The 71,829-nt window shown below is 39.8% G+C and overlaps 4 protein-coding genes across 8 annotated transcripts; 1 reads left to right on the top strand and 3 right to left on the bottom strand.

Annotated features, from left to right (window-relative positions):
• Positions 1 to 14,383: 14,383 nt before the first annotated feature.
• On the bottom strand, positions 14,384 to 21,026 carry stk16 (serine/threonine kinase 16). 3 transcript variants are annotated; one of them, XM_031306480.2, is made up of 8 exons: positions 20,958 to 21,026; positions 20,455 to 20,579; positions 19,680 to 19,899; positions 19,466 to 19,599; positions 19,009 to 19,096; positions 17,505 to 17,633; positions 17,232 to 17,353; positions 14,384 to 16,048 (listed from the first exon to the last, which is right to left on the bottom strand). In XM_031306480.2, exons 2-8 carry the CDS (start codon positions 20,538 to 20,540, stop codon positions 15,910 to 15,912), a joined length of 918 nt encoding a protein of 305 aa, XP_031162340.1. In that variant the 5' UTR covers positions 20,541 to 20,579; positions 20,958 to 21,026; the 3' UTR covers positions 14,384 to 15,909. The 3 variants fall into 3 exon arrangements, with proteins under 3 accessions (XP_031162340.1, XP_031162339.1, XP_035855525.1); XM_031306479.2 differs by having other exon boundaries at positions 20,990 to 21,008; XM_035999632.1 differs by lacking the exon at positions 20,958 to 21,026 and adding an exon at positions 20,821 to 20,839.
• Positions 21,027 to 21,578: 552 nt separating this feature from the next.
• On the top strand, positions 21,579 to 24,572 carry LOC116054764 (PEST proteolytic signal-containing nuclear protein). Its single transcript, XM_031306481.2, has 5 exons — positions 21,579 to 21,766; positions 22,413 to 22,636; positions 22,900 to 22,971; positions 23,061 to 23,116; positions 23,279 to 24,572. Exons 1-5 carry the CDS (start codon positions 21,721 to 21,723, stop codon positions 23,388 to 23,390), a joined length of 510 nt encoding a protein of 169 aa, XP_031162341.1. The 5' UTR covers positions 21,579 to 21,720; the 3' UTR covers positions 23,391 to 24,572.
• A 2-nt stretch (positions 24,573 to 24,574) lies between these two features.
• On the bottom strand, positions 24,575 to 35,643 carry LOC116054760 (interleukin-18 receptor accessory protein-like). Of its 3 annotated transcripts, none has more exons than XM_031306472.2 (12): positions 35,423 to 35,643; positions 35,075 to 35,267; positions 33,492 to 33,654; positions 33,253 to 33,412; positions 31,804 to 31,872; positions 31,535 to 31,664; positions 31,193 to 31,353; positions 27,290 to 27,427; positions 26,394 to 26,498; positions 26,159 to 26,302; positions 25,965 to 26,080; positions 24,575 to 25,205 (listed from the first exon to the last, which is right to left on the bottom strand). In XM_031306472.2, exons 1-12 carry the CDS (start codon positions 35,526 to 35,528, stop codon positions 24,966 to 24,968), a joined length of 1,725 nt encoding a protein of 574 aa, XP_031162332.1. In that variant the 5' UTR covers positions 35,529 to 35,643; the 3' UTR covers positions 24,575 to 24,965. The 3 variants fall into 3 exon arrangements, with proteins under 3 accessions (XP_031162332.1, XP_031162333.1, XP_035855524.1); XM_031306473.2 differs by having other exon boundaries at positions 24,966 to 25,205; positions 31,193 to 31,359; positions 31,544 to 31,664; XM_035999631.1 differs by lacking the exon at positions 35,423 to 35,643 and having other exon boundaries at positions 24,966 to 25,205; positions 33,492 to 33,626; positions 35,075 to 35,266.
• Positions 35,644 to 38,378: 2,735 nt separating this feature from the next.
• LOC116054761 (interleukin-1 receptor-like 1) lies at positions 38,379 to 44,700 on the bottom strand. Its single transcript, XM_031306474.2, has 10 exons — positions 44,583 to 44,700; positions 43,136 to 43,391; positions 42,532 to 42,712; positions 41,625 to 41,769; positions 41,477 to 41,542; positions 41,241 to 41,364; positions 40,968 to 41,110; positions 40,575 to 40,718; positions 40,289 to 40,441; positions 38,379 to 40,206 (listed from the first exon to the last, which is right to left on the bottom strand). Exons 1-10 carry the CDS (start codon positions 44,698 to 44,700, stop codon positions 39,872 to 39,874), a joined length of 1,665 nt encoding a protein of 554 aa, XP_031162334.1. The 3' UTR covers positions 38,379 to 39,871.
• Between the last annotated feature and the right edge of the window lie 27,129 nt (positions 44,701 to 71,829).

Raw genomic sequence — 71,829 nt, 5'->3', positions numbered from 1 at the left:
TCACTGTTTTGTGCTTCGGCTCTGTTGACCCGGACCACTAGACGCAGGTTACCTGCTGCGAGCCAAGTTATTAGTTTGAAACCAGCTCGCTCCCAACTACGGTTCGGAGCGTGGAAGCTGAAAAGGTAACACTAGCTAGTCCGTTCTCTTAATACATCCATGAGCTAGTCATGTTATGATCATAGACTGTATATAAGAATGGACCAACAGATCCTGTTTCTCTGGACGGAGACCAGTGAAGGCCTTTAGAAGCACTTTTCCGGTGAGCGCTGAGCGTTACTGCGCAGCCTCCAACTGAGAGAGACGACGTAAATGTGCCGTGAGCAACGTGTCTGAAAGTTGGAAGTCTTCTGGTAGCTGTGCCAAGAGAAATCTCAATCATTCCCAATCTTGCAGAGACGGAGAGCGTAGGTATATGTAAGGAGATAACATGGACACAGGCTAATTATTGCTAACTAAAATGCTAGTTAACATTAGTAATTAAACTTAAACAGCTAATGTAAGTCTAAACTGCCTGTGAGCTTCTCCTGTACTATACGGTAATTCCTCTACTATGCGACAGTAGGTCCCGTGGTTATGACACAATCGTTAGCCTATTTTTACAAAAACGTCTGCTACGGAGCCATAACGTGAGGTACAAGGTAATGGAGCCTTTTATACATTGTCGTGTTTCTTTAGAAATAAACAATGGACAAATAAAGTCTTTAAACGCTTCAGATGTAAAGTTATTCGCTGTCAAAGTGACGCCAAAATGAATGGCAGTCAATGGAATGCTAACGGGGGGTGATCGCTTTGTAGCATCAAAATGGCGCCATAGGAGATTCGAGCTCTGAAGCGAAGCTTACCCCCTTGGTTATGATGGGAAGTTAACTCTTCCTCTCCGTGTTTTCGTGAATTTCTGTAGCAGAAACAACGCCGCCTATAGGCCTGGAATATGAAGTAGCTCGTTGAGTCATTTATAACCGGATATGTGTGGACGAAAAAAATCTCGAAACGAATCCAGGGAAGATGGGTAAAAAAAAGATTGTTTTGGTACGTGTGGACATGGCCTGAGGCTGCATGTTATCTGTACATCTCCAGGTGAATTTCTGCAGAACTTACACTGGTTTTTATCTGTGGGCTTTTATCCTGGAAATCCAGGTTTTTTTTTTAAATTATTTTGTGGAAACTGAATCTCTATGTCCTCTTGTGTGCACAGAACAGCAACTAACCCACTATTGACTTGTGGAGGAAATGATACAAAAACAAATGCACCACTCAGAAAAAGGACTGAATGCTGCTGATTCTGAGGACAGACAGGAAGGACATCTACAGTATCTGAAACATGACAAATCATAAGTAACATTTTGAATAAACAGATGTTATTAATCTTAAGATTTTTTTTAAATTCAAGGAGTTGTTGAGAGCTGAAGGGCCATGCAGATTAGAAAACTAATTCAATCACACATCAGGCTAATCTTTTAAGCAAATGAACCTCCTGGTGGTGATGGTAATAGTACCACCTCCCATCAGGTAACTTCTGTTAGGTCAATATTCAATATTCCAAAAATTGAAATGAATTGATCAGTCACTTGACTTTGTCAATAGACTAATGGAGGGCTGCTAAAATCTGTCAATATTTAAAAGTGTGGCAGAAGTAAATCACAGCATTGTGGTATATTTTAATGGCCCTAAATTGATCAAAACGTCATCAGAGGTGTGACAAAGTGCGGTCTGTCCGGCTCCTTCACAACAGAGCTCTGATGAAGTGACAGAACAGTCAGAATACTACTTCTATTTATTTAGCTTCTGCTTAGCACACTATACAGCTAAGACCAGAAATACAGATACAACTGGATCTGTGTAAAGTAGTCTTTCTATAACTTTCTAACTAACTGGCAAGAAACACTAACGTGATGTTTGAGCATTGATTCACAACACAGCACAGTATACTGCATCACTGACTTTGAGAGAACAATGCAATTTTAAATACAATTGTCTCTGCCTCATTCACTCATCTTTTCTTCGCTCCTTGTTTATTATATTTGTTCTATTTATGGCTTCAAGGGTAGAGAGGTCAGGTAACTCATCCCTCTCTGTCAGTGTGCTAATTGGTTTGAATAAACAGCCCTTCCCCCCGATAAACTGTGTGCTCAATCTTAAAGGTAACCTAAATCATTTTTAGTCAGCCTGTCACAAATAACTAGGATAAATTCTCCATCTTGCTTGGATTAAAAATGTGCTTTGCAGGTGTCAAACAGCCAAACTTTCAGTCTAATCTGTGCTTATCTTGTATCAGTACAGAGAAGAAAAAAAGGCTCTGGATGTTGTGTTGTATTTAAAAAAAAAAATCCCCAAATTAATCTTATCTTAAAGGAGAAATCCGGCGCAAAATGAACCTAGGGGTTAATAACACGTGTACTGAGTCGACCGTTGTCTGGGATATGTTTTCATGCTAATCAAATGAGACCAGTTTTATCGCAAACCGCTAATTAGCTTATAAAGCTAGTCATCGGGGCACTGGTAAAGTAACAAGAAATCGCTATTTCTATACCACTAACAAGGCTCAAAATAGCACCACACTTCCACTGTAGCATAATGAGGGTCCCTACATGTAAACGGAAGCGTTGAGAACTTTGTAAGTGTACAGACAGTTTATTAAAAAGATAGTTTAGAAAGACAGTACCGTTCATGTATACATACAGGCGCCATCTTGGCAAAACAGTCACGACCAGTCGAACAACGAACGCCGTGCAACCAGTAACCAGTAACATAGCTCAAGCACGGCGTTTCTCCTTTAAGACATTTAAGACATAAATAAACAAATCTCAACCAGTTGCATTTTACAAACAAATATCAAAGAAAATCTGAACTGGCGAATTTGATAAACCATCCGAATTATGTCACAATGGTGAAACTTTGAAACTGCTATTATCGCCCATATTTGAACGATTCCCACCCACTCTATGACAACCAGCCTTTCCTCTTGCCTTCAAGTCTGTTTGGAACGGGCACAAACACGTAGTCAGCCACACAGCGTATAAAAAAGTTCTTTTAGAGTATTACCAAGCCTTTAGAGCGACATTAATCTTAGTCTGAGATTTTTTGATGTATGTGTTTTTTATATATTTTTGAAGGCTCTCTATGCTCCACGCTTCCTGCTTCGTCCGCGTATACTAAGGATGTCATTTGTAATTTCAGTGTAATATTTCCTTTGAAAGGGTTGTATAAACTGTATTTTCTCCAATTTTTACCATGGACAAAGTTAAAAACTTTTGGAGCCTCACAACTAGTCATACATGGTAAACTGTGATCAGTCATAAGGGAATCTCTTACTCTCAGTTCCAAATTCCAAGAGAGGAGAATAAGCTTGTATGTAGTTGTGCCTCCTTTTACCGGTTGCCTGTACGTTTTAGAATAGATTTTAAATTGTTTTACTATTGATATATTAGGGATTTCAGGCTAAGGCCTAGATTACAGATATTTTCTTATCCCTTATATGAGCTAGAGAGTATCATCTGGTATTTGCCTAATTTTGTCCTATTTTTTGTTATCATCTTTCCCTATTGTTTCAACCCTCTTTTCATGATACTGACTAACTATATTGAATAACTTTTTGATATTGTTTTTTTTTCTCTTGTGGTTTTAATAGTCTTTTGGTTTATTTTGCCTTGTGAAGCACTTAAAGTAAAGTAAAGCATTTGAGTTGACATCCTCTTTCCATGTGTCTCAAAATGAATCCGGGATACAAAGTCCTACACCTGCCATATTTACATATCTAGATCTCATATTTATTGACATTTGGTTTTGTTCAAATATCCTTATGAGATTAGCACTGTTTGTGATATTCTGTTTGCACTTGGTGCACTGATGTGGAGTTCCAGGAAATGTTCCAGATGTGCCAAGCTGGGACAGGCTCAGAGTGAGCTAACTGAGGAATTAGCAATTCCATAATTGGCTGTTCTGTCAGAGGTTGTGACAAACCAAGATGATGAAGTGGTCACTAAGTGATTTGTCTCCTGCTCTGTCTCAGACTATGCCTAACACAAAACTTCAGTCACTAATTACAACATCCACTGTGTCCTGCTTTACAAACTCCTTTACCCTATTTCCCTCAAAGACTGTAATTAGAAGGAAGAGGGATGTGTGTTTTATTTTGTTTAACTAGCGGCACCTTACAGGAGAAGCACTCTGAATTTCTGTTTTTAATGATAAGCCGATGTCCTGGCTCAGGGCATACTGCTTAAAGAGCTACAATCAAAGCACAAGAAGACAAGAAGAAAGTTTCAGGAAACATGGAAGACCACACATATTCAAAATCCAAATTTCAGGAACAGGAGTGTTCTTTTTCGCCCAGAAAAAGAAAAAGGATATTGAAAAGAGCAAGAGACCGGCTTTTTGAAGCGTGAAGGCTACCGTAGCTGTAATACGTACTTTGAACTGCGTGGTGCGAGAGAGTTGATTGCGATATATGATCTCAACGCTAGATGGGAGAAATTCCTACACATTGGACCTTTAACACAGGAGATTGCTGTTTTTTTTCCTGTTTCCTACCGCATGTCAACTTGGTTTTTCTCTTTAGCCATGACAACGATTGTTCCCGAACCTCAACTGTTCCAATTGTTCATTTCTTACACTGCACTGTAACTTACTGTATATTCTTGTATTGTATTCCTGTCTAATTCCATGGTAGCTGTATTTATATACATGTTTTAAATTGTTTTAAATTCCTTTTTAATGTTTTATGTAAAGCACTTTAAGGTGTCTTGTTGCTGAAATGTGCTATATAAAGCTGCCTTGCCATGCCTTACCAACGTGGTTATTACATAATGTAACCATGATGACATGGCTCTACAGGACATGGACAAATGACATATTTGCCGTTAAATTCGAAGGAGTTAACCCTCTGGGGTTGAAGATGATAGTTTTTTATAGTGTTTTTACATATTTTATGTGACTTTTTGACAGGTAAATGGACATGAAGTGATGTCAGGAGAAAGACATCTTGCTTTCTGGGATCTAAGTAGTTAGTGTTCATTTTTGTTTCCCCGTGATTGCCAAGACATGGGAGAAAAAAAATTCAAAAGCCAAAAGTCTTGTTTATTATTGTTCTCTGTGTGATTACATTTCTGTGAGATTCTATTGAACCAGTGAACCTCGGGGTCAACAGGTGTTTTACCCTGGCCTGAGAAAGTCCCCTGTAATATGATAGGTGCTCGGTGTATGTCCCATAGCTAACTGTCTGAAGTTAAAATGTCACTAAAGGTTGGGTTAAGTTTATATTTAGTGAGTTAAGTGTTCTAATTTTGGAATAGCCGCCACTGAAGGACACCGGCTCTTTGGGTTTATTGTTGTACGGTTGCTTCCAGGATTTTAGATTAACATGGTAGAAACATGAACATGTAAAAATACAAGATCCTAGTTCATCTTCATTCTGTCGACACATCCTACCATTAAATATTAATATGTATGTACCCACTAATGTTTTAAAAACGAGTGTGCCTTTTAATGTCCTTCATTGTCCTCTCTGTTTTCTTGCACCGGCTCCCTCACTCTCCTGTTCCCCCTCCCTGAAGCTGTGCGCTTGCCCTGACAATGCAGCATTATGGAAATAAATTGTTCCATTAGGTGCATTGTGTTCTGTCATCAGGCCAACCACACTGGGTTATTAATGGACACAGCCTCCGCTTTGATTAAGACGAAAGATTTATGAAAAAGCACACACTGGCGGCATATCACCCAACATACTTTCCTTCACTGAGGTGTGTTACACCTTGCAGGAAGGGAACTTATGAAAGTCACCAAAAAAATAAAAAAATAAATATATATATATATATATATATATATATATATATATATATATATATATATATATATATATATATATATATATATATATATAAACCTAATATATAGTTTGACAGATAGAGGATACTTTTCCCTTTTGGACGTGATGGTTTTCCCGGTGGCAAAGACACACTATAAAATGTGAATGACTGTCACACAGGCTGCAAATAGGCTATATGCTATAGACCTAATCATAAACCAAATTAGTGGACAATAATAATTTTGACCTGATGATGATGCTAGATGAGGGTCAGGGGATAACACAAGTTTTACAATTCATCCTGAGGGAGACATGAATATGTACAAAATCCATCCAATAGTTGTTGAGATATTTCCCTAAAAGTCAAAAAGTCTTAACTTAATGGTGTCGTTAGAAGAAAAGTCAGAGAGAGAGATCACCAAATGCAGTGTGATTAATCTTCTGGGGACCATGTCTGTACCAAATTCATATCCAGTAGTGGTTGATATATTTCAGTCTGAAAGGAGGTGGAGAGAGCGACCAATCGACATTGGCCATTAAACATAAAAGCAGATGCATCTGACCAATCAAACACTCAACAAGCAATCGTTTAAGCCAAATCACGAATAAGACTTCTGCTAAACTTGATGTCGCTGTTACAATGTGTTTGTCTAAGTGCAGCAGATCAGACCAGTGTGTAAGCTACGTGCTATTTCAACATTTGTATCTTTACCAATTTTGTTAGAATCATACAGGCCTTAGTCATTCACTCTCTATGACACAGGTGTGTGTGTGTGTGTGTGTGTGTGTGTGTACAAGTGTGACTGATCCCATTTATCAGGCCAGTTAACCCTTGGCAGCAAGTAGTAATACAGAGCAGAGGGGGGATGCAGAGGGGGATGCAGGCACTTGCTCTAATTAAATCCCCCCTCCACATTACCACCCACACCTACACAGACCACTTCCCCTCCTCCAGCAGGAGAGACTCTGACCTTCCAGCATGTAGGCACCGTCAGTGAACATGTTAGCATCCTGACGTTAGCATTTACCTCAAAGCACCGCTGTGCCTACATACAGCCTCACCTTGTTTGTGTGTGTTAAAATTACTTTACTACATAAACCATATATGTAGTCTGATACTGTGTAAGAATACAGCGGTGAAACGGTCTTCTTACAAATTGTGGCCACAAAGCAGCAAATGAATCAATTTAAATTCAAAGAAAAACAGGAACATTGTGTTCAATTGTGTAATTCTCTTCCCACATCGATAGATTTTAGTTTTTTGTCATTATAACTGTATTTGCTTTCCCAGGGCTGTTGAGCTAATCGACATATGATGATGATGCTTTTCCCCTTTCAACTCTGTATGCCTTCATTGAGCTGTTGACCTTTTCTAATCCAGCCTGTTTTCAGTGCTGGTGGCATATAATAGTAATGCTGACTCACAATAAATGTGTCCTTCCTTCACTTGTGAAGTAATAACAGTGAATAAAGTAGCATTAGTGTGAATACGTGTTTGTACTGGTGTGAAGGCACACAGCTGGCTTTTGTGTGGCCCACTGGGTTCAAAAGTGGGTTAAGAGCAGGGTAATCTGTCTGGCTGACAGCATCAGAGCGGCTGGCATCATTAATGCAGTCCCAGGCTAAGGCGTAGTCACAGCGGCTCCATCCACTGTTTGTGAAGGGTACACATGAACTTTCACAGAAATCCAGCCTTAACTGTTTTAATAATACTGGAAGTGCAGCTACCATTTTATCAACACAAAGTTTACTAGCACAAAAGTGTTTAACTATCTCACACATCGGTGATAAATGTCAAATGATTTCTCCATCAGTCACAGTCCATCATAATAAGGCAGATAAATAGTGTGTTCATTACTAGCAGGTTCTAAGGAAAACTTTATTATCTATCTGCAAGTAGATCATGCCCAAACTCAGATTATTAGACCAGATAAAAACCATCACTGTATAAATGGCTGATCAGGACTTATATTCCTGGCAGCTGTATTAGATGTAATGCAGAAATTGGTACTCAGTTTCATTGTATGTGGCAGTGTCAGAAATGAAAATAGTGTTCCAATTAAGCTAATTTATATGAATTACTGTATATATACTGTATATATACACCTTAATTTTAATTTTTTTTTTTTTTTTACAGGCCAAACATACTATAATTGCATTAAAATGTGAAGATATTAAAATTCAAGTGAGTGCATTAATGACATGTCTTGCAGTTTGACACTGGTTAAAGCTGAGGATTTTTATGAGGTAAAAATCATGATATAGGTACATACAGTATGTAGATGTCAATAATCAGACAAGTTGTGGTGCAATTGTTGTCACTTCAAGGTATTTGGGTGCTCTTTTGCAAATAGGGAGGAGAATGATAAACTGATTTGATCTTTATATATTCTTTTATTCTAATTTCCTCAAGTTAAGATTATTTTTATTCCTTTAATTACTTATTAATATTTGCTGTGAATGTTTTTCCTTCACCTTAGAATGTTGAGGTTCTGAAAATGTTTGAAAAACTAAAATTAACAAAAGCAATAAACAGTGTTGACAAAAAAGCAAAAAAGGAGATAATTAATTTCTCCCATATACTAAGAAGAAGAAGACATACTTTAATGATCCCCAAGGGGAAATTACATTTTTACGCTCTACAATGCAATAAAACCAAAACACTGTAAATGGCAGCTGTTGCTTGCTCTTACTATGCTATAACTATCACAGCGTGTGTGCCGCATTAGCTCTTGCCAGTATGGGACGCCTTGAAGTGTAGAGGGCAGAGAAAAACACTTTTGGAGTGCCGGCAGCAGGCATTGTGATTAATCTCTATCAGCTGAAGATCAAACAGTAGCAAGGAGAGTGGCAGAAGGAGTGTACATGTTAACTATGTGTAACTATTTGTAGTAGCAAAAATACTTATCGGGTTGGACAACCATAAGACTGTTTTGGTCTACATGAAACTCATTCAGGCCTTGGTTTAAGGTATCATTGGTTTAAATTGCATCTGCTAATGTCTCCCTGCTCTTGTCCAATGAACATACAGCACAACTACTTCAGGAACGGTCTCTGGGGTTTGTTGAAAGGTGTTCTGGGAAATGTGGGAAATTACAAAAAACAACACAAGTTTTAGGGGCCAATTTAAATTAAGGCAAATGCGCCAAAAAATAATATTTGCAACACATTTGATTGCATTATGTAGAAATGAAAGAATATCTTAAGTGTTGTTGTGTATTTCAAAACATCAAGATAAGTAATGTTGTAGGCAATCCCAGCAACTTGCATTTTTATATTAATTTGATTAAAAAACACCAACAACAAAAAGATAAATTAAATTTACATTGGTTTCTGTTGGACATTCTGATGTGACTGACAAAGGTGTTTCTTCTAACAGCAAACACATTGGATTCAGGACATTTGCTAGATTTGTATTCTATTTACATAGAGCTGAAGAGATACCAGTGTGTGTGTGTGTGTGTGTGTCTGCATGCATGCATACAGAGGGTCACGTCAACATCTCATTTATGTAATGGCTCCACATTTATCGCACCCTGACATGACTGACAGGTGGAAATGACATCACTAACATTTAAATTGTTGTCCTTCTCTCTGCAGAGTAATACATACTAATTCCACCAACAAGCCATTTCTACACTCATCTATCCCATCTTTACTCCACCCTACACACACACACACACACACACACACACACACACACACACACACACACACACACACACACACACACACACACACACACACACACACGCTTTAATTTCCCTTTTGCTTTCTGTGTTTCATTTTACTGTCCCTCGCAACCTCACAGTGTCACTGCACTATCCAATTGGCATAATTGAGCTGGGTCAGATGATAAAGGGACCTATAACAATCAATGCAGGTGAAATAAAAAACATCTCCCAGTTATTACTTTTGTCCTTTTCCACCGTCAATCAATGCCCCTCCCCTACATCAGTTTAACAGACTGGGACTGCTGCGTTTATTTGAGGGAGAAGGTTTAACATCTCAGAAGGAAGAATGAAGAGCCATGGTGGAGATGAAGGCAGAAGAAGTAGAAGAGATTAGGGAGAGGAGGTTCAGCAGTATCAAAGCTGAGATAGATGAGATGTGACAGACTGCCACTCTTCTCAGCACCTTCTCATCAGCATGACACAGCTGTCACAGCCCTATTTCAGGAAAATTAAACGGGCTTACGGTAAACTGGCCTGCCTGAAGGGAGGGGCTGGTGGAGTGTGTGTGTGTGAAATGAATAGGCTTGTATGCAGATGGCCTTTCTGCTTCTCTCCTCCCCCAATCTGTTCCCCTCCTTCAAGCACCATCCTCTCCTTTTGACATGGTAATGGGTCCAAATTGATGAAGACACTTCACTCATTCAGTGACAACTCTACTGGCAAGCGACATAAACACTTCCTCCACGCCTCCTCATCCATCACTCATGAAGACCCTCCCTTCTGCCTGCTTGGCATTGGCTGGGCGGGAAGTTGTTCAATCAGCTAATTTGCTGTTCTTTGGCCACTGTTAATGACCGCGCCACCTCTGGATTATCTTGTCATCCCATCATCTTAATCAGCGCTGATGAACTGCTCATTAAACTATTAGCCTCCTTTTGAACTCTGTCATGCTTCGCAAAGATCATATGCCTGTAATTAAAACTAATCTATTGGGTCACATTTCTCTCTTTAATTGGCAGATTAGAAGCAATTTCAGTAGCTTTTATTCAGTGACAGAGAAAACACAAGCAAATGAAGAAAACATCTTCACAACTTTTGATGAAACATAGGCATTTTGTAAAATAGAGAAGAAAAAAAAAGATAAAAAAATTTAAAAATAAACATAAGTGGTTTAAGGATCAGTGCCACAAATAAAAAAGCAAATGCTGCACATTCACTGTTCTTAGTTTGTTTCGGTTTTTCTATTTGCAATTTTCAACCAATTTTTCCCCAAATTCTGCAGTCAAAGTGATGATGTTATCTTTATCTATATGTCTGTTTATCTTCCTACTGGCTGTACTTCTCAAATATAAAGGAGAGCACCAATATTGATTGGAACTCATTATAGCCAGATACCAAAAGTTCAAGTATCAGAATTTGGGAGAGAAAAAGTTGGACTGATGCATCACTAGATACTACGCATTCATCTTATCTGCCTTAGCTCACTGAGCCTGTATGATGGCCACATGGAGTATATTCAAATCTAGGCTACGTTGCTCATTTTATGTTCTAATATCCATGTTTTGGGATGTTGATTCTTCATTTTAACAATACTTTCAGTTACCCTTAGAATGTGGGGTGGCTATCCCTGGGGTTTTCTGGTATTACATGTATACTTTGCTGATTTGAATGCATCTCTGTGTCATCTTTGTGTGGGCAGTGTGTTTAGATGAACGGTGTTTGGCTTCCTTCCGTGTCGCTAGTGCACGGAGCTCGGAGCAACCGAGGTCTGCCGAGCATATCTCAGCAGACTTCCGCTGCCACTGACCACACTGCCATGACACAGAGTTTGATTTAAATCAGCAAAATATCTCTTTAAATATAAATATTTACTGGGCATTCAGATAACTTTAAATAATAGAGAATGCAAATCAGCAGAGTTTTGAGTTATGAACCGCTACCTTTAGGATCTGCTAAGCTAACCGTAATTTAAGATTTTAGATAAACTAGAACCCGTCCAGTCTGTCTGACTTTTGAGCTGAAGATCTCGTCCTTGTTTAAGCCACATTTGCTGCTTCAGCACAACCATGCAGCACTTCCACTGTAGGTGAAAGAGTTGTGATGCCTTTAAAAGAATTCATAACATCCAACTGACCTTATACAGCAAATAAAAACTATCGATCCTCCCTCCCCAACTCCCACTTTAAAAGACTTATTGTGGAGCTCCATTTCATCTAATCACTTGGCAAAAGAGTCCAGGGTCTAAATAAAGAAAGAATAAATAAAGAAGTCCCTGGGCCAACGTGTTGCTCTCACCTTTGCAGATGAAATTACCCGAAAAGCTGTTACAAATCAATATAATCAATGCAATCAGCTAACTGACACAGGCAATCTCCTGCCAGTAAGTAAAATATCCCCAGCAGAGATCTTTCAATCTCTAGTGCCATAATTGCCCCCAAGGGTGACGTTAGGGTGTAGCATTTTGTACACTTAATTAAATTAGTGAGCTCTGTGGACAGGGTGGGTTGCCGATCTCACAGAGAACTGGCCCTGAGCCAGTAATTAAGGCAATACCTTTCCTGATTACGCCAATCCCCCTTAATGAACTCATTATGCATTTTAACCCGAACACTCCCATGAATTAATGAGCACAAAGAAAGCCCCTGGACGGAAAGAACGCCTTGATCACGAACACAAGTCATAACTCATCCACTCAACAGGGCAGACGTAATGTCCATATTTCTCCCTCTTTCAGCAGCAGCCAAGGCTAATTTGGACTTGAGTGACAGCAAAAGTTCTGGGTCTGTACATATAAAGCTATAAAAGATCCCTCGTCTGGGAAGTAACAACAAAAACTTTACTGGCCGACTTTACAAGGTCTCGCAGGAATCATGTCTGAATTCACTGTATTTAAAAAACTTTTGTGTGGTCATTTTGCACAGATAGGACTACATGCTCACACCTACATGGGGTCCAAAACATATGTGTACAATGATTTAAAGAGACCTAGGAACAGTGCAGGGTGGGAGCAGCTCTGTGCTGACCCATAATGCTTTGCTAATTAAATAATTCACTAATTGATTCATTGCCAAATCAATAAAGCCTGCAGATGGTTTATGATCTGAGAGCTAAAGTGTGTTTGTGTTTGAGGACTGGGGTTGGGTTACAAATGAAACACATGCACACACACTGATGATCCAAACTGCCAGTGCATCCCCCTAACTGAACAGTAAGCAAAAGCACATGAGATTGGTGCTAAAATGTAGGCGAACATTGAGTTGACCTTGCGCTTGTGTTGTATGACATCATTTCAGCCCCTCACAGGCAGATGATAGTGAATATAAAAGGTGTGTGTGTGTGTGTGTGTGTGTGGGCACATGTTGGACCCATAAACACAGCTCTGTTAGACCCAGTCCCAGGGGAGTCTGGGATTTGTAGGTGGGCCTGAGCAAGAAATCAGCTGGCATATCATTAATTCAAGTGTAATGAATCCTAAGGGGGGGTTTGTGTAAAAAAAACGGGCATATGCACTGTAGATATGTGATATGTTATGTATACTTTATGACCGGCCATTAGTGTGTGTGTGTGTGTGTGTGTGTGTGTGTGTGTGTGTGTGTGTGTGTGTGTGCGTGCGCGCCTGTCGGGGTCAGAATTTGAATGAAAGTAATTGGGACAGCAGTGAAGTGTGACATCTCACTGATCTAAGTGGACATAAGGGTTGTAAATTCAGCTACATGGGCAGTTCGATATTTGTTTCCAAGGATGTGTGCACGCACGCACGCACACACGCACGCGCACACACGCACGCACGCACACACACACACACACGAGAGATGCAGAGAATGGCCACCAGTGCTTAAAATATTGTTGGATGAGGGATGTGCTTGTTTGCCACGGGAGAGGATTAACTAAAACGGAGCCAACTTAATTAAAAAAGTAAAGTATTTCTCATTTAATTTGAAACTGCATAAGCACGATGAAAAATGTATTCAAGCTCTACATTAACAGTTACACCCAAATGATTCGGAAATAACACTCCATGTTAGTTAACGTGTAAGAATCCCCAAATTAAATGTGTTTTCTTTAGTATCGCTCTTTGCAACTCTACGTGGCCAAAGGTTTGCGGATATACAAACATTTTACACATATTTGATGAACATTCTGATATAACATCCTCCAGTCTTATTAGGTTTGACAAAAGATTTTGGAACTTGGCTGCAGAGGGTTAGGGTTCAGAGAATTCAGAGAGGCAGTGTTCTTCTGGCATCTGCCAAACCAAGATTCTGAAGATGGACTGCCAGATAGTAAAGCGTGATTCATCACTCCAACACGTTTCCACTGCTCCAGGCTCCAATGGTGGTGAATTTAGGCTTGAGTGCTGCTGCTCAAAAATGAAAAAACCCATGTTCGGCTGGTTAATATTTTTATATTACAATATTATTACCTCTTGATTAACTGACTTACTGAAAATCCTCCCATGACACTGCCTTGTTGAAGATACTGAGCTCTTCAGTACAACCTATTTAACTGAAAGTGTTTGTCGATGGAGATTTCATAGCTGTACGTTAGATTTGATGCAGCTGAATCAACTAATTACAAGTGCTGTCCAAATACTTTTGACCGTATGGAGTACATCATGCTGACTAAGTAGTGGGTTATTGAGTATTGATTCATATACCTTTCCTTAGGAAGGAGTCAGTTTCACAATTTTATTAAAAACTGTATACGAGGGCGCCCGGATAGCTCAGTTGGTAGAGCGGTCGCCCATATATAGAGGTTTACTCCTTGACGCAGCGGGCCCGGGTTTGACTCCAACTTGCGGCCCTTTGCTGCATGTCATTCCCCCCCTCTCAATCCTTTCATGTCTTCAGCTGTCCTGTGAAAATAAAGGCCGAAAATGCCCCCCCAACAAAATAAAACTGTATACGAGTGCTACATAATTAATGTTTATTTACCCTTTACTGTGCAGTGAATGATAGGTTAAACAGAGTTGCCCATAATCAAATAACGCACTCCTACTTATTTCTATCTGTGTACTCCCATCTACACTTAAAGAAATCCTTAGTTTACCATCTGTGGCATACCACTATTAGTTTGCCATTAACACCAAAATTTAAAGTCAGTTGACATATCCAAACTTTAGCTTTAAAACGATAATATATTTGAACAGTACTGTACGTATGCCAATTACCATTCCAACAACTAACTTAATAAAAGACATTATCAAGATTGTTTTTTAGTTCTAATATGGTCCATAATCACCCCATTACAAAGTCACAAAAGTATTGATCTCAACTTAAATGTCCAAAGTATTTATAATTTTTTTTTAATCTAATAATTGTTTTAAAAATGTACCATTTATGTCTACTACTTCAGACTGTCAAACCCTTTAGGATGTGGTTGAACCCTGAGAGAACAAAAGTGTGAGACCACATTAAAACATGACAGGAAACACAGAATTTAGCATAGCAGAAATGGAAAATACCGTTTAAAAAGACAATACAGTGAAAAGTGAAGGTTAAACTGCAATGGCTGATATGACACTGGCGTAATTAATAAAAAGACGTAATTTGTGAAAATGATCATCTACTGTTGTAGGTGTGTTACAGTAACACCTGACCCCTTCTTCTTGAATATTTTTCTTCTTATGTAAGCAGACCCTCTTCACTGTTTTACAAAGAGCCCATTCACACATTATCAACAGTACAGAAACATCACCATGTCAATGCGTGGAGCAAGGGACTGTGATGGTGGAGCACCTCTGTGTGTTTAAATGCAGCATTGCAGGTAAAGGAGCACTCTGCCTCTTTAACTTTCCCCCCAGTAGAGACCAACAGTACGAGGGAAGGTGTGAAGAAAAGCTGAAGGCAAAAGGTGTATATCGATGATTACAGCACACGTGTGTAACCACATGTTACACACACACAAAACACAGAAATCAAGATAAAAAAAATTAAAGGGAACTGAACCCTATTCCTTCTTCTAGGGAATGAAGTCTGATATGTATTGAACTCAGGTAGCTTTCATCCACCGGAAAGTTTGGCAAAGCTTTTTTTGTTATCCCTTTTCTTTTTAAAAATGCAAACTACAATTTTTAAACATCCCTTTAAGATTACAAAGTGAAGTCACTTCCCTATTAGAAGCAACAGTTGACCCTTGCCAAAAGCATTATACTACAGGCTGGAATTAGATTTGAGGCCTTTCAGATTATTTGGTACACGTAGGTCTATAAGGGCTACAAGAGTCCACTGTGATAAGCAGGCCGGATCGGATCATTCAAAGTAAAAGCTGATACTGTTGCCAAGCTCCCCAAGCTGAGTGAAAGTCTGTACCCTAGGCTTTTACACACAAGTCAATAAATAAAAGAAATATTTTCAAGCTCAAAATAATAGGCGTTCATTTATGTGTGCAAAGGTGTCCAAGACCCCACATCCAGTTCACGGTGCATGATCAGACCATGTTGGTTTGGGTGTTGGGGCTGCGACTCTGCAGGTCCTGTACCTGGTCAAGAACCCAGGTGATGTTTGGTCTCTCCTGGGGATTTGACACCATTATGGAGCTCAGCAGCATCTGCAGGCCCTCCGAGTAACTGGGCACAAGACAAAGACAAGACATAGCGGAGTTCAAACACAACAAAAACGAAACAAAAACATTAACCCGACTTGTGTTTTCAGATTGCATTTTGTTCAATTATAAAAGGAAATTGAACTACATTCAGTTTGTTCCTACTGCATTTGAAAAGTCAGTCTCATATTAACTTAGCTGCAGACTAACACTGGTATTAGAGACATTTTGATTTACATACTTTCTCTCTTGTTATTATCACAACTGTTTGCATAGAATAATATTATACTGAATACTCTAAACAAGATAACTGGAGCCATTGCGTGTCCTTGTCTGAGCACGGTGTGTTCCAGAGGGCATACATGCCCTCTCAGACCAGATAGGGGAGACGTCATCGACTCTGTCAAGATAAACAACTGACGACACCAACTCTTGTATCATGATTATCACATTCTACGTTGTATTACAAAAGCTGCTGTAGAGAGCTTTTCGTTAGGTCATTGTCTGTACTATTCCGTAGTGTGGAGAAGGCCTCCTCGTTGTGTTCTCGAGTAAAATGAACTTTAATATCTCTTCAGTGGTCTCTGTCTATTGTTGATAATGTAAATTATTCTAACAAATGGCTTTTAGTAAATACAAGGACAATTCAAGTGGATGAAAATCTTAGTCTGCCAGGTTTTTAATTCTACATGTCAGGGTTTACCCTACCATTATAAGGCTAAGGCGCAGCACCCAAGCTGTTTTGGGAAGCACCTAAGGTGAATGAACGTAAAATTAATGTGAGCATCAAATCTAGAGCAGATCTAATGATTGCAGTTGGTCGCCAGTGGACTTCTTTAACAAGTTTTGTCTTTAAGCTTTGAGTGTTATTTATTTATCTGCTGTAGCTTTTCCAATGTTTTAGACACAGATATGATAATAATAATGGTCTAAAATGACGTGAAATTGCATTTGTTTAAATTAAAAATTTAACATTTTCTTGAGGGAGGACCCCTAAAGCCCTAGCCAAATGTATGCACCTAAGTCTCCCACAAACCTAGGGAAACACTGCATGTTAACTGAGTTATCTTTGTGGCTGCTTGTATACAGTATGTTCTGAAAGTTACACCTACCTACAGTACTACCACTACCCAGGGAAGTAACAGAAACTGATACTTCAATGGGAAACTTGCTACACTGTAAGACAATGTTATAGTCTGAAGACTGACCTGCAAGACTGTGGGATAGTCACTGGATTCTGGACAGCCAGGGCAACACTGTCCCCCTTCTGAAATACCATGTCATATGGCCCCTCCAACATCATCATGCAGTATAGCACACATCCGAGTGACTGGAGGAGTATAGGAAGACATCAAAAGAAAAGACGTAGTCAGTGAATGATCCACAGTAACATTAGGACTTGGTTTTTACAGACTTACTAAAGTCACTTAAGAAAACAACTAGAACAACATACAAAAGCAATAAAGAACACAAGGCTTTACCCAGATATCAGTGCGCTCATCTATAATGCAGTGGCTCTCTACGTTGAAGAGTTCAGGAGCCCTGTAGGAAATGGTGCACCGCTGAGCTGCCCAGTCCTGTATGGTCATGGCTTCTCTGGTTCCTCTAACCTGAAATTAACTCAGTTTCATTCAATTCATCACAGGGTAAGCAGTGTTTCTTAAACTTTTGTCAATAATGTACCCCCTTCGAAATATTTTGTTTATCCAAGTAGCCCCTGAACATGATAACATATTTTTGGTGGAAAAAAAAAAAACTATATAAAAAGACACAAAGCTGTGCCATCAGTGCCTGATTTAATAAACAACAATATTGTAACTGAAAAACACTTAAAACCTACATTTTCAATATTAAGAATCCCAGAATGAATTCATTAATATTGTGTATAACTATTTTAGAACTATGCATCTTTTATAAATTAACATGGAAAAAAAAAGAAAATGTCCAAACCACCTGCAATACCCCCAAAGTACCCCTAGGGGTACACGTTACCCCATTTAAGAACCAGTGATTTAGAGGACCTACAACATAGACAGCTGAAAAAAAGCAGGTATGCTGCCCCTCACTCTTGAAATGTTATGTTAATATTTATTCTATGGTAACACTTGACAAACTCTTTCTGTTGTGTAGAGGGGGGAAAAACTAAACAGCAGAATGCCAAATTTCCTATATGAGTGTTTCAAGGGGAGCAATCAGTGTCGTAAGCTCCAATACCACAAATGTGATAAAAACTTGCCGAAGTAAAATATCATGACAAATTTGTACAAGCTCTGGACTAAGACGAAAAGTAAGCCAGAGTAACAAACGTTGGAAGCATTTAAAAAAACTTGAGAAACTTTCTCCAGGAAGAAAACAGAAATGTTTTGTGCTTTAAGATGAACCCTCAGTAACATCACTTAGGCTTCTGCTTGTTACATAGCTATGGGTTCTTACATAGCTATTGATATTAAGTAACAGACAATATCCAGTAACTGTTCATTTCAAAGATGTGAAGCATGAAATTTTGAATATGTGGTTGAAATGTTGCTCTGCCATGTAGAGGTGGAATTTTGGAACTTATTTCTAAAATAATGTCAAGTACAGTGAATATTTACATTATCTGCACAAGGATGTTTATTTAATGTATTTGAGAGTTATAAATGATGCGGTATCTATCTCATTGTCCTAATTTAAAAGACCTAGATTCTGACATATCTTAATTTCATACTATTCAGCAACATCTAAGAATAATGTTCAAAATTATTTCTTAATATCAACAGACAAAATAATGAAAGTGATGGACATCGTTCTTACACAGTAAGAGCCCTACCTCCCAAATCACACAGCATTTTGCTTTTGATATGACATAGAGACAGACTATGGGGATGTGACTGACCTCAGGCATCAGTTAAACTAATTTGGGCTTTAGAGTTTGACCAATAGTATCAATGCTTATAAAGTCATCGGTAAAACCTTTCAAACTCTTCATAGACTCTGTGCCCTTACCTCAATCCTGGCACGGTTCATAGAGCCCAGGTCCATCAGAAGAGGCCCGTCATCCTCATCCAGAAGCACATTTGTGGGCTTTAAGTCTCTGTCAAATTAAAGCGAACACATAGCATTCAGTGTACATAGTTCTCAGATGTCTGCAATTGTGTTACTATAAAAAAAGGAACACACAAAAGTTGCCCTTTGGAAAACTAACATAATGTTTAAAGATTGTCCGATATACTCAAACTATTGTACTGGTAAAATGCCCACGTTTTTTTTAAACATAGTTTTTTTCCTTCCTTTCTGATAGTGTGAAATTCATTCATTTGGCAGAAATTAGGATTAGTGCCAGATTTCAATGTTTGGAAGTCAAATTTGAGCACTAATGATACAATAACAGTTCTGTGCATTTTGTAAACTGAAGTCATTCATGTTTATATTGTAGGCATTTTGTCATGATTATGTGTCTTACCTGTGTGCATAGCCTTTTTCATGAATAGTCTTGAGTCCAGAGCAGATGCCACGCAAGATTTGCAAAACCTGTTTTTCAGGCATTGAGCTCCCCTTGTCTCTTAGCTTCTCCAGAACAGACCACAAACTGCCTTTCTGTTTAAAGACCAAAATATCAGAATCAGATCATTTCCCTCAGGGTTATTCTGGTCATACCAACTTCTGCACCAACTTACTCTAATATAAGGTAGAAGTAACCAGGCTTCAGTCTTGCCTCCACGATCAACAAAGGTGTGTGCAACCAGGCTCAAGACATTAGGGTGATTAAAAATCTGATGCATCTCCACCTCTGTCTGAGCCTCCTGACGGCCTTCACGGTCATGGCACAGGATTCTCTTCAGGGCGTAGAAGTGCCCATCCTTTGCACCCTCTACCAGATCAACATAACTGAACCCACTGAACAGAGGAAACAGAGAGATTAGAATTCAGGAGGATCATATGAGTCTTAATTGGACTTTAAGGGATAAGGCTGGCAATATTCTTTCTCTCTTTTCATTTGTCCATCTTTCAATGCTCTCAGCCCCAACCCTGTTTGTTCCTACTGAAGACATCAATCTTTGAAAACAAGTCACAAATATACAACTCCATTTTCTTTGGCACTATCCTTTTTCATGGATGTTCCTCAAAGGAGGAATAAATAGTGCATTTTATGGGGACTCCGTTCAACCGAGATTTGGTGTGCTATGTTTGTATTTGCTGTAGAAGGATGGTGTATATAAGATTGACTCAAAATAAACATACTGTAACTAAGAAAGATGTCCCCAAGGTCAACACTGAGGCTCAGTGGTGTTTTTAAAAGTTTGTAGGTCGCTCAAGCAATAAGCTATAATCATGGCTTATAGGATCATTAGATTTTTGTCGTTTCATGGTATTGACAAACAAATTGAAAAATAAAATATCACCACTTCATCTGGAATTAAGAGGAGTTAAAAAAATATATAAATATCTTACCCTTCGTCTAGTTTCTGGACAAAGTAATATTTTTTGTTATCAATGGTGATGGAGCCACGGGAGCATATGCAGAGGGTCTGTCCCATCCTGACTGGCTCATTGTTTAACGCCAAGCTTTTAAGGGCCTGGGAGAAGCAGGACAAGTAAAAAAAAAAAAAAAGTTATTTGAGAAAGACAGCCACAGAAATATAGCAAATAAGGCTACTAGCTAAAACATTCATTAATCAAAGTAAACTGCAAGATAAGCTTTACGTCCATTGTAGAGAAAGTTAACATGTTATCAATAAAAGGTAAACTGTTAACGTTAGCTAACATAGCACATCACCAACATCTAATTTAGCTAGCTGAGCTTCCAACGTAATTTACAGGCTAGAACAGCGAAAAGGCGACATTAACGTCGATTTTAACGTTAGCCCCAATAGCGGTGGAATTTTAATTGACTACCCGACGCTAAACATAACAAACATATGCTATAATTTGTAGCATTGCGTCTTTATTCTTACCAGCTAGCTGTCTGTTTACCAAATTAGCTTACTGTCATATCGCCATCTTTTTCTTCTTGGGTTTTTAACCATTGACATAGCTATATATAAGGTTTTAACGGCGGTTGGCAAGCAGTGTATTGGGCGCATTACCGCCATCTTCTGTTTTGGAGTGTGGACCGGAGATTAAACCTTTCTTTTCTTCTTTTATAGCAATATATAAAATCAAAGAAAATTATTTTGCTTCTATTTCTTGTTCATATTATAATCCATCACATGCTTAGCATTGAATACATGTGCTTAGCTTCACATTATACATTTAAATGTATTGAAAATTCAATTTTGAAATACATACAGGCCTAAATCCTCTGCATATCTTTTGCAAAAAGATTCGCAAAAAGCGTCAGGTTTATTTTGAACATTTACTAAATAATTTAAAAAACAAAACGAAAAAACATATTCACATAACCACATAACAATTTAAATGGACAGTAAAAATATATAGCAAACTCTCAATATACAAATTCTCATAAAACAACATAAATACACAACATAAATAAATAAATATTAGCCTAAAACCGAAAATACTGGTCCTTCCCCATAAAATCTGGCCAAATATCCTCTATACTATACCCCGGGCCCCCCCATTTGAGCATTTTCCACAAATCACCGTGATGTCTCTTTTCTTCTTCTCCTCTCATAAATAGTGTGTACGGAGCTTGTTTAGCGCACAGCGATTGAAGAGGACTAGCGGCATGAGTTGTCTTGTTCCACAGAAAAAGTTATGGCGGATTACGAGAATAACAGAAGGGGTGGCACCGACGACGGAGGTGATATTTGTGCTGTTTTAACGTCTAAAATGTGGCCGACAAATTAAGCGGTAGTTAGCGTTAGCTTGATTGTTCAGCCTATCCATGAAAACTACGCCCAGCTAATGTTAGACTGAGGTAACTTCACTAACGTTAAGCTAACTTAATGTTAGCTGCGTATCATTGGCTAACGTTAGCTAATGCGAAGTAGCGTGAATAGTTTGCGTTGTATTAACGTACACTATTAATCTATGGGAATTGGGATGGCTGTAACTTCACGGCTAAAGTAACTGCTAACTACGTTAGTCAGAGAATATGTTGAATATTTTCCTTCAGCAGCCTGTCTCTTATTATCTTGCTAACCTGGCGTTAGCCTAGCTAGTGTGCCAAGTATAGACGCAGGTTAACGTTATTATTTGCTCTCAGACCCTGCGTACAGCACTCGGTTTACGTTAACCCTGATATTGTTGGTAGTTTCCGCATACACAGTTCCCAGGTGGACTATTAAGACCATAAGCTAAATGGGAAGAACCTAAGTTAGGCTAACGTCACATTTTGCTAGTTAATGGCTTGAAACCTTAGCTACACAGGTAAAGGTGATAGCTTTTTATTCTCCAGTTCCCAGGAAACAGTTGTTCACCTTGGTGAGTTGTCTTGCCTCAAGCAGGGCCGCAGGAGGAGGGAGACAGAGTGAAAACTAAGCCTGTCTCTTGTAGCACTGTGGGCGAAGGGACCGCAGTCAAACGCACATCCCAGCATCTCTCACCTGAAGATGAGGACGAGTCCTCCGCAGACCCTCCAGCACCCCGCAAAGTCTCCAAGATTGGCTTTAGCATGAGCAGTCCGATGGGGAAGAAGTCGAACCCCATTTCTATCAAACTTGGAGCATCAGTGAGTGTGTAGTAATGCATTATAACGGCGTCAACACATGTGAACTACTTGAATGTTGCCCCCATTATGAGTGGTGTTAAAAGAAGTAGTTATTAATGAGTTTTAATTAAATGAGAATTAATGCATTCATAAATTAAGTGAAGAAAACTGCAAATACTCAGATTTGATAAGTGTAACAAGCTTTTATTTTGCAGTTAGGAAGAGAGTGAAGAAGTGTGATGCTTTTCAGTTTCCCTAAATCTTGTATCCCCAATCTGTTCTAGAAACCCAAAGAGCCAGTACCATCAGCTCCTCCAAAAAAGTCAGGGATGGCGTCTGTTTTTGACGAAGATGATGTGAGTGCACGCACAGTAATGTCATGGTTGTTCAAATCCATAAACAACAAATGTGCAAAAGCTTACTTTAACTTTCTCTTGCCATGCAGAGTGAACCTGAGGAGATGCCCCCAGAAGCAAAGATGAGGATGAAGAATATTGGCAGGTGAGTACACATATACATGTACTTCATAATCGTTGCCTCAGCTTCTGCTTTCATTAAAAACATTCAGCTTTTGAATCTTTTTTTTTTTTTTTTTTTTTTTAAATGAAACGCTACATTTTGCATTTAGTTATTTGTGAAGTGACTAATCTGCTTTCTTTTCAGGGAGACACCGACATCCGCAGGACCCAATTCCTTCAACAAGGGCAAGCAGGGTTTCTCTGATCATCAAAAACTTTGGGAAAGGAAGATGAAGGCCCAAGCAGACAAATTGTAAATGACTACTGTGAAATTGCCACTACAACTACCACAGTTTGTGTCACTAAAGGAGTGTGTATAGTTTAAACCATGTCAGAGATGTCTATAAAGGCTCAAATGATTCCTTACCGTAGCCTCGGTTTTGACAACTTCTCAGCTTTGTGGACATACGGTAAAGAATACTTTAAGCCCTCTATGATATTATGTGACTGAGCTCACGTTTACGTTTCGAACCACTACCGGCTGATGCTAACTAAGAAGAGAGGTACCAGTGTCAACCCTTTGTGATGAGAGGCGGGGGTGATAGAGATATGGGACAAAAAAAAATTAGCCAGAGTATTGTTTATACTAAAATTTGCTACAGTTGCTTTCTGCTGGCTGATTAGGAAATCTAGGATCTTAGAGCCCCCGTGCCCCTTTTGTGACATGCTTGTTCCCAAGTGAAGCTGGTTGGGCGTGGTGCTGAGCAAGCTCTCAGTGTTGCTTGTCAAATATTTGTGTAAAAATGTACATAGAAGTGTGATGTTTTATTTTTAAATCCACAAATGGGAGTGTGTTTGAGTGTTACGTAATCTTGCATGTGTGGCATAAACTAAACCTACAGATGGATTGTTTTGTTTCATTTAGTTTTGCAACATTAATGTACAACCCTTTGTTTTCACCAGCTATGCCACCTTATAGGCACTCTTTTGCTTTTGTTTTTATGTTAGTTTAAGTGTGTCAGTATTTCTGGTTTTGTTTACTCAATACTGTATTTTTGTCTGCTTTACTGAATCTGGCAATTTAAAAACAAATATAAATGAAGTTCTGATGGAAGGACTGCTAATGTGTTTTTAGTTGACAACTGTGTGACGACAGCTGTCACATGAACACCACGGTGCTGGTAACACTTACCTTGAATGATTTCCAGGGGGTTAAAATGCCGGTCAGCAATGATTAGACACCTTTACAAACTCTTTTCATCTCCACTTTCACATCAGAAATAGTACCCCAATCCTTTTAGTTAAGAAATAATGTCGTACCTTAATGATTTATTCTGTGTCTTGACACTTTTTGGAAAATTCCCTTGATCAAAAATATGAACTCTGAATTCCTCTGTAGGTTACCTGACTGTTGTGCCTCCCCAAATGAATAACATAAGCATCCACTGCTGCGACCTGTTTTATCCAACAACTCTGTCAAATACATTTTTTGGATGAACTGTATTGTGTCAAATGTTTATTGCAGACCTGTCTGCTGTGACAATACATGATGTATTTAAGCTGATATACAGTACATACAGCCATATAAAAGGTAATTAGGTGTAATTGTTATTAGCATCCATTGTTTAGACATTTTATCGATGGACTAAAACAAATCCTTTAACTGTTACATTCTGTAAATTATTTTGCACTGTTTAACCAAAACAGTTTATCTTTGGTACAGATGGAAATTAAAAACCAGAGTACACACCATTGTGTTCTGACCATGGCACAAAGGGTGACCCACTTTCCTATATATGAAAATGAGCCTTATGATTTGGCATCCCTACAATGAAAATTACCTTGACGCTGTTGTTCATGTGTTGCCCTTGCTTGCAAACAGAACAGTCTAATCATTGGTCCTGCATGAGTGAAACCAGCTTCACTCTCTGATCTGGCATGGCCTTCCTCAAAGACCTCCAGAAGTTGCTGGTGGCTCTGGTGGGGTCGCCTGAGGTCCAATCCAGACTGGGTAGCACCTTCAAGGCCCTTTGGACCAGTGTGGGCAGCGGGGGATCCGACTGGATTAGGGATGCTGAGGCTCTGCTGGTCCATATTAGCAGGACTTTGAGAGAAGAGTTTTGCAGCAAAGCCTAAAGATTGACAGAGCAACAAATCAGTGAAGAATTGATGTTTTGAACTGTAAAACTGGTTAAGAATGTCATCAAGGGTTAACCACTCAACCCATCTTAGACAGATTTTCCTACCATCAGCGCAGCAATTGTGGGCACAACGATACTGGAATGAATCGGGTAGATGCAAAGACTGTATGAGGCAAGCCAAAACATCTCAATTACCCCCTGGTGGTTGACTGCAGTATAGGTCAAATCTTACCCCCTCCATGTTAGTTGATGTGACATGGGCCAAACTAAAAAGTCAAAGTACATCTCAAATACATTTTCCCAAAGATGGTTTTGGTAATTTTAGGTAGTTCTTATCATGCTGATGTTTGTTCAAGTGTTAATTCTGATAAGTTTGGTTTTATTAGGTATTTTATGTTATAAAAATGGGGTGAAACATCATGATTGACAGCTGTAGTTTCACGTTTGGTCGGGCGGGTGTATGGACGGGACTTTGATACAGCGGCTCCACTGTGGGATCACTACTGCGCAGACTCTATTTCCGAAATTACAAGATGGCGGCGCCTGTATTCGGTATACTTTGGCTTAACTTTTGTGTAGTGGGAGGAAGTGGAGACGCGTTGTACATCTTTTCTCACAGTCTATGGAATGAATAGCCGTGGTTGCGGGGAGGGGCCTATAGAGAATGCCTGTGTACAGGGTCCAGAATTTTGTGCTATGTCCCTGTGAACGCGGCATTAGTCGTCTTCTCTCTGGGAAATGTAGGCCTACCTGGATTCCCGATTCCAGTACAAACACAGCATTGCTGTTGGAGAGGTAATCAGCTGACAGGAGACAGATAAGCATTCGGCTTCTCTGCATTGCAAGGATCACATCATTTGCATATGCTGCAATACAAAATGGAAACCATCAGGAACATTTGCCGCCAACACACAGAGACACAGACATACAGTTGATCCTCTGACCTCCTCCAGGAAGCACGTCCCTCTCCAGAAGACAGAGGCGATATGCCCACCGGTCTTCTAACACATGGGGTAGCAGCACTTCTAGTGGTCTCTGGGTTGAGTTACCCTCCTCAGTGTTCAGCGGGTCCATGCTGGACAAACATGCTGCCAATGAAAGCATTTAGTCAATTTACTTTACCAGTGTAGTTGCATGAAAATAAAATCCAGATATCATACATTAAATGTGTTGGCCTACCTTCCTCATCTGTGTCAGGTCCTTTGTGGGAGGTCAAAACTCCCTCAACCTCAGCTGTTGGAGGGCTCCACACATACGACAGAAGCACATCAAACTCTTTCTTATCTGATTGGTGGCGGTGGATGTGAAAGACAATTTTGAAACGAAAACATTAGGTTCTTTCATGTATTTCCGTTTCATGTGCAGCTGTAGTAACACTTTGATCAAGTGATAAGATTGGCATGTCTGTTTTCGTCTACAGTAAGTGCAATATCATAGATCAGGGATCTTCAACAGGGTGTCCGGGACCCCTAGGGGGTCCTCAGAGTCAATGCAGGGGGGCCTCCAAATTATTGTAAGTTTTTTCAAAAAGTAAAAAGTCTTAACATGAATCCAACATAATATTAGCAAATATAAATTCCCACTGCTTACTGGCCTTTAGGCAAGGTAGTCACTAAGGCCATCCACAGATAGAGTTAATCCTAAAGTCATTGTTTAACATTCAAACATGATTTATTAAATCATGCCAACAATTATTAGGCTATTTTAATAGCAGTATTCTATGCAAAAAAGGTATGTATAAAGGCCGCCCTACATGTTGTTGTAGGTCCAGATGCAACTTCAATTGCTCCGCCTCTCTTCAGTTAAGGGGTCCTTGGCTTAAAAAACATTGAAGAAGTATTATGATATTTCAGTTACTTTATTAATGTAATGCTTTGTAGGGTTGAATAGGTTGTGGTAGAGCTAGAGCTTTATCTAAAGGTTAACCCACATCCTATGAAGAAGAGCAGCTGAGCAGCTCTCTGCGATCCAGGTGTCAGAGCATGGATGCCAATGTATGCTAAGTCTGCTTTTGGGTTTCTACTCTACACTGTGTGTGGGATTGTGTGTGTGTGTGTGTGTGTCTGTATTCTGACCTCCATCATGTTTTCCATGTTGGAAGTGGGATCTGTAGATAAGCTGTATTTCCAGCCATTTCACATGCAAAACCATTCCCAGCCCAGCTACCAGCAGCAAAGACACAACGGGATACCCAACCAGTGACGGCCATTTTACTAAAACCCAGTCAAAAATGTGCACATTAGATACTATTATGACATGTAAATCATAAATAATGGACTTGGGGCAGCGGAAACAAGCTATAAACACAAAATTGACATTTGACCATATGAAGTTACAGTAATATGTTAGCAAACATTAAGTTATTTACAGTGTTTCACTGTGGGAATCATCTCGGCATAGTTGGTCACGCCGAGGCAATTCCCATAGTGAAACACCTCACTCTGTTATCAAAGATTACATTTAGTAACCCACCAAAGTATCAGTTAGTGGATATAACTATGAACATGGGTGTTTTGTATGGAGCTAAAAGAGTCTCAATAAAGATAAATGCACACACTACATTCACATATGCACACACAGGATTCATACATGCACACACATGATTCATAAATACACACACAGGATACACAAATGCGCACAAAATTCACAAATACACACACAACATTTAAAAAGCACAGAAGATTCACAAATGCATACAAAATTCATAAATGCACACAAAATTCAGAAATGCAAACAACATTTACAAATGCACACAAGATTCAGAAATGCACAGGACAAGATTCAGAAATGTATTTCTGATGCACACACAAATATATCTTGATTTACAAACTGCTTGCGGTCTGTGAACTTCACTGCATTTGTGTGTGAATTTTGAGACTGCCCTGACTTGGCTCAACACACAAATGCCTTTTTTTAAACAGGGAATGATCTACAACCAATCAGATATCTCCCTTGTTTTAGCCAAATCACAAGAATGCACCCCACGTGGGGGATTGTTTACTTATAAGCCAATCACATGAACGCATTCACACAGCGCTATGTGGGTGGAGTCATCCATTCTCGTAGTAATTCACGTAATGTTTTGCTCAACTTTAGGAGCTCCACACAGTCTGACCAGAAAGCGGCAAACTCCATACCCAGTGAAAGTCACCGTTTCTCGGTTATTGGACAGCCGGGGCTCGGGGCTCCGTGGAGCTCCGGAGCTGGCTGGTTGCCAGCTGCCTGCATAACTTTCGTATATTTACTGTTTGAATTTCGTCACGTCACTTATAAAATAGCTACCCCAAGGTCTTATAAAGCTAGCTAACTATGGTGTCCAATTTCAATTTAATGCATTTTTGTGAACATTAGGGGTCTCCTTAGAAGGAGCTGCTAGCTAGGCTAGCTATGTGTCCCATTTAATCCTATGGGAAAGATCGTTGCTACACTTATGGGCATAATTTTCGTATATTTACAGTTTGAATTTCGTCATGCCACTTATAGAACATCTACCCCAAGGTCTTATAAAGCTAACCATGGTGTCCGATTTCAATTTAATGCTTTTTTGTGAACATTAGGGTTTCGTTTCAGAGGTCTAAGAGGAGGCTAGCTAGCTCTCATTGATAGAGCTCCATCCAGCCGCAGGCTCTATCAATGAGACTCGCGGACAAGAGGCGTTTATTTCCCCGATCGTTTGTTTAAATAACTCAACACACATATCCATTATGAGATTAACTGGAACCTGCAGTAAGAGCTTGCGGGCGTAACAACCTCGCTGACAGCGCTCTCACTCACACACACCGGCCATTTAGCAGGAAGAGGGGAGCTGCAGGCCCTGGAGCTCTGTCAGGGCAGCAGCGTTTGGTAGTCCATTAACCCAAAAAAACGGTGACTTTGCGCGGGTATGGAGTGCCGTGGGCTGCCAGCCGTGACGGAGCTCCATCTACCTCCCAACAGGCCGGGGTCTGTGAAGGAAGGCAGGCCGGGCGGCGAGGCAGCAACACAGGCAGCACCGGCCGCTGAACTCCGCTGAACTCCGCTGAACTCCGCTGAACTCCCGACACACAGTCGGACAAAATTTGCAATTAGCCATCAATTTTCGTAAAACAGCCCATATTTGACCTCTACATAGTTGATTTCTCGCCTAAAATGTTGTCAGAAGTGAATTTAATGATGAATAAGATTGTGAAAATTGTTAAAAATGTTCCGTTGTTGGTTGTTGCTCTGTCTGCAAGTTCCGAGTTGGCAGTGGGTGTGACTTATAAGTTTGACCAATCAAGTACACCTAGGAAAAGGGAAAAGACCTTGCTCTGAAGTAGGAGCTAAAAAACTGAGGCCAGAGGAACTTAAAAATCCCCAAATTTTTCCTGTCGCAACACGACGAAAAAATTGTTCTAGGAACGTTTAGTTCTAAGAACTGCAAAAATCCCTCTGGTCGGAAAGCCCCTCATGACTCCTACACCACATTCAACGCGTTGATGTGATTGGCTTATAAGTAAACAATCCCCCACGTGGGGTGCGTTCTTGTGATTGGCTAAAACAAGGGAGATATCTGATTGGTTGCAGAACATTCCCTGTTTAAAAAAAGGCATTTGTGTATACACAAGTTCACGCGCCAAATCCCAGGTGGCGCCATGCCACTACACAAATGCACTTAATTTCCGCCGGAAGTGGTTTGCGCAGCGTCTGCCGGTGTAAATACAGCAATTTCGATGCTAGCTTGGGAACACGGTTCTACTACTTTGACTGGAGATAGCGTTACTCTCCCCCACCCGAATTAACACAGTCTGACGAGAAAGAGGCAAACTCCATACCCAGTGAAAGTCACTGTTTCTCGGTTATTGGATGACCGGGGATCCGCGGAGCTCCGGAGCTGGTTGGCTGCCAGCTGCCGGCATAACTTTCGTATATTTACAGTTTGAATTTCGTCATGCCACTTATAGAACATCTACTCCAAGGTCTTATAAAGCTACCTATGGTGTCCGATTTCAATTTAATGCACTTTTGTGAACATTAGGAGTTTCGTTTCAGCGGTCTAAGAGGAGGCTAGCTAGCTCTCATTGAGCTCCATCCAGCCGCAGGCTCTATCAATGAGACTCGCGGACAAGAGGCGTTTATTTCCCCGATCGTTTGTTTAAATAACTCAACACACATATCCATTATAAGATTAACTGGAAACTGCAGTAAGAGATTGCGGGCATAACAAGCTCGCTGACAGCGCTCTCACTCACACACACCGGCCATTTAGCAGGAAGAGTTAATTAATTGTTATATCCTCTTTGTCACTGCGATAATCAGTGCTTTGTCGGCACAACGGAGCTAGCTAGCAAAACAAACCTAGCCCGCCAGAACGGAAGTGGATTGCATCGACGGGAGGAGTTTAGGATGTAGAGCGGAAAACGGCTCAAAAACTTGTGTATCGAGCCAAGTCAGGGCAGTCTCAAAATTCACACACAAATGCAGTGAAGTTCACAGACCACAAGCAGTTTGTAAATCAAGATATGTTTGTGTGTGCATCAGAAATACATTTCTGAATCTTGTCCTGTGCATTTCTGAATCTTGTGTGCATTTGTAAATGTTGTTTGCATTTCTGAATTTTGTGTGCATTTATGAATTTTGTGTGCCTTTCTGAATTTTGTATGCATTTGTGAATCTTCTGTGCTTTTTAAATTTTGTGTGTGTATTTGTGAATTTTGTGCGCATTTGTGTATCCTGTGTGTGTATTTATGAATCATGTGTGAGCATGTATGAATCCTGTGTGTGCATATGTGAATGTAGTGTGTGCATTTATCTTTATTGAGACTCTTTTAGCTCCATAGTTTTGAAAATGGCTATAGAAATAAGTGTCACCACTGGATTGATTACATTTTTGACTGTCTTAGATGGAGCGTTTTCAGCTTGAGCAATGACAATTATTTGAGCTGCAACATAACAATGTTGTGACAAAATATACTTTGAATACAACAAATGCATGAAGGTGACAATAGAAACAATAGTACCTTTAATTTTCTCGATGAGCTTGATGGTGGCATTGCTGTTTCCATGAGTATTATTGGCGATGCAAGTATATGTGTGATTCTGGTTCAAGAGTTGTGGAGTCACCTCTTTTATGATGGCTCTTCGTATAACCTCGAGCACTGGAAATGTAACTCTGTTCTCGCTGAATCAGGGAAAGGATTTTCAGCTCCTTTGCATCCTAATGAACACTTATCATGCAAGCCGAGCTGAACAATCATGTTTAAATCCTCAAATGTTACAACCTCAAATACTGGTGCTGCACACAAAAAGACATTTACCTCCTGGCAAAAGCAACAATTGACAAAGGGACTGTAGGGACTCACTGTTGCTCCTCCATGGGTAGTAGAGTCATATTCTCCATCTTGCCACCGTAGTTCATGTACCACCTCACCTCGGGTGAAACGTCTATCTCAAAAAGAAAACGTGCCTTACACATCAGAGTGTGAGACCGACCTAGAACGAGAACAAAAACATGCCCATTATAATCTAACCCTTCAGATGATTGATAACAGTGTTGACCTTTGAGTGACAACCATCTAAATTAGTTATTAACTCTGATAGCTGTGGGATTACATAATTTGGACATACTTACCAAGCTCCACTTCCTCTTTCATGTTGCCATAGGGATAAATAATGCTGGGAGGGTCATTTGATTTAGGAGCTGTTTGGGCATGGAAAATAAAGTCACACAGTTTTGTATTATAATATGTCTAGTTTACTGTGTCCGAGAAACATAGGGCCTGTTCTGACCTGGTTTGAAAATCTGTCCTAAGCATAGGCGGAAATCTCGGTGGGGGGGGGGGGGGGCTGGATCTTCCCCATCTGAGGGTTGTCCCCCCCCCATAAAATGATCAATAAAAACGGCGCTGTGTATTATAAATAATGTAATAATATATACTTAAATTAATTGTAAAAGCAGACCCATAACCGACAGTATGATTTACTATATATTTATATCCAAAACACACAATTCTCTATCAGTGCTTTCTGTGACAAAAGCAGTACTTTAAATGAGTACGTAGTTCCGCTCACAGTTGAGTAGGTGGCCCTTAATGTAGCCAAGGACATATTCCCGTTCTCACTGCTATTAAAATGTGGACACATGTGGCCTAGACCACCTCCCAATGTGGTTTTAGTGATCGGATCTTGGTGCTTCCTCAATGCGTCCTGAGTGTGTTTTCACCTGTACTTAGATCTGTACACATGTGATCCGATCACTCAGATTCAATTTTAAAAGCCAGGTCAGAATGGGGCCACACATTCTGTATACTGTCTTTTTGACGCATGGCACCCACATGTTCGAAAAAACACTACATGATTAGAGGAATCAAGACTCAACAAAATGGCTTGCCAAGTTGCATATGGAAGATTTATAATGCCTAAATGCAAAGAAATCAAACAGAAATAAAGTAAAATACAAAACACATTGTTTTATTTCCTTTTTCCTATTCCTTGTGCATTTTCTGTGTGGTAAATACATGATAAACATATAATAGAAGGAGTGAAGAGGTGTATTGCCTTTCACCCTAAACAACCATGCTAGCAGCTCTGTTACAACAGCAAAGATTCGAGCTAAATGCTAATGTCATGCTAACATGCTCACATTGACAATGCTAGCTCACTGATGCTCAGTGGGTATAATGTTTACTATGTTCAAAATCTTTGTAAAAAAAGGATTCTCTATAACTAAAGATAGCGCATTACAAGCTACACCTGTAGGCGTCATTGTAGATAAATAAAAAATTCTATTTGCACAATTTATTAAAGTTTCTTTTGCTAACATAACATTAGATACTTACACAGTTAAAAGCCATATTTAGCATTACGAAAATGGGTTTAAGCTTATCGTGAGCTTATCTGTGTTACCACAGAGGAAAGCAAAACTGTTAATCTGCACACACTGCCCTCGCAAATATGACACAAAGCTGGATTTAAATCAACAAAATGTCTCTTTAACCTCTATTATCTCTTTAACCTCACACACACACACACACACACACACACACACACACACACACACACACACACACAGAGCACTTACGGATGACTGTGACGTGAACAGCCCTCCTGAAGGTCCATGTGACTCCTTGCTCAATTATTTGTCTATCGCAGAAATATACACCAGTATCCTCTTTCCTGACATAGCAGAAAAATAACTGCCCAGGCTTCTGACAGGAGCGTCGGGACACAGTTTTGTTATGCTGTAAGAAAGCACACTTGTGGGTTTTTGTTGTGATTTACATTGTGAGATTGATACTCCTTTTCATGTTTGTACTTCACCTTGTACCAGATGATCTCTGGGTTGTTACTACAGTTGTGACCTGGGCAGGAGATCGGCCCACCTTTATCCACAGTCAGCCTTACTGACTTATGGCTCTCGTTAGACTGTAAGCATCCCAGACTTCTATTCACCACCTGCAGTTGGAAAAACATCTTGCTGCCACTGGACAGCAAAGACCTGAACACTTAACAGAAGTCCAATCACATGCGATCTAATCTTAAAAAAAAACAAAACGTAATTCGATATTTAGTATATCAAAAAAGTTTTTAAAGTTGTTAAAATAAAATAAAACAATTTCAAAAGTTGCTACTAATGTCTTTAAGTAATGTATATTAATCATTTAAGACTTTACAGATAACAATTTACATGTATTTATTTATTATTAAATAAGTCTTATTGTAAATCTCAGTCTGTGATTTGTGTATTGCCAATATCAGCAAACCGCTGCTGCCCATGTCCATGTAGATTCAAAAACAGGCCAAACACTTTACTACTGAGATCAAAATTAGGAGGTGAACAGCATGTGTAAGGCAACAGTTGGATGAAAATGAGTGACGCTCCTTGTTCATTAATCACAGATGTAGTAACCAGTAGTGTGAACTCTTCAACCTAAGTCAGACTTGAGGAAGGTAACTTTAGAACTCATGTCTAGGCTGACACTTTTGGTGAGTTTTTGAAATGTTTTAAATCATGCATGTTGTTTACTTGTTTATTGGCTAGCAGTCTTGCTAGCAGGCTTGTACTGATCTGATGATCCAGCATCTCCATGATTCAGCTACTTGCTGACATTAAACTTGGAGAGGAGAGAACACAAGATTGCTGTTCCTGCAATTCACTGTCATGACGCGCCATATGGTTTGGTGTTTTGGTCAACCAAAAACAGACGGCAACATGCAAAACATCTAGCTAAGATATAGTAAATTATTGTAAATGTGTCACAGGCATACCACACCAAGGTGGGCTACACCTGATTATTTTAATAATGTTATACAGTTTTATTTATAGTAATAAATGCATATTTTGAAAAGTTATTATTATTATTACAATATTACATAATGAATTCTGTGGTGTCTATTGCTGTAAGGCACAGAGTGGTTGCTAGACTGGGTAAAAACTAGTTGATGGTACTACCTGCACCCATACTCCACCCAGTATTCTAAAGACTCAATAACAAATAATCCATACATACAGTATATAAGGATTACTTGTTAATAAGTAGAAACACAAAGATTAGGAGTTTTTTTGTGTTGTCTTGAAACTTGATTTGGAACTTCATAGCTAAGACATGAGAAACAATTATTGCCATTATTGTTTCAATGCAAATATGCACATGTGACTGTTGTGTTAAGACAGACTTGAAAAAATGTGAATCTATCATTCACAATCCCTTAATGAATATATTTATTGTAAAGTGGTACCATTCAACGTCATCAAATTCTACATTATTTTCTCCAATGCAATATCACAAAGAAAAACATATTTATACTGTGTTATTACACAACTTGTTTTGAAGATATGAATCTCAGATGCATTCATTTTAAAAAGTTTAAGCAGATGCATTTAGAAATAAAAACATGATCACCTGCATGTGTACTCTCCAGAATGTTTTGCTTCAGCTCGGAAGACTCTCCCACAGACAAAGGATATCCCTTCATTTCCTTCTCCTGTCATGGAGCATGACACCATGTGCTGGTTCACAGTTTCACATGGTATCATAAAGTCTTCCCCCTCTACAGCTCTGTAGTTCTGGGGAAAAGTTCCCCGCTGGTTCTCAACTAGAGAGAGTCATATTTTGGTTTCATTTTAATTATACATTCAGACATAAAAAGGTCTGGGGTGCTATTAATAATTACATTACATATAATCCTTTTAGATTACAAAGCATTTTTTTTTTCAAATTAAAAGACAATATATTTTTTAAATTAAATACCTGTTTTTAACTTTTGATTTCCTTCACAGCATCCCTCCAAGAAAATAGGAAAAATAAAAGAACACAGAATGTAAACAGACAAACATTGCTTGTTCATTTCAGTCATGATGCATGAACTCAGTCTTCTTCACATTTCAGCATTTTTTTCTAATGCGTTCTCCTGTAACCATGTCTACAATTCTTGGTATTTTGTCATCGTCATTGATGTTTGCGCCTTTTGGGCGGCACACATGAGACGCAACGTTTTCACAGGAAAATATAGATGTGGTAGGTGGTATCGTATGGTTTCCTGTTTGTTTGGTCTGAACATGATTATACTGGAAATTGAGATAGTTGTTAGCCACTTCCTATGTGAACTACAGAAGTGTTAGTTCTTAGTATTATCTCATATGTTACTGTGTTGTGAAAGGAAACACTAAAGTGATTCCATGATTTTACGCATAAAAAAAAACATTGCTAGCAAGTTATTGCTAAACTAATAGATTGCACTGAAAATAGTAGACACAAAAAGGTAGACTAATAGTTCCTTAAAGAACAACAGACACATATGGATGAATGCAAGGCACGCTTTTTGATATAATAAGCTTCAGGTGACAATACTAAACACGACACAAACACAGTTTTCAAAGAGTAAATTTAGCGACAGAAAGCAGAGTGCATCTGCTCCCTGCTTTAAGCTGTGGTAAGTGGTTAAAACCCATATTTTCTGGGGCCAACCTGAATTTTCACTGGCCTGGTTTCTAATCCCAGCATACATCTGGCCTATATCTCACCTCCATTGTCTCCTTTTCTGCTGTATCTGCTGTAACCTTTTGCCACTGAAGTAAGATTTTACTAAGCTCTACTTAGTTAGTTTGGACTGTTTTGACTTGCTGTACTATACTGTACTACAGTATATATTATGTTCTACTACATGCTGCTGTACTATACTATAGCCTATATATTATGTTATAGATTACTACCTTTTATCTTGACTAATCTCATATCCCATAATATATATCATAATTTACCATATTACACGATATTATGTTAATGTAACACTTATTTTTGCATCATTTTCTATATTATATATTTATTATCTCTATTATAATAAAGACAAATACTAAGTACAATTGCTTAATCATATCATATATTAGTCTGGTGTGCACTGACAGAGACTTGCTGACTCTGCTGCTATTAATAACACCACTGTCACCCTACCTTATAAGTATTGTCTCCAAATGCTCTCATGCTGTAATTTCCATTTGTATATAATCATTTTTATTATTATTATTATTATTATTATTATTATTTACTTTCTCTATTTATTATTGTCCCGTTAAGGAAAAGTGCACTCACAAACAGCTTTTTCAGTTAGGTTTGCTCGTGGGTGGAACTATTTCACGAGTCACATAAGAAATATTAATACTTATGCCTCTTTTAAACTGAACTTAAATAAGTGCTAACAAGTAGTCAGCACTGTCAACATTAATTTAGGCACTAACTATGGCTGCCATCTTGTCTCTTTGCTCTGCCTGTCTGTGCTCGTACTCTGTTTCATTATTGTACAGTACAGTTAGGCTAATCTTCTGTTGCTTGTTACTGTCCCAGCAATGTTGTTTTTGTGCATGTCTACCAAAAATGTTCCTTTGGCTTGTGGGGAGGTTTTGCGACAAATGAGCAGTTGAGTAAAGCATGGAGAGACTTTTATAATCCACTATGTCCGTTGCCTTGCTGCTAGATAGAAACTGATGATTTCAGTATTACAGTGTAGTAATAGTACAGTAGCCAGGTTTCCATTCACATATTTTCATGTGCAATTTAGAAAAAAACGTTCTCAATTGCAAAAAAAAAAAAATGTTCTACACTTATTTCTATGGAACTAAGCCACAGTTGTCATTTCAACCAGTACAATCTATCGTCGCTGGCTAGAAATGAGAAAAATTGTCTTGAGAAACCAAGACAATTTTATCAAATTTTTAGTCTAGCGTTTATCTCTTTTTAACTTTTAAATCTATTTTGTCATCTTTTTATTCTTGCTTTGTCTTGTTGTCTTTTTATCTAGTTTTTTATTTTACACTGTTTATAGCTTTGAATTCTATTGCCTTAATTTTTATGGTCTTGTGTGTATTTGTATTTAATTGTTCATTATTAAAAAATTTTTGTCTTATTTATATATATATATATATATATATATATATATATATATATATATATATATATATATATATATATATATATATATATAGCGCGTTAATTTCGATTAATTAATCTGAGAAAAAATAACGCAGATTAATCCATTCCATATTGACGATTGACCCGGAGCCATTCTAGCCACCATTCGACTGTAAAATGAAGGAGGGAGACAAGAATGTGCTGCCTGGATCATTAATTGGAACATTTACTTAAAATCTTCTTCCTGCCAACCCTGGCTACCGAAATCTGGTGCCACTGATATGTCTGCACTTCTCTCGGATGCTCTGAGGACAATACAGGCAACACAAACATTGCTGCACGTGACGCTAGTTAACACTATACTCGACAGCAGCTAACATTAGCCTACCGCTAGCTAGTAGCCGGATTAAACCATAGACAGTATATAAGAATGGACCAACAGATCCCGTTGCTCTGGACGGAGACCAGTGAAGGCCTTTAGAAGCACTTTTCCGGTGAGCGCTGAGCGTTACTGCGCAGCCTCCAACTGAGAGAGACGACGTAAATGTGACGTGAGCAACGTGTCTGAAAGTTGGAAGTCTTCTGGTAGCTGTGCCAAGAGAAATCTCAATCATTCCCACATACACACATAACACACACACAGCACACGCACACACACACACAAACACACACACACACACACACACACACACACACACACACACACACACACACACACACACACACACACACACACACACACACAACAAACAAATCCTCATCTACGGATCGGGTTTTAATATAAAACAAATGTTGACCAACATAGGCAAAAATATTATTTATTTAAGTACATTTCAAACATATTTTTGCCTCAGGGCATCACAGTAACTCATTTCATGGTACAGTACATGCAGTGATAGAGGAAATGGATGAAGGATGAAGTGCAGCATGACAGTGACAGTACAATATTAAAACAAATGTATGTAAATGTTTCCCAAAGAACAATTACACACAGTGCATGGCAGGAAAATGTGTAATAATAAAGTAGGGAAATCCAGTTACACCATTAAAATATAAAACAGGGATTTTAATTAATGAGCCACTATAAAAAGAAACATCTCAACAGTATTTAGAATACACTATACAATTCTGGATGTGTCAGTGTATAGGCTAATGTAATCATGTATAGGCTACTAATGTAATAACAAGAAGCATTTTTCCTTTTCATGTATAATTACAGTATGTCTTTGCAGCTAACAGGACAAGTTCCTTGTGTCAGCTTTCATACTAAAAAGGAAACTTATTGAGGGCAATTCAAGAATACAAGGTATAGGTAAGGGACAATGTAGAGCGAGTCGATCATTATTGTAAATAAGAATCCCAACGGTCTGAAGGGGTTCAATTCACAATAATGTTACTGATTTCTGTTTCATCCACCCTCTCTCTCCCTTTGTGATCCGCTGATCAGTGGTATGAGCTTGGTATGAGTACAAATATTAATTTAAAAACAATTCTATTGATTTAAAAATGGTCTGCCAGAGTCTATGATCAACACTCCGCCCATGGCAATGGTCCGTTATACTTAGCAATGATCTGGTATACAGAATAGCAGGCAGCAGAATGCCGTGATTGACCAGAATCAAGTATTCAACCAAGTTGTATAATAAATAAAAATATTAACCCGTCAGCTCCCCCGACCATTCCAATGGCCATAACCTTTCTAGGATGTCTAGATCTATGATTACTGTCATCTGACTGCAAGCATGGCAAGTACTTTAATAATAATATTGTATTGTGTAAGTAGCATACATCATTTGTGTTTAAACTGTGTATTGTGTCAACATGAGATGTTATATCACTTATTAATGTCAAAATATTATATGAAAGATTTATAGCTTTTACTCTGGATTCTTTTAAAGAAATGCATCCATTGGAGTGGTCGGGGATCTGAATTTTCTTACAATCAGCTTATAATGCATCCTATTGATTACTGTATGTATGCATTTTTTATATACTGCATTTGTAGTATACAATTATAAGGAATGTGTGGAATTAATTACTGTTGTAATTGGTGTCATGTAATTCCGTGTGGGCTGGGCCACTTAGTGGCATGACAGGTAAATAAAAATATCAATCAATCAATCAATATTAAAAGGTATAGTAAGTGATGTTAATCCAATACAGCGAATATCTCCTCACGGTCACCTAGCTGTCTATTTTCTATGTGCACTGAAAAACAATCCGGTGTTCTGTGTAAATGGAAAACAAATACTGACTTGGCTTAACATTTTACAATGACATACCATCCTGGATTGTCTAAGGTAAAAGCCTTACTTTTGGTGCATGCTGCGGGGAAGGTAGGTAATAACGTAGCTGCTTCCAGAAGGAGGAGGAGGGCTGCATGGAGCTTATGCCCTTCCAGGTGACACAGTCTCCAGCCTCGCCAAGAAGCTGTAAGGCCTCTGGTAACGAACCTGATCTCGACACATCTGTTGTCTCAGTTTGGATGAAAACCAAGCGAGTCTGTCGCTCCACAAGGGCTTCATGGATGGCACTCAGCAGGCCAGATCCTGGACCAGGATCCGGAGAGGTGGGAACCAAAACCACCGTGCGACTCTGCTCTATACAGTCCAACACTGCCTCTGCTACCGCTGCAACCAATCAGAGTTCAGACATTAGCTTCATTAAGATTCTTAGGTAGATTTTCTTCAGAGTCTAACCTTTAATACGTACCTTTCCCCGGTAAGACGTCACGATCATAAAGACAGAGACTGTAACCAAACCTCTCTTCCAAAACATTCTCCAGCTCTTTTCTGTCATCTTCATGTAGTCCTGCGTCTGTGTTGCTCTTGTAACAGATCAAAAAGGCATCATAGCTCTTTCCATCTAAGCAAACAACAACAACAAACACAGTTTTGTCACTGCTGGCACATTGTCTGAAGTCCAAAGAAAGCACATATATGTGCCTCTCAAACATATATGAACGTTGGTGGTTTAAATTAAACAAAAACATGACTACCTGAGGTGCTGCTATGGCAGCCAATAGTGTCTCTTAGGAAAAGAGTGATGTTAATTTTGAACCTCACATAGATAACTACTGTCAAAACCATCACCACCACAATACCGACAATGCCAAGAGCCAGGGAAAGGTAAGAAGGGCGAGCTGTAGGGAAATAACAGAGAGAATAAATTAATTAATATAGTAATTTAAACACTCATTAATGGTAGTAGACTGAAAGGCGACAGACACTTGAATATGAATTAAAGCTGACTCTCACAAGCTTTCATTTATTATTCCAAAAATAATAATTGCTAGTTGCAGCCCCAATCAAAAAGTACAACTTGATTGAACAGGTTTAAGTTTAAAGGCAAGGTTTTGAACACGTTAGATCTATCCATCCATCTTACTTACGTTTTTGGGCCAAGTTGATGGTGACAAAGTTTGAGTGTTCAGATACAGAGGTCAGTTTACAGGTGTAATTTTTCAATAGATCCTCCTCTGACACTTTTTTAAAGACGAGAGATGCTGTCATTATTTTTCCAGTATTGTTGTTCCTTTAAAAGTCATGGAAAGTAAGAAAGACCAGATATTTTATATATGTGTTAAGTATTTATGAGGCCATGTTTAACATTTGCACTTCCAAACATATTTGTGAAAGCTGGTACATCTGTGTGAAATGTTTACTTTGTGAAATTGTAGAAAACTGGTAAGCTGTTGTCGGTTTCCACGAATGATTTCCCACTTAACCAGAATACCTCATCAAAGTTTGAATGAATAACAGCTTTACAATCAATCACTTTTGGTGAGCCTAGAAAAAGCAGAGTTTACACAGAATTTAAAAGTAGTAAATTAGAAAGATAGTAAATGCTTATACTTGTATATCCAAGTGTGTGTATTCACACTACAAAATTGAAGCTCACCCAAATCTACATGAAATACATGATTATTCGGCGGTTCTCTGATTTCGGCATCTTTCACAGGTTTTACTGTGCAAAAAAAGGAGAAAACACTTTCATCTCTTTTCTACATATACAGATAAACATATTGAAAACAGTGCTCTTTTCTTACCCTTTTGTTGGACACGAAGCACCACTGTAAAGGTCATGTTATATATTTGACCATAACACAGGTAAGATCTGGTACAGGTGTAGACACCATGATCATTCTCTTTCACACTTGAGAAGTAACTGTGTGTTGGCAATGACTCGCCCTCCTACAAGATGGAAAATTAATTAAATTAATTACAAATAAGCCTCAAATAGAACAAAACTCCACACTTCCCCCAAACTGTGGTATGCTTAATTTTTTTATTTAAATATTTAAATCTGATGGGTTACAACATGCAGTCAGAAGTCCTGACCACATTTCTGGAGCTAAGATATCATATAATATATCTGCTGTGTTTACATACTGTTGGAGCCAAAATTATGATTTCGATGTTAACTTTTATTTTGATAAATTTAGCATGGATGCAGTGACATTCGCAGTAAACTGGACTCATTGTGAGCTGATAATTTGTGTTGGTTGATCTTGGTGCGTGGCATATTGTCACAGCCTTTTGGCAATCAGCTGATTAGGGTAGTAATTGCATCAACTGGTGTATAAAAGCCAGGAGCTGTCATTGAGTTAGGTGCCTTTGGTTTGTAGCTACACAATTTTTTGACCGCTGTTTCAAGTACCGCGCAGAACAGAACGTGATTGTGAGTTGAAGTTGAAATAGTTTTTTTTTTTGTTGTATCTTATTTTTTGCTCAGCTGTCAATGCTTGTGCACCATCTGGTAAGGACAGTTTATTATTTCTTGAGGAAAAGACGAAAACATATCACATTAAAGTTTGAGTGATAAAGAAAAATAAACGTGGAAACAAAGGAAAACAGTGGAGTTGGTGAGTCTTGTTTAAGCGCGTTGACCAAGGCGCATTCCAAAGGACAAAAAAGGGAACAAAAACGTTGTCAGAAAGTTGCTCCCACACATACCTTGTGCCATATAATGCCGTTGCTGGTAATATTTGGGATGTTTTCAGCAGCTATGTTTACATCAGGGCAATGCAATGTGAAGGCCTCTTCTGTGTAACCTGTTGTAGAGTACTGGGTCATCTTTTCATACTCTCTGGACTGTGGTGTGAGAACTGTCAGCCTGAACCAGGTGCTGGCATTCCTGCCATGTCATAAAAGAAAAGATTAATATGAAGGTTTCACTTTACATTTGAATCACAACCACTAACTATGAATGTGAAAGTAGAGACGCTTTGAGGATCCGCCCAGTTCTGTAAACTCATAAAGCATTGCAGCTAGGCTGAGACAAAACAATAACTTATGTATTAACTGTACATTTACAAATGTATCTCCAAAGCAGCAAATAGCAATGCCATATGATTTTAGGAACCTATCTGCATGACTGACTGAATAAAAATGCACAATGATACTAATGCCAAAAAGGTATACTCCTGTACTGTCAAACTGAAATATGAAAGCCTACACAGTGTCAATGCGTTTTGTAAAATATGCTAGGGAAACATAATTTCAGGATATTAGGATATAAAACAAAGTCAGGATCATTGTAGGACTGATTGGACTTTACCCCTGAGAGCATGAGTAATTCCCCTGATGGTTTACAGAAGCACTAAGAATCACAAGGCTCCTCTCATGAACCAGTATGCCCATCTGCCTCTGCTCAGCTGATGACACGCTGTTGGTCAGATCCATGTCCTGGGTGTGGTAACGGGTCCAGATCAGTTTGGCATCACCATGATCATACCCTCTGTAACGAGGGCAGTACAGAGCCACCATCTCACCTGCCTTGACATATATCTCTGTGGGTCCCTGGGGACACACACCTGCAAACAAGTGTCACAAATGTCAGTTGATTTTAGTTTGTAAAACTACAACATAAACTGACAAGTGGCTGATTAAAACCAGTACCAGTGGAACTCTGGCGTCCCGCCCACTGTTAAAGTGAGGCTTGCATACAAACTGATTTGTCTATCGCACTGGTCCTTATGAGCAAAATGAGTTACTTTGAGTGAATCTCTGTGTTTGCACTTTGTCAATTTTTACAGGTGTTATTCATTGGTTATGAGGCTGTTGTTATAGCCCCATAGTTACTGTCAGTTTAACCACAACTCCCACTGAGTACACTGATTAGTTGGATTACTGTTCTCCTGTTTAAAACAAAAACCATGTGCCATATATTTGAAGCTAATGCGAGAATCTTTAAGACTATGACTGGAAGTAGGACAAACATTTTTTTTCCTGGGATTAAAGGGTTCTAATCTCACAATTCAAATGTCTGTTAATGAACAATTTACTGCTGTCAACCAATAAGCGAATTTCTCCAATAGGGGATGTAGATTTGTTATTCAAAGAAAGTTGACACTTAAGTGACATTTCAATAAGACTCTGGTAATAGTGTACTTCATACTGGATCATCTGTGAAACAGCATGAGCTTGGTGGATGTGACCATTATGAAAGAAGAGTGGGGGTAACCACATCCTAATTTCTAAAGTCTTGTGATTTTAGTGTGATGGAAAATGAGTCAAGTTTGTGGAAGTCAGCAGGTCAAGATACCAAGCGATGTGCCAATGTATTTAAGATACAAAAGTGTTTGTAGTATTGGCATGTTTAATATACAGGCTAATCACATCGGCATGTCACAATGTAGCATAGAAACAGTCTGTGCCGTTATTATAATTTATTGTGTCAGGACCACTCTGAAAATTACCCATATTAACTTTCAGGGGTTTTGCTCGTGTCAAGTAGGCTACATTTACTCAAGTAGCCTACTCACTCTACTTACTTATGTATGTACTTACTTATGTATTATCCATTATTATACAGACTTTATTAATCACGGGAGGAAATGTAACAGTATTTAAAGTAAATAAATTAGCCTCACCTTTACCAGCTGTAACAATAAAATTATGTATACATAATGCATCAATAATCTACTCTATCTATCTATATATCTATCTATCTATCTATCTATCTACCTATCTATCTATTAAAACCACTAAGAGCATTCTCTTACCTGTTAATAATGTAAGGAGGCAAAACAGAGGGAGCAGAAGTACTTTCACCTTCATGATAACTTCTGGCCAAACAGTCTCCCCACGCAGTTCTGCAGAGTTGAACATTTCCTCAATCATGTGAAACCCCATTGGTGGATGATAAAAAGTGAAACTAAAGCAGTGCTACCGCAATGTTAACACCCTCCACATCTCCCACTAAGACATTTTTATATGGACTGATAGTACAAGCATTTTGTGAGAAAAAAAGGGTGAATCTCCCACAAATTGCAACAGAAAATCTGACAAACTTGTATTACTCATAAAAGTCTCCTCCTATACAAAAAGTCCTAAGAAATCCAAGTGGTGTAAAGTATTGAAAACTACTGAAATCGGTGACGCCAATTTCCCATTGCAGACCATGTTAAGGGGAGACACTACAGGTGAATAGGGAAAATATTTTAACTAACAGATATCACCATGAAACTTCCCCAGTTGATTACTTACATTTTTTTTTTCGATTGCTAAACAACACTGGGCACAACTGAAGCCACATGTACAAAACTCAAACTACAGTCTGCATTACCAACAGTCACCTGAACTAAACAGTTCAAATCTCCTACAAAACTCATTCCAAGCAACACAACTCTTCACACATGTCTCAAAACAGGCTCAATGCAGCCAAACACTATGAACAATCCTCACTGAGATTACACACACCGTCACTCAGAACACACTGAGAGTAAAAACACTAGTGTCAAACACCAATACAGAAATTACAAACTTTTTCATCTTTACAGTTTGAACAATTGAAGTGAATTCACACTACTCAATAGTTTATTTAAAGAACAGATATAGATTGTATGTAATATACCAATTTTTACGTAAGGTAAACAAGAAGGAATTGAAAATCAGCAGTTTGCTTCAATATAGTATTTTGTCTCTAGTAATTTATGGAATTACTGGAAAAAAAACTAAAGGTACATAACAGTAACAAAGAATAGTGTGACTAGTTTTGCCTCTCTCCAGCATCATGAGGCAAGTTTTCTCATCACATTGGATGTCTGCATTATCTCTAAATACAAATGAATGTGGTGTTTCCATTGCTTTCACCTCCATTACTTTCTGAAAAACAGTAAGAACGCAGTTTTACTATAGTAAAGATATAGTGTTTTTCACTTTAAATTTTTTTATAGCTGTGTATAACCTCAGACATCTTACCTGGACATATTGGTATCTTTGCTCTTTTACCTGTTTCTCTCAAATGGTACAGTGTATAATTGTTTCATTCTTATTTGGTGTTTGTATACAAAAAAAGGCTTTCTGAGCTTTCTCTATATAAATACTGTATATGTTCACTAACTAGTCTAAAACAAGACACCTGCTTAGGCTTTCAGCTAAAATTGCAATCAGCAGTATTTGATAGGCACCAGACTGAATACATATTCTGTTTTGAATGTGTGGTTAACAGTTTTGACAGCAGTGTGTTAGCATTTGAACAAAATGCTGTAAAACCACAGTGTTGCGTAAGTTGTGTTAAAGTGATGTGATAAAATGCACACTGTCAGTTTGCGTTCACTAAAAGTGCTGTTTATTTTGCCACTGACAACAGATTGTTATTCTAAGTGTATGACAACATTGTGGAAAGGATCCCTACCGAGATAGACTTTTTTGTTAAAGAGTAAGATCCTTTTTGTTTAATGTAAAACAGACCCAAAATCACCATCACCAAACTTGCCAGACTCCATTTAAATAGACAGTATTGTATAGACCAGGGGTTTTCAAACTTTTTGTGTGTGTGGACCACTATTTGTAATCAAACGGACCTCATAATACACATAATAAAATATGTCTACACACAGTCCTACCTGAATTAATCCGCACCTCTTAATAGATCTACTAGCACTAAAACTATAACTGGTCATCGCATCAGTACAGGCTTGTTAAAAGAAAGTTTACTGCACACAACAGCTGCCACATATTTAATTTATTTATTTACTCAAGTGCCCGAGCGGACATAATCAGGTTCATTTGAACAACAGGCTTATTTCCATAGCAATGAAGTATTAAATCTATACAGTAATAAGAACACTTGGATATAGTAAAAATTTCAAAACCTTTGGCGAATTTAGGGGATTATTACAATAATCTTCAGAGTTTTACAAGTCCTCAAAAAGTAGGCTATGTGAAATTGTCGACTTAACAGCACATCCGCAAAACATTTCAGAAACGCGAGATCAAGAAACTAACTGTAAATTAAAATAATAATAGGCCTTATTGATTAGGGCCCGAGCGCCAGTGGTGGATCTAGAAAATTTTACATAAGGTGGCAAGGGGTAGCGAGAGATCTTGGCAGGGTGGCAGGGGAAGACGGAACCCCCATATGTAAACACACTGCTATGCCCTACTATGCCCCCCCGCAACACCCTGCTACGCCCTGAACTGCTACAACTATTATTTCTAGTCATAGTTCCATTATCTTTGTTGTTACTATAATTGCCACCGTTCATCATACCAACTATGAATCTTAATTCTCTTTATATCTGTATCCATCTCTGTGTCCCACCTGGCAGCAGCAGATGGCTGCCCACCAAAAGCCTGGGTCTGAGGAGAAAATGTTGGTAACATTATGAAGTCTATGTTGGCTTGGCTAGTGTTCCTCTGTTCTATACAGACCACTTCTCAATAACCTTTTTTGAACTCTTTGCATGGCCCAAACCACAGTTTGATGCAATGGATTGTTTTTACCCATCCACTGTTCCCCTGCACTAATAATCATTATAATCAGTCATAATTCTGACTAAACTAGTTCTTACAGTAAGTGAGATACATTACAATGGAATACAAAACTTGTATTTCTCAATCTGATACATTTGACCTTTTTTGTGTTTGACTCATGCACAATTTTTATCTACCACAGCTTTTTTATTTTATTTAAATGCAAGTAAAACTGTAGGAGGTAAGAGATGAACAGACATACAACATGTTATCCATATTATTATAATGCAGCAATTTAATAATTAGCACCTATTTCACATGCAGTTTGATTAGATGCATTTCTGTTTAAAATTGTGACTTGTGATTGTGCATACACTAGCCGTATGGTATTAATAGCCTATAAAAAATAGTAGGATCCTAATACTGATTTCTATTGATGAAAAGTAGCTAAGTACATTTACTTACGTATTGTATTATATACTTAAGTACAATTTTGAGGGATAGGCTACTTGTACCATTTCATGCCACTTAATACTTCCACTCCACATCAGAGGATGATATAAACTTTATTCTCTACAACCATATATTTGATCATTATTACTACAGATTGTTTTACATAGAAAATATATCTTTAGATTATGAAATATGATACACTGTCATAGAGTTCTACCCCAAAGTCAATGAAATATTTTAAAAAGTTTATAAATTAGATGAACCTTGGCCAGATATAGCACTGAAATATTGCTTAAATGTTATTGCATCAGTTACAGGTTAAATTATATATAATGATATAACACTATTGAAAATGGCCCTTATGCAAAATTAGTACTTTTGATAAGTACATTTTGCTGATAAAAGTTTTGTATTTTTAATTTAGTTCATTTTTAATGCAGAAATATAATGAGTATTTATATTGATGATGTTAATGGCAGCTGTAGCTTGCTTCCTGAGCTGTATCGGCCTGTACAGAAAGCAAACTACAGCTGCCATTAACATCTGTTGTTGAAGAGTTTAAGGTGGCCAAAACCCGGCAGGTAATAATGCTTCGCGACAGTAGTGAATTGGTCCACCAAGCAGAAATCACTATCTGCACAAGACGGAAATGGTCAGCAAGCAGGGCTGTGGCAGACGCAGAGACAAGGTTGGCACTGGTTGGGCAGTGGTGGCCTAAAGCTTAGAGAAGCTAGCGTGGGACTGGAAGGTCGCCAGTTCAATCCCCAGACCGGCAGGATAAAATCTGGGTGGGGAAAGTGAAAGAGCAGCGCTTGTCCCTTCCTCATTACCACCACTGAAGTACCACTGAGGTGCCCTTGAGCAAGGCCCTTAACCCCAACCGCTCCAGTGGAGCTGCTCAGTGGCCAGCAGATCAGACTGTGGTTGTACTGGGCAGCTTCCAGGTATGAATGTGTAACTGTGTGAATGTGACAGGTCGTCAATGCAAATGAGAAATTGTTCTCAATTGACTGACCTGGATAAATAAAGGTAAAAAAAAAAAAAAAAAAAAAAAGGTTACGCCACAAAGACATCATGTGGATGGTCAACCAAGGCAGGCTGGGCCTAGGGGTCATAACCAGAGCTAGGTGGAGGGACGCTAATGCCAAAGGTCGCCGCAGCCTAGTCCAGGAAGAGCTCCGTATGGTGGAGGAGGAGGAAAGGCAAGCGAGGGCAGCAGCCATGAAAAACCAGGGGAGGTGGACATGTTGGGCTGGTGTCCAAGGAAGGCCATTGGGGTGGAGGGATATGTAGGGCATGGTGGAGAAGAGGATCAAATTCCTCCTGTGCTCCACATATATGTCCTACCAACACCAGTGAACCTCCATCGTTGGGGGCTGGCTGAGAGCCCAGACTGCATGCTGTGTGGGAAACCGGCAAGCCTTGAACATGTGTTGTCATCATGGCAAGTTCAGATGGAGGCATGACCAGATACTTGCCGAGCTGGCTGCAGGCCTGGAGGAAGAGACAAGGAAGACCCACAACAGCACAAGGATGACAGCACCCCGTTTTGATCAGGTTTGTTAGAGCAGGGGAGAGCTCTAGCGGGACATCAACTGGCACAGGAATCTTGACATCTGCTACTGACTGGGACATGAGAGTTGACCTCAGGAGACAGCTCAAGTTTCCAGAGTAGATCACTACCTCAAGACCAGACATAGTTCTGTGGTCCAGAGCAACAAAACAAGTGGTGCTGCTTGAACTGACTGTGCCATGGGAGGAGAAGATAGAAGAGGCCCATGAGAGAAAGCTTGGGAAGTACCAACCACTCACCCAACAGTGCCAACAGGTGGGAATGTGGGCCGGGCATGGAACTTGCCAGTGGAAATCATGGATGTATTAAGAGAACTGGATACAGTGTTCGGCGGGAAGCCCCGTACGTTCCAATGAGAGTGCTCAAAAGCGCATAAAGCAAACATGGAGCTCGGCTCTTCCGCATTGTTGGCCCATAACGCTGGTTGGCTCACGATGGGCATGCGCACTAGCAACAATTTGTTTGCGTTGTCGTAGCAACCGGTAGCAACATGCGCGTTCATGAGCTTCTCTGTTGTGTCTCTTACAAGTGGCGAACTCATGAACTCGCCGTTTTCATTGTCTAAAATATTCACTAATGTTAAACACTGTGTTTTCGTTGTTCCCGATCGTTTACATGCTTAGCTAAATAAACGATAGATGTATTTAGCTAGACAACCAAGGAGATTTAATAATTGTTGTGCTACTAGCTAGCTACCTACTAACTAGCGCTAACTAGCTGTTAGCCTGCAGTTTCGTGAACTGAGCTCATCCATGGCTTCAGCTCTCATCCACGTCACAAGCTTTACAGCATACAGCCCTCGGATGTATTATAAGAGAGAACCAAGGCGATGTAATCACTATGTCTGTAGTAACGTTATGTAGGCATATAACTAGCTATGTATAGATCTTAATACAGCCATGCTAGCTACCCCTGATGTTAGCAACTAGCTAGCTAGCCGATAGCCCGCCAGTTTGGGAAACGCTAATGACGTTACATCCACGTAGCTAACAGGCTTTACAGCAGCTACATACATACATCCCTGGGATGTATCATGACTTCATAAGATAATACCATGGACGTATAGAACACATGGTGAATTACAACCATTAGCTATATCCATTATTACAGATAGCTACATGAGCTTGGGAGAACAGTCATGTGAGCGGGCGGGCGCAGTCCCGCGGCTCTACTCGCGTCCACTATGCGCGTTCATCATGCCAAATTTAATAATTCTGGATTCGCTTCTAGTGAATGTTAAAAATGTTAAAAATGTAACGTTTTAAACAAGGACCCTTTCAGTGTTCGGGCTGGTAAGTTGATATACCCAGAAACAAATTATCCGCTGAAATATAGACGTTTCTTTCGGCATGCAAAGTCTATGTGAAAAGTCTTTCTGGGCCATGGGGTGCAGTACCACCGTTATCCGCTAAGCCCATGGTGGCTTTTAGACTCGGTGCTCTTCCTGGGGGCTTGGTGGAAATAGGCTGCCGAGGATTTCCTGGGCAGTCGCTTTGGAGCGCCATGTCCAGACTTGGAATAAGAGGTCCCAGCAGGAGACGGCTCGTAGCGAATATCACAAGACGAGCAGAGACAGCATTGAGATGGCTGTGGCTGAAGCGCTGCGAGCGATGGAACAACCCACTGGGTAGGGAGGGAGCATAAAAGAGCACTGGCTGTGGAGCCCAAGGGGCCGAGGCGGCTGCCCCAGGATGCTGGGGCTAGCTGTCAAGCCCTCTGGAGGTGTTGTGGGTTAATTGACGAAACACTGTTGAAGGAGGGTACCCACCTGATGACCCGAAGAAAGCCTATGGAGGAAATATTTATTCATAATTCAAATTGAAAGTCCAAAGAGAAATTGAAAGTCCAAAGAGAAAACGAAGCGAGATCAAATTAAAAATATTATTATTTTTTTTTAAATTTTCCATTGATCAAATTAAAAATATTATTATTTTTTTTTTAATTTTCCATTTGGCTTTTCCATTTGGATTTAATATTTGGCTTTTGAATTTAAATTTAACATTGGCTTTTAATTTGGATTTAATATTTGGCTTTTGAATTTCAATTTAACATTGGCTTTTAATTTGGATTTAATATTTAGCTTTTCGATTTCAATTTAACATTGGATTTTCATTTGGATTTAATATTTGGCTTTTGAATTTACATTTAACATTGGCTTTTCATTTGGACTTGACACATGTCAATGTAAATGAGGAGGCGTGGCCCAAAGGCTGGTGGGAGGGTCTGAAACGAAAGGGGTGCAGAGGCACCTTATGAACAGCAGGGGGAGCTGACTGCTGGGGAGCACACTTTTGAGGAGCATCTGTCTGCAGCTTATCCTCTTATTTCACATGATAGAAACTGATGATGTAGGCTAAACACAAACCACATTTCATGCAACAACAGTGAAGTTTTCATGTAGATACTATAATTGGGCCCGCCACACACACACACACACACACACACACACACACACACACACACACACACACACAAAATCTCAACCGGGTAGTCATCGTCCGAACTGCCACCTCTCCTTTTTCTTTCTCTCACTTTTTTCTCCGGGTGGTGCGTCAGTGTGAGGTGCGTGTCCGCGCTATTCTTCGACACATACTCACAACAATCACTCCTGATTGACGGCCTTTTGTACAGCCTGTGTACTTTTTCGTTCATTTGATTTCCGATTTTGAAACAATATCCAAATTTGAAAAATGGGTCATTTTAAACCTTGTTAATATTGATGACAATGTGCTCAAACGGAAAACGTGTGTGAAATAGCAGATGGAAATTATAAAAAAGCAACACATTGTCATCAATATTAACAAGGTTTAAAATTACCCATTTTTCAAATTTGGATATCGTTTCAAAATCGGAAATCAAATGAACGAAAAAGTACACGGGCTGTACAAAAGGCCGTCAATCAGGAGTGATTGTTGTGAGTACGTGTCGGAGAATAGCGCGGACATGCACCTCACACCGCGCGCACCACCCGGAGAAAAAAGTGAGAGAAATAAAAAAGGAGAGGTCGCAGTTCGGACGATGACTACCCGGTTGAGATTGTGTGTGTGTGTGTGTGTGTGTGTGTGTGTGTGTGTCCTCGAGATCTGACAACACACAAACACACGTAGCAGAGCTACCCACACCCATGTTTGTACTGTTGCTTAATTAAATAAAACATCAAAAGAGAGAAGTTGTCTCCGTCCGTGTTTTAAACAGACACACCTGGGGCGAAGTTGGAAACCAGAATCAGCTTTAAATACAGTCCTAATCTAGTCCTCACTAACACCGGCCCAATTATAGTATCTACATGAAAACTTCACTGTTGTTGCATGAAATGTTGTTTGTGTTTAGCCTACATCATCAGTTTCTATCATGTGAAATAAGAGGATAAGCCAGCCTGGTGGCCAAGCTGCAGACAGATGCTCCTCAACAGTGTGCTCCCCAGCAGTCAGCTCCCCCTGCTGTTCATAAGGTGCCTCTGCACCCCTTTCGTTTCAGACTCTCCCACCAGCCTTTGGGCCACGCCTCCTCATTTACATTGACATGTGTCAAGTCCAAATGAAAAGCCAATGTTAAATGTAAATTCAAAAGCCAAATATTAAATCCAAATGAAAATCCAATGTTAAATTGAAATCAAAAAGCCAAATATTAAATCCAAATTAAAAGCCAATGTTAAATTGAAATTCAAAAGCCAAATATTAAATCCAAATTAAAAGCCAATGTTAAATTTAAATTCAAAAGCCAAATATTAAATCCAAATGGAAAAGCCAATGTTAAATTTAAATTCAAAAGCCAAATATTAAATCCAAATTAAAAGCCAATGTTAAATTTAAATTCAAAAGCCAAATATTAAATCCAAATGGAAAAGCCAAATATTAAATCCAAATGGAAAAGCCAATGTTAAATTTAAATTCAAAAGCCAAATATTAAATCCAAATGGAAAAGCCAAATGGAAAATTAAAAAAAATATATATTTATAATTTGATCAATGGAAAATTTAAAAAAAAATAATATTTTTAATTTGATCTCGCTTCGTTTTCTCTTTGGACTTTCAATTTCTCTTTGGACTTTCAATTTGAATTATGAATAAATATTTCCTCCATAGTTAGGAAGGAAACGAACGCTACAAACAAACGGTTCAGTGATTTATGGTTGTAGTGTAGCAAGCCAACTACAGTTACATTTGCCTACATTTATGCCTAGAGTAGCATCGTTGGTATGTATTCATTCACTGTTTTTAAATAATTACATAGGTTCAAAGATCATTAGTTTGATGTCAGTGTTATTTTGTGTTAAGTTTATATTAGAAATGTCCGTGATCGCTGGCGTTGGTGCTGTGACTAACGTTGCATGGTTGCTAGGCAACTATAAGTCATAGGACAGGCTACACTCCTACAAATTGTCTTTGTACAGCATAACACTCACTATCAGTTTAATAGTCATGAATTATATGGTGTAACAGTAGAAAGGAAACATTTGAATTGATGAAATTACATTCTGAACATTAGGCTATATTTTATGTTAAAAGATAGCATAGAATTGATTAGTCTGTCTTTGTATGTTACAGTTTCACACTTTCCTTGCAAGTCATTAAACCTGTGGACGTGGGAACGACTGTCTTCAGAGTCTTGATGTTAGGAGAGTTTAGCTGGCTGTCAGTGTATAGAGCAATACCGAAGACGGCACAACAATATACTTAAAGTACAAAAAGTAAAATTACCCATTAGGCAGAATGTCCCATTTTAGAACAATGTCTATTTATATTATTGGATTATAATTAGTGGAAGCATCAATGTGTACATCATTTTAATGTAGGCCGTATGCTATGCATGTGATGCGATCATGACAACATTCTTTGCCTCTGGCCCTATACACATTTAATAAAAACACAGTAGGCCTACTCCTGGTTAAAAATAAAAAAAAAAGTTGTTTATGGGAATTTACAGGTAAAATGAAGGAAAACTATTATTTTATATTTTATTTTGCTTTTCCACGGACCACCTGCAGTACCCTCACGGACCACTAGTGGTCCGCGGACCACAGTTTGGGAATGACTGGTATAGACAATACCGGACCATTTCCAAAGATTGTTGTTCTCATCAGTCACTTAGACACAAAAACATAGGAAAATAGGGTCCAGGTTGAAAAAAAACGGTGCATACCCTTTAACATAGGCTGCAATGGGAAATTGGCATCACCAATTGGATTTCTTAGGAGTTTTTATATGTGATAGAGGAGACATTAAAGGAACACGCCAACTTATTGGGACTTCAGCTTATTCACTGTATCCCCCAGTTAGATAAGTCCATACATACCCTTCTCATCTCCGTGCGTGTTGTAATGGCAAAAAGTACATTTAAGCATGATTCTTTATATTTTTGTTTTATTTTTGTCTCTGTTTCTCTTACAATGCTGAAAAGGGAGTTTATCTCATTCCCACATGTAGATTCTGATTATCACTAACACTAAGTGAGGAGCCACAGAGTCTGGAGCTGGATGCGTACAGCCTGTGTTTGAACCGATAAAGGTACAAGGTCACAGTAAACTATCTTTCTGTGTAGATCCAGTTTTCCCTTGCCAGTTGAGATGTACGGGCATGGGCGTAAATCTGATCTAACAGTAGGGGGGGACAATAAACATAACATTTCTGAAGAGAATTTTTTGAATGGGACACAAATAATACAGCCACAATTATACTCGTAGAGGACATGTGTACACAGAGGAAAGCCTTAAAGGAGAATTCCAGCCAATTTTTACGTTAATCTTGATCGCTATAGCTACGCGAGTACTTTCGATAGAAAAAACCCCGACCCGAATCAGTGCAGGCAACAGTGTTGCCAACTTAGCGACTTTGTCGCTAGATTTAGTGACTTTTCAGACCACCTTAGCGACTTTTTTTCAAAAAAGCGACTAGCGACAAATCTGGCGACTTTCTGTAGAAAAGTCACCAGTATTGTCCAGCGAGCACGCAAGGTATTTCTCTCCTGTAGCCGCCAAAACAATCTTCTGTTCTGTGACAGAGGAGCAGCGGAGCAGCCTCTCCCCTCTCTCCTCATGTGCAGCAGCACTGCGTACAGTGCGCAGGCAGGTAGAAGGGGAGGGGGAATACACTTCAAGACGTGACATGACCTGTCCTCTGGAGGACATAGCTACACCACCGCCGCTCCGTGGATTGTTATTGGGATGATTATCACAGAAGCCTGTCTGAATACACTCACTGGAGGGCAGCTAGCAGCTAACAGCTAATGGCTATCAGGGCAAGCTAGCTACCGGCAGGATCGAGACAGGGACCAGGGTAGGTGAATTTAAACAATGTCTGAGTTGAAAACGCATCTTGCTGACACATAAGGGCCCTGTTCATGTGGCACAGACATATTAGTTGCATTTTGTGTCTGTTAAGAGGCACAAAGGCACTCTAAAACTTGCCCCGAACAACTGCCGTTTTAGCTCAGGGGACGCTTGTACATGTAGCTGCAGCTTCTCCGTGTTACCTGCACTGATTCGGGTCGGGGTTTTTTCTATCGAAAGTACTCGCGTAACTATAGCGATCAAGATTAACGTAAAAATTGGCCGGAATTCGGCAGTAGTTCCGGCGAGCTAACCACGACAGCTAACACATCCACAAGCGTCTCTATTTCAAACATCACTGCAGATTGACTGCTTTTAGCAGGAGAGGTTGATTGTGGGCGACAATACTGTCGTAGTTAGCTTACCGAAACTACTGCTGATTGCCGAAGTTGCTGGCTGGTTATGCAACGTTAGCTAATTCCGCTAGCATACAGGCTAACTATAGCCAGTTAGCTTTGTATGTAGCTAACAAAAACCCACCCATCTCGTAGGAGCAAAGCTTAACATTTCATTCAATAAAATGATGGTACAAAAGGAGCACTAACGCAACATGTCTTATGTTGACAACATGGACGCAGATATAGGAAACTCCGAAGGCAGTCGTAATATTTACCTAGCTAGCAGTCTAGGCTAACGCTGTTGCGCTAACGTTAGCAAACGTTGGCGTAGCTAGCTGTCTAAACTTGTGAAAAGCCGAACAGCATCCCCGTCCAAGCTGTGTTTCACTTTCCCTCCAATATTATTATACACATAATAAAGACACATGGACTCGGTCGAGACCAAAAGCCATATTTTGCAACACCAGTGGCACAGACGAGCCCATAGACAGTGCACAGAGACGGGGCTTTCGTCTGTCGTCTCCCCAACGTGACGTAATGCAATGCATTGTGGGGGAAAAGAGAATCATTGCAAACCGCTGTAAAATAGTACTACTTTTTCGTATTTTATTCCGTTTTGTGATATCCATTGTATTTGATGTTGTTGGGTAACAGTTTAAATGTTTATTACCAACAAGCAAATTGCACAAATTCATTAGCAAGCGAACGTCATCCACAAGCGACAGCAGTCGGCGGGGACGAGGCAGCCGGCAGCTGCCTTCAACCTCCTACCTAACAGTCGGCTCTATCGCCTAGTTTTTATTATACTAATAAAGTGTTTTTAAAACCAAAGATACATTTTTACGTGTAAGTAAGTATTAGCCTCACGCTAATTTATCAAGACTAGGCCTACCGGCTAAACTAACGCTAGCTTCATGGCAACCTCTACACCTGGCGAGTCCCCACTCGCCCTCAGGATTTCCTCGTTGTTCAATAATACAAACAAAGAAATTGCTGACCTCAGGGAAGATGTTCGTCGGCTTTCCGAGGACTTAAAAACCAAAGATGCTTTGTTAACCGCCTGCTTGGACGTGGCTCATAATCAGTCGCTCCGGATCTCATCTCTCTCGGCGGCCTTCCAGGATACCGCGCCATGGGACCCAGCTGCCTGCCCACGCCCATCGTCCTGCTCGACACCGGTTATCAAGCCACCCTGGACTGAGGTGGTTTGCGGCCGAAAGAGAGCCTCGGGTAGGGCTCCATCGCCTCCTGCCCTCAGCCTCTCCAACCGCTTCAATGCTTTGTCGGAGTCGGAGCCGGTGGTGGCCAGTGCGGCTCACCGGGCTCGCCCCGCTTCAAAGCAGACTGACCAGCCGTCGTCACGGAAGACGATTGCTACCGCGCGGCGAAAGCTTCTGAGGGATGCGGTAGTCAGACGGTCCGGTGGCCTACACTGCCTGGATCGGCCAAATGACAACGTTCCTCAAAAACAATCTCCACAACCGAACGGTAAGCATTCTTCCTCTTCTTTTCCCTGCCCATCTGAAACCGACACTGACTGTTTTGCTCCCGTCACCGGCTACCCACACCCCCCCACTCCTCGTCCGCTCTTCCCCCTAACCACAGTAATTATTGGGGACTCCATCACTAGAGACCTACGGTTTCATAATGCTGTCACACACTGTTTTCCCGGAGCCAAAGTTGCAGACATCCTGGCTAAAGTTATGGACCTGATACCCTCATTTCCGACCTCTATCAAACGCATCGTGGTCCATTGTGGACATAACGACATGTCCACTCGGATTCAGGAGTGTGAGCGCACAAGGCGAGACTTTACCACTCTCATTGAGGCTTTAAAAAGCACTGGGAAGTCGGTTTTTATTTCGGGCCCACTTCCATCTCTAGGTCGCGGATCAGGTCTCTTTAGCAGACTACTCTCCCTTAACACCTGGCTCCAGCTCACATGCAGTATTCACAGGATAGGTTTTATTGACAACTTCAATCTGTTTTGGGAACGTGGCTCCCTGTTCAGCAGGGATGGGATTCATCCCAATACACGCGGAAGCCAGATGCTACGTGGAAATTTGCACCACGCCCTGCATACCCAGACCTCTGATTGACTGTTTACATCCCGTAAACACTCCCACAAGCACACTGACCAGACACACTCTCCCAAAGTCAATAATCAGAGATACAGCGCTACACGCCCCTCTGTGCTCCCTTCAGAGCAATCACCCATTCATAATCCCATAACCACCGTGTCTGTCCCCCGACTGAGACCGTTTAAACCAAACGCTAACAAAAGAGGTGCTATACTAAACAACCTAATTGGAATTAAAACAACCACTGCAACGATAGAACAGAATAGGAAAATCAAATGTGGACTATTAAATATTAGATCTCTGTCATCGAAAGCATTATTGGTAAACGAATTGATATCAGATAACCACATTGATTTATTCTGCCTCACCGAAACCTGGCTGGGCCATGACGAATATGTTAGTTTAAACGAAGCCACTCCTCCCAGTCATAATAATACCCAAATTCCATGAGGCTCAGGCCGAGGAGGGGGAGTTGCAGCCATATTTGACTCGAGCCTGTTAATTAATCCTAAACCTAAACTAAATTATAACTCGTTTGAAAGCCTTGTTCTTAATCTTCAACACCCAACATGGAAAACAGTACAGCCAATTATATTCGTTGTTGTTTACCGAGCACCAGGTCCATATTCTGAGTTTTTATCTGAATTCTCAGAGTTTTTATCATGCGTAGTCCTTCAATCAGACAAAGTACTTATTGTAGGTGATTTTAATATCCATGTGGACATTGAGAGCAATAGCCTTAGTACTGCTTTCAATTCACTGCTAGATTCTATTGGTTTCAGTCAGAGGGTGCATAAGGCCACGCACTGTTTTAACCACACCCTCGACCTTGTGCTAGAATATGGCATCAAAATTGACGATTTAATAGTATTTCCGCAGAATCCTTTATTATCAGACCATTTTTTAATAACTTTCGAATTCCTACTACCAGACTATACGAAATTAAATAAAAGTTTCTACACTAGATGCTTATCTGACAGTGCTATAGCTAAATTTAAGGAAGCTATTCCAACAGCACTTAACTCAATGTCATGCCTTAATATAACAGAGGACTGTTATGTTAACTCTAGTCCCTCCCAACTTGATAACTTTGTAGACGCTGCTACGGCCTGCCTACGGACTACTTTAGACTCGGTTGCTCCTCTCAAAAAGAAGATGATGAAGGAAAGGAAACTAGCACCTTGGTATAACTCCCAAACTCGCAAATTAAAACAAATCTCACGAAAACTTGAAAGTAAATGGCGTTCCACCAAACTGGAAGAATCTCGTGTGGATTGGCAAGATAGTCTAAAAAATTATAGGAGGGCCCTCAGAAATGCCAGATCAGACTATTACTCAACACTAATAGAAGAAAATAAGAACAACCCAAGGTTTCTTTTCAGCACTGTAGCCAGGCTGACAGATAGTCACAGCTCTATTGAGCCATCTATTCCTATAGCTCTGAGCAGTGATGACTTCATGACCTTTTTTAATGATAAAATTATAACAATTAGAGAAAAAATTCATCACCTTCTGCCCACAGCTTCCAACGACTCACCATTGGGCGCAGGAGGGCTAGAGAGAACGATAAGACCTGATACTTATTTAGACGGCTTTTATCCTTTAGACCTCCAACAATTAATGTTAAGGGTCTCTTCAGCTAAGCCAACTACCTGTCTCTTAGACCCCATTCCAACGAAGCTACTTAAAGAAGCACTACCCGTGGTCAACACCACATTACTAGATACGATCAATATGTCCTTATTAACGGGTCACGTACCGCAGTCTTTTAAAGTAGCTGTGATAAAACCTATTCTGAAAAAACCCACCCTCGACCCTGAGGTCTTAGCCAACTATAGACCTATATCTAACCTCCCGTTTCTCTCCAAAATCCTTGAGAAGGTAGTCGCTAATCAATTGTGTGACTTTCTGCATAGAAATAGTCTATTTGAAGACTTTCAGTCAGGATTTAGAATGCATCATAGCACAGAGACGGCACTGGTGAAAATCACTAACGACCTTCTAACTGCTGCTGACAAAGGACTTGTCTCCGTACTTGTCTTATTAGATCTTAGTGCTGCATTCGACACTATTGACCATACCATCCTCTTACAGAGACTGGAACATTTAGTTGGCATTAAAGGAATCGCACTAAGCTGGTTTAAGTCCTATTTTTCTGAGCGATCCCAATTTGTTAATATTAACGATAAACCATCCAAATACGCTAAAGTTAGCCATGGCGTTCCTCAAGGCTCAGTGCTTGGACCAATTCTATTCTCTTTATATATGCTTCCTCTAGGCAATATTATTAGGAAACACTCAATTAACTTTCACTGTTACGCAGACGACACCCAATTATATCTGTCAATCAAGCCAGACGAAAGCGGTCAGTTAGCTAAACTTCAAGCGTGCATTAAAGATATAAAATCCTGGATGACCCACAATTTTCTGATGTTGAACTCAAACAAAACGGAAGTTATTGTGCTGGGACCCAAGCACCACCGAACTTCATTATCTAAATATATAGCTACCCTAGATGGTATTGCCCTGGCCTCCAGCACTACTGTCAGAAATCTAGGAGTCATTTTTGACCAGGATCTATCCTTTAACGCCCACTTAAAACAAACCTCAAGAACAGCCTTTTTCCATCTTCGTAACATTGCCAAAATCAGGAACATCCTGTCTCAAAACGATGCTGAAAAACTAGTCCATGCATTCGTAACTTCCCGGCTGGACTACTGTAATTCTTTACTATCAGGCTGCTCAAATAAGTCCCTCAAGACCCTCCAGCTGATCCAGAATGCTGCAGCACGTGTTCTGACAAGAACTAACAAAAGAGATCACATTTCTCCTGTATTAGCTTCTCTGCATTGGCTTCCTGTAAAATCCAGGATTGAATTTAAAATCCTTCTCCTGACCTACAAAGCACTAAATGGTCAAGCACCATCATACATAGAAGAGCTTTTAGTACCTTATTGTCCCACTAGAGCACTGCGCTCCCAGAACTCAGAGCTACTTGTGGTTCCTAGAGTCTCTAAAAGTAGAATCGGAGCCAGAGCCTTCAGCTACCAGGCTCCTCTCCTGTGGAACCAGCTCCCAACTTGGGTTCGGGGGGCTGACACCGTCGCCACATTTAAGAATAAACTGAAAACCATCATCTTTGATAAAGCTTATAGTTAGGGAGTGAGGAGTTGCAGCATAGTAGAGTAGAGTAGAGGGAGGCAGGAAGTACAAGCCCGTTCCGGCAGGGGAGAGTACGAGCCCGGTCCAGGGCCCCTCTCTTTAGCCTGCCTCTCTTAGTTATGCTATTATAACTCTAGACTGCTGTGGGAAGCTCCTTCCAAGGACACAATGAGCCGCTCCCTCTTCTCTCTTTTCACTTGTCTCCTTTTGTGTGCATCTTAGTCCCAGAAATGCCTGTTACTAACCTAGCTCTGGGGAGTTTTCTCCCCGGAGTCCCTTTGCTTCTTCTTCACCCAGAACATCGCCTTGGAATTGGGTGGCACCTACACCGGGGTCCTGGGTGCAGCTGACGCTATGGACTTACTACACCCTGCTACGCTCTGCGTTTCCCCGCAGTGTCCGACTGCGTCCTGCCGCGTCCAACCGCGTCCACCCAGGCTGCTGTGCCACACTACACCCCGTAACGCCCTGCTGTGCCCTACTATGACATGAACTACTATGACTACCATTGTGATCACTGCTTCACTATCTTTATTATGACTATTATTGCCACCATTCACCACTCCCCCAACTGGTGCCGTCAGACACCGCCTACCAAGAGTCTGGGTCTGTCCGAGGTTTCTTCCTAACAAAAAAAGGGAGTTTTTCCTTGCCACTGTCGCAATAGCTACTGCTAATGCTTGCTCTTGAGGCAACTACTGTAATAGTTGGGGCTTCGTAAAGTACAGAGTTTGGTCTAGACCTACTCTATCTGTAAAGTGTCTCGAGATATCTCTTGTTATGATTTGATACTATAAATAAAATTGAATTGAATTGAATTGAATTAGAAAATAAACCCTGCAACATGGGCTTTAACATCATATTGAACAAAACACAACTGTAGATCTTCAATATACAGGCTATAATAATAATCCTAATATCAGTTCACACACATAACGTTAGGCTTATCGCCGTGGTAACGTTTTGAATTTACATTTAACATTGGCTTTTCATTTGGACTTGACACATGTCAATGTAAATGAGGAGGCGTGGCCCAAAGGCTGGTGGGAGGGTCTGAAACGAAAGGGGTGCAGAGGCACCTTATGAACAGCAGGGGGAGCTGACTGCTGGGGAGCACACTTTTGAGGAGCATCTGTCTGCAGCTTATCCTCTTATTTCACATGATAGAAACTGATGATGTAGGCTAAACACAAACCACATTTCATGCAACAACAGTGAAGTTTTCATGTAGATACTATAATTGGGCCCGCCACACACACACACACACACACACACACACACACACACACACACACACACACACACACACACACACACAATCTCAACCGGGTAGTCATCGTCCGAACTGCCACCTCTCCTTTTTCTTTCTCTCACTTTTTTCTCCGGGTGGTGCGTCAGTGTGAGGTGCGTGTCCGCGCTATTCTTCGACACATACTCACAACAATCACTCCTGATTGACGGCCTTTTGTACAGCCTGTGTACTTTTTCGTTCATTTGATTTCCGATTTTGAAACAATATCCAAATTTGAAAAATGGGTTATTTTAAACCTTGTTAATATTGATGACAATGTGCTCAAACGGAAAACGTGTGTGAAATAGCAGATGGAAATTATAAAAAAGCAACACATTGTCATCAATATTAACAAGGTTTAAAATTACCCATTTTTCAAATTTGGATATCGTAGTCATCGTAGTGGGTGCATTTCTGTCCAACAACAAGCTAGGTAACATTACATTATACTACTAACATAGCAAACTGTTTGTCATGACTAATTCATTAATTACTCAGCATAATTTCCATTTGAGAAAAGAACAACGTCATCCGATGTTTAATGTGAATAAAATAGCCTTGAACCGCCTACTTACTAGCTACATTCCTGTCGCTACCGATGTGACTGTGAGTCGAGTCGAGTGCAGATCCGATTCCTGACGTACAGCAAGCAGTGGACCAAACCACTGTGAGGCAAAGGAGGGGGAACTCAAAATGTTCCTGAACTTAAAAAGCATTTTTTGGGGGTGTGTATTGTTTTACTACTTACACAGATATTTAAGTATACATTTTTATGTTATTTACAATACACAGCATGGTTTTCTAGGGGGGGACAACCCTTAGATGGGGGGGGGGGGGAACCCCCCTGGGATTTACGCCCTTGTGTACGGGGTATGTGACCTCAGGGCAGTGGGGCAAGTGGGGCAAGGGGGAAGAGACGAAGTGGCTCCACTGTGTCTCTTGTGCTTTAGATTGTCTTCTGTGTCTAAAGTTGCCTGTAAGAAATGCAAAGTCATGTTTAGACCAGAACATGTGTGGTTATCACTCCCATTTCCTTGTTGTGTATATAAGCTCAGTGTCCTTGCTCACTCATTTGAAGAGACTTTTTCGTGCCTTTTGTGAAATCGTGTTACTCCTATATTTGCAAATATATTTAATAAAATACAAAAATCTAACTTGGTTTAGTCTTCGACTGTCTTTATTTTGTTTCACTTTTCTATTTTCAAAAACCTACACCTGCTGCACCGAAAACTTCCACCATAGTGTTGTAACTCTGTCTGACGCACCTACCACTAGCCTGGTTTAGCACAGATCCTGGAGGTAACCGGCTCCATCTAGCCTACTGCTCCCAATAAGTGACAAAATAACGCCAACATTTTACTATTTACATGTTGTGATTTGTATAGTCACAGGGTGTACAACTAACAATGTCACATGAGACACAGCCATCTTCTAACCGTATACAAACTGGGAACTATATTCTCAGAAGGCGAAGCACTGCTACTTCTGTATGGCGTTATATATGTGTCACATTCCTGAGCGAGTAATTGTATGTTTTGAGCACAGAGAACTATATTTTGCAAGCGCATTACATTGCATTTTGAACAGAAATGTACACTCGCAAAAAATAATTCAGTTTGAGTAAACAAAAACCTATTTCGTGCACAATAAATGTATTTGCATGTCTTTCTCTGCTCGCAGGTAGACGCTGCTGCGCTCCGGTCATGTCTCCCTCGCTCTCAACCTCTTCTCTCTACACGCTCAACTCTAGACACGCTCGCTCAGATTTTCACAGCGTTACAAGTGTGCCACAAAACCAACCAATCGCAGAATCAAAAGGTCAATTCTGATTGGCTGTTCGTCTCCAATTAGATCGCAAGTAGCAGGAAACAAAAATCTAGGAGGAACAGTCTTTTTCAGTTAACACCTGTTGGTACTGTCGGTACACGATCCGTTCTGCCTGCACGATCCGTTCTGCACATGCGCAAGATAATACTGTTTTACCGAGGATACGACCTGCACGATCTGTTCCACGCTAGCCTATGGCTAGCCTCCACCGGGAAGCTAACGTTAGTTTAGCTAACAGCTAATTCGGCTAACCGCTAGCTGACAGCTAGATTCAGTCTAAAATAACGTTAACTGAAACGTAATGGGAAAAGCAGGCTACAGCTAAATTAAGACTTCACAGTAATAACAATAAAGACAAGTATTGAGTGATTGTATTTTAAATGAGCACAAGTAAAGTAGAACTGACGTAACAGCTGTTATATATGTTAGGTGTTTGTTATATATGTCAACGTTTATTTTCAAGTTTTATTTTGAGGGTCTTTTAAAGTTATTACATGCTGTCTCAGCTAGCAGTTAGCCGAATTAGCTGTTAGCTAAACTAATGTTAGCTTGCCTGTGGAGGCTAACGGCAGACCGCTACAATCCAGCTAGCGGTTAGCCGAATGAGCCGTTAGCTAAACTAACCTTCGCTTGCCTGTGGAGGCTAACAGCAGACCGCTACAATCAGCTAGCGGTTAGCCGAATTAGCTGTTAGCTAAACTAACGTTAGCTTGGCTGTCGACCGGAAGCGTGGAACAGATCGTGCAGTGTCGTAAATCCTCGTACAACCGCGCATGCGCGAACATTTTGCGCATGTGCAGAACGGATCGTGTAGGCAGAACGGATCGTGTACCGACAGGTACAGCAAATACTGACTACAGTGGAGCTGTTCGACTAATGTTACTGGATTAAAACCATAGACTGTATATATTAGTGGACAGCGCATCCGGTTCAGCAAAATGCGGCAAATGCGGAAGTGCCTTAAACCTGCATTCTATCTGAATTCCAGCAGAGGGCGACACGTGCGGTTGCAAAAAGGAGGTCCGTTTCTATAGAAGTCTATGGCGAAATGACCCACTTCTCACTTGATTTATTACCTCAGTAAACATTTCAATTAAGAGTTTATATTCTCAATCGCTAGTTTTAAGTCTTCTGCAACACAGAATGATGGTCATTTTTTGAATTATGGTCTCGTTGATTTTAAAATCGGCGATAAAGCGGGGGATGTTTTAGGGCGTGGCTATGATGTGATTGACAGTTCGTGGCCTGTCAATCATGACAGAGGTTGGTTTAGCAAAGCTTATCCATGGCACGTAAACTTCACTTTGGGGGTTGACCAGCTTTCGTCTTCGTGACTGTGACACTTGGTCGCCTAATAATGTCTTGTTCAACGTTCGGTTGTACGACAAGACACTCAAAGGAGTCGGCAGTTCAGTTTTTCCGGTAAGTAACGTTACATTTTGTTTTAATACCGTTTTTCGTTAGCCAACGTTAGCATCCCAATGAATATCAGTTAGCTAGCTAGATTGCACCTTGCTAACCAAGCTAGCGGGCTAACTAATAACGTTATGCAGACCAGACCGTATAAACGGATTAAAATTAATATATTTAACGTTACAGTCGTATACAGTAGGTTTGCACAACGGTCTCGCCGGTAATCTGTTTTTAACCATATGTGATGTTATTGCTAATCGATGCACATGTAATGGTAATGTTAGCTTAAAGTCAAAGCCTGATATAGCTAACGTTATAGTGCAAATTCATATAAATCCTATTCGTACGGGATCAGAATCATTTTGGGACCGCGTGTGATTTAGAAAGTACCCCCTCACATCTGAGTTTTGTGTGGAGCATTCGCACGGGACAAGCGGAGACTGCTTTTACTTGAATATACTGAAATACATGTACCCCGCCCGAGAGTTGGGCAACGTTACCCGGAGGTGCCCGAAGGACAGGCACAGACACCCACACAGCATCACCGTCACCCTCACCTCGGACAAAGCCGCGCTGGAGCGCGTCGACGGACGGGGCAGTAGGCCAGAATATCCGTTTTTGCAATAAAATGTCGCACATGAAAAAATATATATATTATTGTAAAGTTACATAAGTGTTCTATCTTGAAAAATCTTCAGTTCTGCAGCCAAATGTATTGTATAAAGCACCAGGTTCAATATTCTTTTCTCAAAATTCTAAATACATTATTTCAGACTGTTAATGTACCTAACAAGCATGCTGCAGGAGTTATTAACCACTGTTGCTGATGCTGTTACACTGAGGTCTTTCTTCCACTTACTGTAGTTGTGTCTGCTAATCTATTTGAAGACCTTCTGTCAGCACATTAGTCTGTTTTAAGTCACATACATGTTGCAATCTATATTTATAAATTCTGTTTATTACTAAAATGTACATATCACTAAAAATGTGTTGCGTACAATACACATTGTCTAAGATAAATTTGACATGTAGGAGTAGGTTTACTTAATACTGCATGTCCTCAACTGAAGCATGCCTTCATGTACAAGCGCATATATTAATATAAATCATTGTGATCTACCATGCCTTAACTACATGTTTGTCTTTACAAAGGTATCCACACTGAAAACTGAATGACCAGAGCCTACAGAAGGAAGACCTGGTGTATAGAGCAGCGTATTTGGTGCCATTCATCTGGTTGTGGAAAACAGATTGCATTGACCACATCCGAAGTTCTCAAATGTGTTCTGATTATAACGATGCCAGAAAATCATTTTTGGTTCAGCTTCTTCTGCTGAAAGGACAGACCAACTTTTAGCACTTTAGCAGTCACTGGTATTTAGAGGTTCAAAATGTGAGTCCTGTAATAGATGTGTCCTCTTGTGGTACTGTTAGGCCTGCTGCTCCTAGGTAGCTTCTCTGTCTCTCCTCCCTCCCTCCCTCCCTCTGTCTGTCTCTCCTCCCTCCCTCTCTCTGTCTGTCTCTCCTCCCTCCCTCTCTGTCTGTCTCTCCTCCCTCCCTCTCTGTCTGTCTCTTATTGCAGGAGTGGAGTCTAGAGGGTGGGAGTCTGTGTTCCAGCTGCCTCTCATCTATCACAATCAACCAACAATTTGTGATAATACTTTTGTTATAATGAATTTGCAATAACCCTACACAGATTAAACAGCACCTAGTGCATTTTCAATTACCTACTAAACACTTGACTATGTATGTCAAAATAAATGTCTATAAATTAATCTAAAAGGATTTTGGTGAAGTGTTTTCATGGTGATTAAAATTGACAAGTACATAAAGACACACAAGAAAAGCACAAACTACATTTTCCTGATCCTTCTTTGTCAACATTCAAATATGGTAACATTTGAGAAATCATATTTTTGTTGATTAAAGCCAAAATAGACACTTTTAATCAATTACAAATTCTATCAAATTACCAATGTCTTCTTGTATGACTACAATATTGTGTATGTTCCTATAGTTGCTTCAGAAAAACAAATGTAGCTTTAGAAAGACCTTTATTTCACATTGAAATGGGCATTAACTACCAAAACTACATAAACCACAAACAACACTGGCAATATTTTTAAGATTATGTTAGGGTTAGGGGTTAAATTGATGAATTAAATAATGTAGTTCACCTTTTACAATCCGGTGTACATTCCACACATAAAACACTGCTGTGGGTCAAGGTAAGACATGTCTGCATATGAAAAAAAAAGGGTAGTTGAATCACTAGTGTCACATTGTTAATTACAGTAGAAATGGTTGACATTACAAACCACAATATAAAAATATAGCTTAACATATAAAGCTTAAAGCACTTGTGCAGCACTCTGTTCAGTCAAGTCCAAATGCCTGGGTAAAGAAATAAAAGCTGCCTTTACAATTACAGTGAGCATAGTGTGACAGTCTTTTGGTTGTCTGTAATGCACAGTGGAAAAAGAAAATCCCTGCGAGCCTTGTTGATCTTCCCCGGATTGTTAACAGCCCTCCACCTGCATCTCTGGGTGATGCCAGAGAAGATGGACTTCCTTCTGAGGTATCGGGTGGGTGTACATGCCATCGTGTCTCTCCACACTCCTATTTCTGAAAGAAAGAGTCATCAATTTGAATTTGAGCCCCTCATAGTTAAATATATATGCACACTAGCATGTAACTGTACTTCATTAATTATCGGGGGAGAATACAGATGAATCAACAACAGTCTATTGTTCTTTAGTGTAACTTTAATTTAGTTAAATGATCTTATTTCTGCTAACGTTAGCTCTTAAAAGCATGTAAAGGCTAATTGTGCCAACCATAGACTGATGGAGCAAACAGTAGCAAGACATTATCGGTGCATTATGGTTGTTACAGTTAACCAAACGTTCTAAGAAACTTTGTTATACATCTGCTAATACTTAGTGTTAGATAATGATAAGCATTAACAATCCCCGTTTTGCATTTCGCTGACACTACGTTTAAATTAGGACAACGTAAACTTCGATTTGCAGAAAATTAACGTTAGCATTTTTTACCAGTGGCTAGCTAACGTTACAGACAATTTACATGGTAACTTCAGATACATTTACTTTACAATGTGACTCATCTTATATGTAATATAACTATTGGACAAAGATATATTTAAAACCTAGCGAAGCTATATCTTACCTCGAATTATGTATGCTAGCTTTCAGCAACAGTTGCATCCAGATTGCCAGTGAACGTGTGTAAGGTAACGTAGAGTGTAAGCAGCGTTGCCAACTCCAAAAAAAACAGTCAGACACCGCCCAATAGTCTATGGCTCCTCCCTCACTCCTCCCTCTCGTCTAAAAACGTCACATCCGCAACCAGGATGGCTGCGCCCATAAACGCAAACTCGACGACGGATAACTGATCTCCACAAACCAATGGGTGACGTCACACATGCTCTGTCCATTAATATATACAGTCTATGATTAAAACACATTTCGGTCAGTATTTTGTATTATTGACTTATATCACAGAAATGTCTTAATATTTGTGTGTACTATAATGCCGTTGTTTTGTTTGACTTATATCTCCTTGTGTGTTTAACGTTAGTTTGACTCATCCTTCACAAGCAATCTAGCTCACACACTGCAGCCGACATATCCGAGACTGAACAGCAGTAGACCTGTCACACTATAGCCACATGTAGCTAAGTAGTTTTTAATACTTTGGTTACATTACCGTATTTTATTAACCTGAATTATGTTGCTATATTAGCTTGCGAAGGAGCTATCCGTTGCTAAGACCAGAGAGGTGTTGTAAGACTCATCAAGTGTTGTCATGTGTTTACACTGTCTTACAATGAAACCATATCTTGGCAGTAACATTAGTTAGCTACTGCTTTTTGACATAAATTAGCTAGCTAACGTTAGCGTTAGCAACGGATAGCTACTTTGCAAGCCAATAAAATATAGCCTTGGCAAACAGAATTAAGGTTAATAAAACACGATAACTATGTAACCAATATTACAAACTTCTTACAAGTGGCTGGATTGTGACGTTTTAGGTGTGTTCGGATGAATACGTTGGATGCATAGACTTTATCAAAGCCCGTCTACGGAAAGCTGTTCCACTCCCTGTTAAGCCCCATTGTACCTACTTTGGTTGCAGTTCCACCAGAGTTCCACTGGGGGTGATCACGGTCCAGTGCAAAATGAATGGGACTCTATGGAGCTAGACGGCTAAATTTGTCTCTTTCGCCCGATTGTCGTTGAGAAATCTCAGATTTGATTGTAGTTTTTGCAAGTTCAACATGGATTATAGGTCAAAAGTTGAATGAACGAGTACTTATGTCCTTTCGATTTGTTACAGGTTGAGTCGTTGTTGCCCATAACACGCTAGCATTCTGCTAATGAATGCTGATTGGTCAGTGAAGGACTGATTACGATCGGAGATCGCGCTTGACGGCATCCGAAGCAGAACCAGAATGCCAGAGTGCATATTTTGGTGTGGTCTTTAAAACATTAGCAAACCTCTTTCTAGCCCGTGTATTGACAGGGAGAGTCTAACCTGTCAGCTGTGTTGTCGATGCCTCGAGAGTAAAAAGGAAGCGACTCAGAGCTTGTCGTAAAGCAGAATCTCCGGCCGTATATGTGTATGACGTCATTGACATTTTAAAAAGCTTTTTAGAACAAAAAAGCCACTTTAAAAAAATCGAACACCCAGCAGTGTGTATTTTCTTAGCCTCCCCTTTTAAATGCAACATTCAAATTACTAGACAAAAAATTATATCCTGAGAAAAGTGCATTTTGAGGGGTATAGCTCCATAGAGTCCCATTCATTCTGCACTGGCCTGTGAGCGCCCCCTATATGGAACTCTGGTGGAACTGCAACCAGTTCAGAAGCCGGAAGTAACGAGAGAGTGGAACTTCTTCCCTTATTAGAAATTCTTTGACTTTATCCATGCTGGGCTAATGTTAGATTGCTTGTGAAGGATGACGTTAGTCACACAGAGATATGTAATTCAAACAACGGTATTGTGATTAACACAACTATTAAGGCATGTCTGTAATATACCGGTCGGTCAATAATATAAAATACTGTAGATCAGTGCTTTCCAACCCTTCTGGTCTGAGTTTCCCCCCACAGCCCTGTCATATAAACTCACATACCCCGCCCTATCAATTCCCAATGTGTTCACACTATTTATCATATTAAAGTGAATATTCTTACATTTTCATGCAATTGAACTGTAAACATTTAGGTTGGTTTGGTCAGAAATTCTACTAGCTAGCTAGGCCTTTTACTTGAAGTGTGGTTAATTTTTCAAAATTCATCCATTACTTTTAACTAATCATTTCAACTGTTAGCTAAGTCAGTAGGCCACTTTATAATTATTTACTTAATACAGCCATGCTAGCTACCCCTGATGTTAGCAACTAGCTAGCTAGCCGATAGCCTGCCAGTTTGGGAAACGCTAATGACGTTACATCCACGTAGCTAACAGGCTTTACAGCATAGCAACATACATCCCTCGGATGTATCACAACTTCATAAGATAATACCATGGACGTATTCATAGAACACATGGTGAATTACAACTATTAGCTAGCTAGCTATATCCATTATTACAGCTAGCTACAGGACCTCGGGAGAACAGTCATGTGAGCGGGCGGGCGCAGTCCCGAGGCTCTGCTCGCGTCCATTATGCACGTTCATCATGCCAAATTTAATAATTCTGCATTCGCTTCTAGTGAATGTTAAAAATGTTAAAAACATGACGTTTTAAACAAGGACCCTTTCAGTGTTCGGGCTGGTAAGTTGATATAACCAGAAACAAATTATCCGCTGAAATATAGACGTTTCTTTTGCCATGCAAAGTCTATGTGAAAAGTCTTTCTGGGCCATGGGGTGCAGTACCACCGTTATCCACTAAGCCCATGGTGGCTTTTAGACTTGGCGCTCTTCCTGGGGGCTTGGGTGAGGAGCAGAGAGTAACAACAGTGCTTTTCAAGTGTTGCGCTAATCACTCCGCCCAAGTAGCAGTGCTTCGCCTTCTGAGACATGTAAATAGGAAAATGAGATTGTGAGAGCTCCACT

The sequence above is a fragment of the Sander lucioperca genome, chromosome 3, assembly GCF_008315115.2.
Source record: "Sander lucioperca isolate FBNREF2018 chromosome 3, SLUC_FBN_1.2, whole genome shotgun sequence".
Classification (NCBI taxonomy): Eukaryota; Metazoa; Chordata; class Actinopteri; order Perciformes; family Percidae; genus Sander; species Sander lucioperca.
The sequence above is the reverse complement of the archived record's forward strand: the minus strand, read 5'-3'. Positions and strand labels throughout refer to the sequence as shown.

What these genes read in the sequence shown, in the direction of transcription:
- LOC116054760 (XM_031306472.2), bottom strand. Translation starts at nt 35,528, where the DNA reads ATGACTGAAATGAACAAGCAATGTTTGTCTGTTTACATTCTGTGTTCT. An exon ending in AAATCAAAAGTTAAAAACAG is followed by an intron (nt 35,268 to 35,422) that starts GTATTTAATTTA and finishes GACTCTCTCTAG; the next exon opens with TTGAGAACCAGCGGGGAACT. An exon ending in GCTCATCGAGAAAATTAAAG is followed by an intron (nt 27,428 to 31,192) that starts GTACTATTGTTT and finishes ACTGGGTTTTAG; the next exon opens with TAAAATGGCCGTCACTGGTT.
- stk16 (XM_031306479.2), bottom strand. An exon ending in TACTTCTACCTTATATTAGA is followed by an intron (nt 19,600 to 19,679) that starts GTAAGTTGGTGC and finishes GTCTTTAAACAG; the next exon opens with AAAGGCAGTTTGTGGTCTGT. An exon ending in GAAAAAGGCTATGCACACAG is followed by an intron (nt 19,097 to 19,465) that starts GTAAGACACATA and finishes TTAATTTGACAG; the next exon opens with AGACTTAAAGCCCACAAATG.
- LOC116054764 (XM_031306481.2), top strand. Translation starts at nt 21,721, where the DNA reads ATGGCGGATTACGAGAATAACAGAAGGGGTGGCACCGACGACGGAG. An exon ending in CTGTTTTTGACGAAGATGAT is followed by an intron (nt 22,972 to 23,060) that starts GTGAGTGCACGC and finishes CTTGCCATGCAG; the next exon opens with AGTGAACCTGAGGAGATGCC. An exon ending in AGGATGAAGAATATTGGCAG is followed by an intron (nt 23,117 to 23,278) that starts GTGAGTACACAT and finishes CTTTCTTTTCAG; the next exon opens with GGAGACACCGACATCCGCAG.
- LOC116054761 (XM_031306474.2), bottom strand. Translation starts at nt 44,700, where the DNA reads ATGATTGAGGAAATGTTCAACTCTGCAGAACTGCGTGGGGAGACTGTT. An exon ending in TGTATTTCATGTAGATTTGG is followed by an intron (nt 41,365 to 41,476) that starts GTGAGCTTCAAT and finishes TGCTTTTTCTAG; the next exon opens with GCTCACCAAAAGTGATTGAT. An exon ending in CATCAACTTGGCCCAAAAAC is followed by an intron (nt 40,719 to 40,967) that starts GTAAGTAAGATG and finishes ATTTCCCTACAG; the next exon opens with CTCGCCCTTCTTACCTTTCC.